General features: G+C 41.0%; 1 protein-coding gene across 2 annotated transcripts; it reads left to right on the forward strand.

The window, feature by feature from the left end:
- Positions 1 to 20,998: 20,998 nt before the first annotated feature.
- sall1a (spalt-like transcription factor 1a) lies at positions 20,999 to 33,616 on the forward strand. 2 transcript variants are annotated; one of them, XM_044169804.1, is made up of 3 exons: positions 20,999 to 21,943; positions 27,456 to 30,865; positions 31,957 to 33,616. In XM_044169804.1, exons 1-3 carry the CDS (start codon positions 21,871 to 21,873, stop codon positions 32,395 to 32,397), a joined length of 3,924 nt encoding a protein of 1,307 aa, XP_044025739.1. In that variant the 5' UTR covers positions 20,999 to 21,870; the 3' UTR covers positions 32,398 to 33,616. The 2 variants fall into 2 exon arrangements, with proteins under 2 accessions (XP_044025739.1, XP_044025823.1); XM_044169888.1 differs by lacking the exon at positions 20,999 to 21,943 and adding an exon at positions 24,365 to 24,607.
- Positions 33,617 to 72,089: the final 38,473 nt, after the last annotated feature.

Consider the following 72,089-nt stretch of genomic DNA (forward strand, 5'->3'; position numbering starts at 1 on the left):
GTGCTCACATAGATTAATGATAGTATGCTGAATAAAGCAGGTCCTGTGTCGGAGCAGTTCATTGGCAGTAAAACGCAAGGCCGTCATGAGACACTGACAACTGCTGATGGAAGCTGATGGTAAGTCAGATGTGTTTTTAAAGTACTTTTGACAAACAGATCCATTAAAGGGAGCTTTAAAGACTTTAGAACATCAATAGAGAAACCTGCATCAATTATTTTAAAAGTCTGACCTGGTGTCTGTGTGACAGACCAGTTCTGTGTGGCAGAACAGTACTGCAGAAGCATAAAGTTGCTGAAGTCACTTTAGGGCTAGAATTGTGCCATTATTATTAAGAAATGCAGTTTTTCAGCTATTTGGCTAGAAAGTAGAAACAATATTGAAGGGCATATTGAGAAGGAGGTACATTGAAAAGTATGTTAATAAATTAAACTTTTCCCACAAATAATGTTGCTACTTAGTCAAGTCAAGTTTATTTATATAGCACATTTTATACAACAGGCGTAGACTCAATGTGCTTCAAAATAAAAAGCAAGCAAGCATACATGACAAAAACATATACAATAACATAAGAAGGTATTACATATATAAAAACATATTAGATAAAAACATTTAAGATAAGAAGGTATTACAATAAAATGGGAATAAGAATGTATTATTATTAGGGATGGAATAATAATAATAATTCTAAAATAAAAAATGTCCCTGTTAACCACACACTTTAAACTAAAGCTTGTGAAAAAAAAAAAATGTTTTTAGTCTGCTTTTAAAAAAAGACACTGACCTTAGTTCATGTGGTAGAGAATTCCAGAGAGTAGGAGCGTAACGACTGAAGGCACCATAAGCTGATTTAGGAATGATTCTAGGTATAGCGAGGAGACCTTTACTTGATGATCTAAGGGATCTGTCCGGTGTGTATTCAGTGAGAATGTCAGCGACGTAGGAAGGAGCTAAGCCATTCATAGATTTAAAAACAATAAGAAGTATTTTAAAATCAATTCTACGTTTTACTGGGAGCCAGTGAAGAGAAGTTAAAATAGGAGTGATGTGTTTTAGTTAATACTCTGGCTGCAGCATTCTGAATAAGGTGGAGTTTATTTAACACCTGCTTAGTCAGTCCAGCAAAAAGGGCATTACAGTAATCAAGTCTACTGGAAATAAAAGCATGAACCAGCTTATCAGACTCTGACTGTGACAGGAAGCATCTAACTTTAGTTAAGATCAGCATCTAAAATCACACCCACGTTTTTAGCATGCTCACAAGCTTTTAATGACAGGGGAGTTAACAAAGAGTGAATCTGGTACCTCAAAACCTTGGGACCTACTAGAATCTCTGTTTTGTCCTAATTTAGTTGTAAAAAGTTTTTGACCATTCAGTATTTGATATCAGCAATGCATTGGATGAGGTCATTCATTGGACTAAGGTAGTTGGCAGAAACAGATATGTATAACTGTATGTCATCAGCATATGAGTGATATGAAATGTTGTATTGCTGAATAATGGACCCAAGTGGGAGCATATACAAATTAAACAGCAGTGGACCAAGAATTGACTACTGAGGGGCTCCATGCGGAATGCCGACTGGCTGATTCAAAGTTGTCAATAGACACAGAGAAATATCTTCCAGTAAGATAAGAAATAAGCCAGTTCAAAACTGTGCCTCTAAGGCCTAAACAGTGTTCAAGGCACAGAAAAAGAATTATATGGTCAACAGTATCAAAGCCCGCACTGAGGTCAAGAAGTACCAGAATAGAAACTTTGTGGTTGTCTGAGCTAATTTTAAGATCAGAACAGACTTCATTGCACATTTCAACATTGAAATTATTATGAATTATCTTCAAGTAATTAATTTTATTATCAATTAATGTGCAAATGATTTTCCCTGTAAACTGTTTAGTTTGCAAAATGTCATAAAATTGTAAAAAAAAAAAAAAACCTGCCCCCATCACAACCCCACCCCCTTCAATCCCAAAGATATTCAGTGTAAAATGATACGAAACAACCAGCATCTTGACATTAGATAAGCTATAGAACCAATGAATGTGTATTTTTACTTAAAAAATGACTGAAACAATTAATTGTTTAACAAAATAGATGTATTGTGTATGATTTCCTCTTGTCCTTGTCTCTTTAGTAGTGCAACTACTGCAACTGCACACACATTTCTTCACAAGTGCTTTCTTCACAGTTAATTCACTCATGACAGTAATGTGAATCCATATCTCACTTTGTGCTTTGATTCCTCTCCTGTCAGTTTTTGTGCCAGCGCACATTTGGAATACATGGAATTAAGCATTGCCATTCTGTTTTAATGAACCACTTGTTGGAGGAGCATTGATTGTGCAGACATTAAGCCCATGCTCAGATAAGATAACACAGAACATTCTCTAATCTAGCTCTGTCCTACTTCACACTTGACCAGATGGAGATTTTTTTTATCGGTGAAAGAAGAGAGAGAAAAAAATCTCTTTAAAAATTAATACATTATTTACACCCACTAACGGCTTACCGCCCAGTGTAAATCAAGTCCACAGCAGGCTCTACTGAGTCCCTCCTAATGACTTCTAAAACATATGCTTTTTTAATCTTTCTCTTCTTTTTTCATTGCCTCATTGCTGCTCTGGGCTTTTTTGCCCTTTATTAAACCATGCAGGCACACACACTCACACACACACAGTGAATTACAGCGTAATTTCCACAGTGATAAGAAGAGAGCAGGTCCTCCGCTGTCCTGATAAAATCTGAAGGAGACACAGTGAACCCCCGCAACCCAACTCAGCCCGCCCTCCCTCTTTTTCCCTTCTTTCCTCCTTCTTTTACTCCCCCAACCCCCTGGAAGGAACAGAGTAGAGGAGGGGGGTAGTATTAAGCTTGACCTTATGTCCAGCAGGGCAGCTGCCTTCTTTGTCAACACTCGTCAGATAAAGTCGGCCGACGAGGCCATTGTTGTGGCAGGTAACTGTTTTTACACGCAACTTAAAGAGTGTCTGGTGGGCGGCACTGGGAGATTACCACCTGAGATTTATTAAAATGGTCAGTGATAAAAAGAACAATGGGGCTTAAGCGGGCTGGGTAAGTGGTCCTAATTCACAACAGGAAGAGGGGCTACACGGCTCCACACCTACAAACAGAGGGGTCTGAGGATGAATGCCCCGGCCACTTCGCCATCAATTAGCAAACAAGCTCAGTGGCTGGATTGTCTCTGAGACAAAAAAAGTAGAAAAACAATACATTGATATGGGACAGTGAGGAGCAGGCAAGCTAAGAGATAAGTTTCCAGGCTATTGTCCAGGTGACAGCAGGGAGGAGAGAAGATGGCTTGCTTTCGGATTTCAATCTATTGAAAGTTCCAAATGATGCTGTAACATAACTATCTTGTCTTTTGTGTCATACAAGCTGCAAGTAGAAAGCAGAAGAAATAAAGTCTGAATGAGATTTTAATGAAATTGCATGTCACATGAAGTTTTTCTTTTTCTTTCTGATTAATTGCAGCTACTGTATGTCCTACTGAATGTATTCCATGGATGTAGCTATCTGCGCATGCTGAGCCCTTCCTTTGCTTAATAAATATTTTGAGATTAAAAGCAGCGATCCTACAGATGTTCGGGCAGAAATGCACGACAAGCGTATGTTTTTCGTGTTAAGAGGATGCGTTTAATTCAACTAGAGAATAATTATTGAAAATACTAGGCTGCAATCCTAATCTGGGGTCCAATCAAAGCATGAGCCTTAGTCAGATTAAATTTATCCCCCCACATTTCCATCTGCTTCAAAACATCTCCAAAGAAATACACATTTTCTTTGGAAGAGAAAACAACAGAATTAGATGTTGGCCTGCAGCGGTCTTAACGTCAGTGTTTACCAAATCAGTATGGATTAAAGAGAAGGCCCTCATCCTGGCACAGGAGCAGGTCTGCACAAAAAGACGGAGCAACACGGCATTCCTAAAGATCCTTGACCCAGACTTTTACACACACACACACACACACACACACACACACACGCACGCACGCACGCGCTCCAACATTACCAAGCCTATGACTGTATGTGCAATCAGCTTGTATATTGCTTGGGTGCATTCTTAAATCCGCAGCAGCAAATTTGGGCTTCGAATTGACAGAGGGATTAATCAACGGGATGTTAAAATGGGTGACATCATCATACGGATTCAGGTTCAGCTGGAAAGTTTTGTCAGAGACAGTAGACGCAGCTACTATCACCTGTTTCTTTTCACCTTCTTCACCCTGTTCTTGTTTTTTATGAGGCAGAAATGTATGAGGCTTTCCTCTTTGTGAAACACTCTCAGCTCAGAGCAGGACAGGTCTGCAGGGAGCTGTTGCATTAAGTCCTGTTTGTCAGACCCATGTCCAGCTAGTTATCATTTAACCCCTGACTGTCACCTGTGGTAAACACTGGGGTTATGCCAGTATTAGGAGGATGGGCTGGACTGGAAGAGGGCTTCAGGGAGGAAAGTTAAGGCCTGGTCACACCATCATTTATAACAGCAAAGTTTTTCCACAAAATGTACTCCATTGTGATTGCTACAAATATTGGATTTGTCTACGAGGGCGAAGTAAATCCACGCAAATTTTTGCATTGAGTTCAACATTGGTGAACTTGAATTCAAAGAGGGAACAAAGAGCCGGAGAGTCCAAAATGCAGGACGCTATTGTAGCTTATTAGCTGACACTTTTATTTAATCCCCCTCTTTTGGAGTATTATTGCTTCACAAAAGAGCCGTAGGCACAGTTATGACACAGGAGTTAATTGTACAATTGCATCTTTTGAATAAACAATGTGAACTTACTGTCCTAGCTGGTAAGACTTTATTGAATGAAATGGTGTAGGCCTGTGAGTAGTCCCTATGTCACCAAGCTTCTACAATGACATATTTAGGAAGACATGCGTATAAATTTCACTGTGTAACTTTCTGGTGTGACCAGGCAATAAGGGAGCAAAAGAAGCAAAAGAAAATTAGAACAAATTTAACTCAGAATTTTTCCTATATAGAAAAAGGATATTTGAAACCACAAATTAAGCCTTAGACCTTTCTAGACAGAGCAAAGACTTAAAGAAAAGATAACAAAGGATATGAACAGATGGAACGTATCTTAATTTCTGGGGTATGAGATTAGTGCCTTCCTTTTCTGTGATTGTGGATGTCTCACACAGATGAAAACAGATGTGAATTACATGATCATTCTTCTCTCACATTACACTGTAAATGGTGGTCAAATTATGTTAAATGTAAAATGCTGTTGTTATTAAGTATATTTACCCAAAAGACAGTGCTTTGTGTCCTCTCAGCAGAACTAGTCTGTCCGTTCACTTTTTGAGAGTGACAGGAGATGACAGCAGGCTACTATTACTTCCCTCTCTCAGACATGGCCTCGGCTGTAGACATGTCAGCCTGTGGCATTTAGGGGATTTGATGATACAGTTACACATGTTCACATGTGTCTGGGGGAATTAAGACATATGTGACACTGCTGTCTTTCTTGGGCCAATGTCATACTTGAAATTATGGCCCTGCCTGTCCACAGCTTTCTGCATTTCACACTTTAGATTACTTCATTACTCGCTTTGCGTTTCACACTTAAACATCCTAATATATCAACCAGTGGCTCCTCCACTGTCTCCCCCCTCAAATAACTCAGTTTCGGTGTAGCTTGTTTTAGTCCCTCTTTTTTTAATGACCATGACCAATTGGATATGTTCTGTTGGCAACTGTCTTGCTCCTCTCATACACTGGGCCATTGTGAATAAGAAGCAAAACAAACTAAGAGGGTCCTCTGGATTTTTAACTTGTGTGTAACGGTCTGTAAATATGTTTCATGTGACTCTCCATCTACCAACTGTGTACTGGTGTAAACTTAATATTGTGTGTGATTGCTAGTGTCTGTCTTTCTACATGTATACTACTGCTACCATGTGTGTAGGGGTGTGAAGATTAACCGATGCATATCGGAAAACTGATACAAGAGTCAGAGATTTGGCTACATTGATACAGAACCACAAATCCAACTCAAATTCTGCATGAAATTCAGAAAAAAAGCTGATTTTTATAAGTAACTATCCATGCACTCCTGTGTCTCTAGTGTGTGTGTGTGAGTGTGTGCTACCCACCCCTCTCCTGTTAGCTCACTACATTCTCCAGTCACACACCTGCTTCAAGAAATCCACAACATTCCCACACTGAAAGAAATGTTGGACTACTGTGTCCACCGCAGAGGGAGAAGTGTGCACTGACTAACTAAAGTGGAGCAGTCAACGCAGCGAAAGTAATGCTAGCATGAGCACAATACTGCGTCGATGGACTGGCCTCATTCAAATGAAAAAGTTATCCAGTGTATCACTGCCTGTGTATTGTTTGTGTGGCAGAAGACATCTGATCATGTACTGTGTATCTATCGTCTAAGAGCAAGTATACACACATGTGTATACATGTTTAAATCTGTGTCTTTGGGGTTGCATCTCTAGGAGGGTTTTTTTTGTATCAAATAAAACAGTATTTCTCACAAGTTTATCCTTTCTAAGGTGTAAAAGACAGCAATAAAATTGAAGCCAAATTTAAAACTCACTACTAAATTCAAGACATATATAAAATTCATGATAGCCTTTTAAGATACTGTGACTGACTCCGACTGTGCAGCCATGGGAATAAGCTCATGCGTAAGAGACTGGAGGGGATTAGTTTACCAAAAATCACAGAATAATTAGACCATACATAAAATGTGCAAATAAAATCAAATTTAATTGCACATTTTACAGACTATCTCCATTTAACCCTGCGTCATATCAGACTGGCCAACATCCAGTAGTACACTGTACACACACGAGCGTGTTGACATGAAGCTAGAGGCACAGATCATAAACCAAGGAGGAAGTATCATAATCTCTCATTACATCATTCATGGAGGTTATTGCAAAGACATAAACCACTGCTGCAGGAAATGACTTAATAACTGTCATAAAAGTCAGTTATTCACCCCCCAACCCTCCATTTCCAATCAATATATGTTGAAATGACAAGGTTGTTTTTTTTGTGTTTTTCTTCTTCTTGCAGCATTGGGTATTCTCTGTTGAAAATATATAGAATTATACATAGCTGTAGCTGTAGCTTATACTCTGTAGACTGCAATCATTCATAAACACAAACACACACACACCTGCAAAAACCCTCCACAGCTATCATCATTCAATAAAAGCTTCTTCTCCTAAATATCAGATCGACTGATATTTAAATGGCTGATGTTCAAGAATGGCTTGTTCATGGTACATTTTGCAGCACATTCCACCCAGCTCCAGATGGGTCCTCTTTGAAGATAAAAGACCTGTAAATCTGTGGACAATGGCACAATGGATCAAACGCAATATGTGCGGTCAAGAATATCAGGAGCTGTCATGGGTAAGCCTTTTATCCACATCTCAAGGAACTCGTCAAATAATTGTCCACCGACTACTAGTTTTTAAACTTGGAATGCCCGTGATACTTTTCCCCTCTTGCACTGACCCACTCAGCGCTCTCCTGAGGTCATGTTTTTGGTGATGTGCCTTACTTGGAGAGTTACCTAAAGCCATTTTATCAACTAAAACAGACTGGGTGGACCTCCCTCTCAGTTGTGTCCCAATTATCCCAGTGAATCTTACAGCAGGTATCCAAATGTCAAGCATCTTCCATGTTACTTCTCCCACAACTCCTCCGTGGAGTGGATTCGGTAATTAGTACCTGTGGGATGTGTCAGTGTGATCAGAGGGCGAGGGCTAAGCATGGTTCCATGCTCAAGCGGCCCTTCATAACGGCTCTGTAGTTGCATTGTTCAGACAGGGATTTTTGTTCGATAGAGCCCCTGAATCAAACGTTACAGAAGTGTCAGCGGTGTGCAGGTATGGAGGCCGGGGCAGGTGGTGTATCGAGGTGGGTCTTAGTGTTCTCACAGCCTTGAGAGTTGCATTCCCACAATTGCTAAGACAGAAAAAGTATGAGTTTTTACAAGTTTGAAAGTAATTAAGCAGCAGGGAAGGCACTGTGATGTGAGTGGAAGCGCAATGTATCGAACAATGGGAATTTAGCTGATGCTGTTTGTTTCCAAACTATAATAAAAGAGTGGGCAAAAGAACCAATATTGTTTATGATCTCTTGATGTGTCTCAGAAATCAAATCGGCCCTTTAGTTTAGTTTACACAGTGCTTTTTTTCTATACTCAAACTAGTCATTTAGTATTATGCAAATATCTGTAGGAATTTATCAATTCAATTTAGTTAAAAGTGTCTCACTTAATCACATCCAGTAATACCTGCTTGGACAGAGTGCTTTTTGACAGTTCATATTTACAGTATGTGGCCATCAAATTTTTATTAAATTCTAAATAGCATTCATGTATTAAGGAGAACTGGATATGCATTCATATTCCTTCATTATAGGATAAAATGATTTAATCATATGGCTCCTCTACACTTTCCAAATGTGACTGGATCAAATTCTGGTAATACCAAAAGTCGTTTTGGGGGGCTTGTAAAGCTCAGAATTCCCCATTTTACAGCTGCTCCTTTTCCAGTGATGGTGTATGGGAAAAATGCTTTTTGGGCCAGAGTGCGTCACTTGATGATCCCGGAAGTAGCAATACCAAGTGCAGCCACTATTCAAGTTTGTGTGTAATCAACTTCAAACCAATAAAAGTTGTCAGTGTACTCAAACTGAAGTGCTTGGCAGATGGTCAAACAGCATTTGAAATCTTTTGCCACTTTGGAATTGCGAGGGATGCGTTTGATACAACTTTCCGAAACTGACACTCCGACATTCACACCCACTTCACACTGCAATTGGCCAACTGTGCAGAGGTGAGACGGTATGCAGGGTTTGAACTTCTCTCTCAAGCCCTCTGTTTTCACTATTTCTGTCACTTTTGTGTACAAATGAGTGCAACACTATGAATGCCTATAAGGCCTTATGTTGCGGGGTTAGTCAGGGCATCCAGCCTTACTAGCTTGGCACTATATTGTGCCACAAGTTGAACCTTTGGTAAACTAAACCTACACTTTACTAAATAAGCTAAACTCAGTGATACATCAAACACCCTTATAGAATTTTTGTTCTCACAATTTCTGAAATTGTTAAGACCAATTATTTGAGTAGTTTACATTAGCTGAAACACAATGAGAAACAAGACACATCAGCAACCTGTTTCCTGGTTACTAAGACTTGGAGTGGATCCAGATCAGATTTTGATACACCACTAGAGGAGTCTGGATTTATTATGAAGCCGTGTTACTGTGTGGATAAAACAATTTGTGTACTCATTAGAGGCATTTATGTATCTCGATATTTTGACACTTAAATTTGCTTTCATTCTACTCTGTTTCAAGCTCCCGTAAATAGAGAATTGGTAATAAAGCAACACAGGGAAGCTGTGGGAAATCGACTGATGGGGCTGCTCAGCTCAGTGTCTCCGTTTGATATAAGAGCTATTCTATGCAAAAGCACTCCCCGCTCGTTTTTTTTCCCCTATCCTCCCCCTTTGTCACTTAAAGAATGCTTGGCGCCTGTGGATTAATTAAAGTCTAAACATTAAATATTGATTGATGCATTATCAGTGGCTCACAGTCGCCTCCTCTCAGATTGATTTCCACTGTGATTTATTGTCATATTTGCAGAGTCATTTCACTTGATAACAAAGAGAAATTGCTTGCAACCTTGGTACCCCACCATTAGCCCCCCACATTGACACGCTCCCTGGTACTTAGCCCTCCTCCCATCCTCCCCCTCTTTTCTCTCTTGTTTTCTGCTGTCTCTTTTTATTCTTTTCCCTCTTTTTACTGACTTTTCCTCCTTCATCTTCACTGTCATCCTCATGTCATTTAACAATAATTCTGCGCTGCCATTTCGGAGTTGTTTGTAATGTGATGCGGATGCATGGATGTGTTATTGCTCTGTCAGAAGACGAACAGAAAATGTGGAGACATAACATTTCAAAAATATGAAATCAACTCTTGAGAAGATGAGTTCTATTAAAAAAAATGTGTTATTTTTAATTTTGGAAAAATGATTTCCCCCCCCTCCCTATTGTTAAGATGTATTAGATATATCATCAAGGTGCCAATCAAGAAAAAAGTAACCAAATATTGTGTGAAATCAGTTAACCTTTTTATACAAATGGTAAGTATGTCTTTTTTAGGAAAACTACATCAAAAACAGGCAGGGGAATTTTCTGTTACAGGTCTGACAGTTGTTGTGCCATTTTCATGTGCCAAACATAATTTATGATTTTTCTCCTCAGCCGTCAACTGTGAACTCTATTAATTTGTAGGGGGGAAGTCTGATTTATAGGCTTATGAGCCCATGTATTCACATCATCATTTGTTAGCCAGATATTTGCTGCCAACTCCGTAGATGATGGCATCATCCTATTTCTCCATAGCACACACACAGATTCAGGACACGTACACAAAAACACACACAGAAAGGCATACAACCATCCATGATGAGAGAATCATTCTCTCAGATAGTGCAACTCTTTACCTTTACTGTTACCATCTAATTAAGCACTCTGTCTGGTATAATTTAGATGCTATTCTTATACCAGCATTAGGGGCACACATTACTGCTCTCCCTCAATTGGGGGGTTCTTTGCCATCCCACTTATTTACACAATGTCAAAACAGAAAAATGCTTTGTTTACCAACACTTAATATTTTTAGAACTTCTACTCAAATCAACTCATTATTTCAGGGGCTCTAGACAAATTGAGTTTCCCTGATTGCAATTGGATTTGTTGACATTGAATTATGAGATATATCCTAATTTGTGTCTGTTGGATCTGTGTGTGTGTGCGTGCTGGTATGTGTGTCTTAACAACGAAGATCTTGTGGGTCTTAATTCTTGAGCCAGTGTTGAGACAGGGGATGCATGTCATCCAGGTCTCACACGGTGTTGTATTGCCTGCTAAATTGCATTATCACTCATGAGGAGATGGTGTGGGAAACAACGTGTTCCCAAATCAGGTGCTGAATGGAGAACTGAACGCGTGATGTGAGTATGGTTCAAACCAGACAAACTCCACAGTCCATAATTGTCTTGATTTACTTTTAGTTTGAAAAATGTGATTCCAAAACTATTAATTTGTTTCAGAACACAATAACTAGCTGTAAAAAAAAGTAGATTTACCTCCTGTTTTTAAGGATCAGTAATCATTTTGTGCCTTTATTCACACATTTGACCTTTTTAAAAGATACATTTGGATTTTCATTTGATCGGCATAAGATTTGCAGCTTGGCTGCACATTGGCTCATTAGCTACACATCCTCTATTCAGAACATTCTGTTTAATCAAGATAGCCCCTCTGTGTTTGACATCCATAATCAGTATGCAATGAGGGAAATTATTCAATTAACCCTAATTAACACTGTAATATTCTACAAACTGCATGAAGATTAGACTTGTGCTTTGACTATTTCGAAGCATGTTCACACACACTCTACAAGCTCATCTATTGTCTGGGAGCGGTTAATTAAGGCTAAATTTGCTAATTGTTCATTTGTAGTTTTCCTATTGGCCTGTCATGATAAATCACCGTGCAGTAATTCATCTCGCCCGATGTACTTCATCTCTGTCGTACAGGAGCTTGTGGTGCGGCTGAAGATGAAATGTTCATTGTTAGCATCATCTGTCACACTGTGGGAGGAGAGTGATGACACAGCTGTGATTTGCTTGAGCTTTACAGTACCAGGCCTCTTACCCATGCAGCTTGTCCAACCAAACTGGGTTTGGATTAATGAATTTCTTCTTCTTCTCTTATTTTTTGCACCAGTTACAAATCTTATAACCGCATAAGGAAAACAGGCCTTCACACAACAGTGCAAATCTACAGCACGTTCAATAGTCTAGATCAGTGGTTCCCACCCGTTATTGTTTGACATATGTCCCACAGCCCTATCAAATGAGCTCATGTACCCCTTGTTTATCCATTATCGTTTAGCTAAGTATTTTAACTGTTTATCCATTATCGTTTAGCTAACTATTTAAACTATTCATTTGTTAATTTTAGCGAACTATTTTAACTGTTTACCATTACCATTAACTATCTATTTCAACCACTTATCCATTGCTATTTCAACTTTTCTGCTCACTTGCGAACTAGTTTTCACACACTCAACTGCAACACGTGATGTTACTGACAGGTTGTAAAAGGCAGGCGGCTTACTGGTCATTGTAAATATAATAAAGATCAGCATCATGGCAATTTGTAATCCTATTTGGCTTTAAATTTCCTCCTTAAAACAAATATGTTGATACATTTTTTAGTTGAATTTAGTTGAGTACTCCTGCTTCGGAATCACTGGCTTAGATCTAGATATGTTGTCTGAGGTAATCAGTCATTACTTCAAGTTGATTAACAGAAACTGGTTGCTAAAGTAATACTTATAAAATCTAACGTCACTGTACGTTGCTATCTGCTTTTCCCCTGTATGATGATATCCTGCCACCACACTGGATAAAACCCAGCAGATTTAGACCGTCCTGTATGTTGCGTTTTCACCAAGGCCTCTTGTTAGATGAACAAATGCCAGCACCATCTCTGTTATATGGTGAAGTAGTTCAATACTCTCTCTCTCTCTCTCTCTCTCTCTCTCTCTCTCTCTCTCTCTCTGTCTCTCTCTCTGTCTTCTCTGCAGTCTCTCCCTTCTTCGGCCTCTACCAATCGTCTTATTGATGCCAAATGAAACACTGAACTCATCAATACGGTCTTAATGCGAGTTTGTTGTTCAATCACTTGCCATTTAAATCATCCTGCTCAAGTCCCGCTAGCCATCCGTTTTCTGTCATATGCTGCACATCTCACCAATTTGCTTTGTCATTTTGGGAGGAGTGTGTAATTATCATAAATATCTCCCAGTGCTCACTTTGTCAGCCCCACAGTGCGGTGTGATCATGCCTATGAGAATTCAGGAGTCTGCCCCCTTTTTTATCTCCTTTGTTACCTTTTATCTCATGATGAAAATAGGTGCTTTTCTCTTACCACCAATACTTACGATGGCCTATTCTTACATCTTAAATGAGGTTTCATGAATGTCACAAATGAAGTCAAAGTGCAACCCCATTGATTAGGCTGGTAATTAAGATGTAAATGTGGTTGTGGGCTGGTGAGCGATCACACCTGCGATAATAGCAGAGTGCTGTTAACATCACCAGGGGCCTGACTGCCATGCAGTGTGCTACCTTATCAATGTTTGGAGTGATCTTCTGTTTAAGTATAGGCTCCACTCCTAATTCATGCTGTTTGCTAGTGCTGTGCTGCCACTGGCAGATACTGTGCTACAAGGTAATGACAATTTTCTCCAGTGGGTGCAAGTCACTCAGTGAGAGGTGGCTCTTGTGTTAACCACCTGGTTAAACAAAGGACCACTGGAAGACGTTACAGTCCCAATGAGAATTACCTTAACTGCCAAGTGCAATGAATGAACAGGAATTTGTCATGGTGACATATTCACAAATCACATTGACAGGACATGCTGACACATGTGTAAGGGGACAAAGCAAAGAGTGGGTTGAGCATATATGAAGATAATGTGAAGTCCCAAATTCTTTCAAAGTGACACTTAAGTAAAAGAAATATGACATGGCAAGTAACTTAATATTACCACAAGCCATTCATTGAAGCTCCGCAGACAACTCTGCATTTGCAGCTTTGTTGAGAAACGCAAACATTCAATGATACGCTCATATACTGTATCCCTTTTTGTGTGGAGAGCAGATGTGAGTGTGGTGTGGATTTAGGTAGACCAGGCATGTGCAGCCGCTGGCAGTCCTTTAGGGTTTGGGCTCTCACACTTCGATGTTAACAGTTTAGCTTCAGTGCCAGGTAGAGAATGAATGACACGGGGCAGGGTGGCACATCCTTGGAGATGTTTGTCAGGAGATGTCCCTCCCTTCTGCATGTTTACACTCACAGGGGCCACACTTGGCTGTTAGCGGGGGAGAAAACTGGGAAAACAACCGTCTTGTGAGAGCCAAGACTCTTACTGTGAATATTAAAGAGAGACAGAGAGGGAGAGAGAGAGAGAGAGAGAGAGAGAGAAAACCAGCTATCTGGACAAAACAAAGCTGGGTTTGGAGAGCCCGAAGCACATAATAAGCACGGCTCTTTCACTGCACACCCAGGGCACTCTGGAAAAGTGGGGAGGCCGCTGAATGGGAGAGGAAGTAATAAAAAAAGCAAACTTCTTTGAAAAGAGTCCTGTGTGTGTGTGTGTGTGTGTGTGTGTGTGTGTGTGTGTGTGTGTGTGTGTGTGTGTGTGTGTGTCGTGTGTATGTGAGTCCATATGCATGCATGTGAGTGTTTGTGTGCAGCTGTTTGCCTGAGTGATGAGTACGTGTAGCCATACCTGCAGTAGAGTTTTTTGGTCATTAGATACAACCTAGCTATTTGATGCTTGGATCACTGAGAGACAGAAATATTAAATATAGTAACATCATCAAAGACGGTGGGTGGATCACAGGGGCCTTGTGAAAAGGTAAGGAGATCTGTGCCGTGTCCCCTTGCCAGAGATTTTGATGGGAGTTTAAAAAGCAGCAACTCGCCAGACAAGACCTGCCAAGAGGTAGGAGGCAAAGTAAAAGGGCAGTGGAGTTTGATGAGAGCATCTGATTGCCATTCTTTCTGATGTGCAGCCTAAATGAACTAAGAGAGAGAGACAGTTTGCTTTGACCGTATGTGCACACACACACATACACACACACACACACACACAGGAGTGGGCATTGAAGTGTCTGGCTTGTAAGCATTTTGCGCAAATGCATATCTTTGTCTACTTTACCTTTTGCTGTTGATTTTTTGTTGATCTGTCAGTGTTATATACTGCTTTGGCAAATATGGCAATAAAAGAGTTTGAATTTGGTTAAAAGGTGAGAAGGGAGCAAGAGAGGAGGAGAAGTAGACAACAGGGGGGAGAGAGTGAGTTGTGAAGAGAAAAGGAGGCAAGAGAGACACATGGAAAGAAAGAAGCAAATTGGGGAAGTGGTGGCAGTGCTGTAACTGTGAGTGAGTTTACCCCCCAAGGTAGTCTTTTCGCTAGTCATCAGGGACCTGACTTCTCTGACGTCCCGTATCCGACTAGACTTCTACAAGTGGGGTAAATAAAGAATGACAAGTCCCCCCCCCCCAAGAGAGCTTTCACCCCTCTTCTCCTCTCCAGGGCAGACACGGTGTGTGCAACAATACAGCTTTAACTAAATAACGTCTCATTTCCCCCCTGTTCTTGGCTGAAAGCTCTGCCAAATTTTTGCAGCACTACAGAAATTTTCATACCCCATGTTTTATCATGTGGTCATTGGGTAGCTAAATAACACACTTTACAAAAACAGACAGGCATACGGAGACTCCCTCTGACACGCACACACACACACACACAGAGCTCCCTCTCGTGTGGTCGCAGGGAGCTAAAGAACACACAGGCAAACACATGAGAGGACCTCACATTGAGCCTGCAACACTGTTCTTTCCAACAGATTGCTGATTTTTAACCACCGAAACCTCAGTGCAGTCTAATCTGTGTTTGTGCTTGTTTTAAAGAGCAATTAAGTATAGAAAGGCATCATATTTAGCGCTGTTTTCTTTGTTGGGAATATGGAGGAGCATAAAGGAAGCAGAGGGCAAACTGAAGTAGCCATTTGATGAATTGCATGCCATCTATTCCAGCTAATCAGCCAATACATCCTCAAATAAGGAAATTGTTTTAGAAAAAAGAGGAAAGGAAAGGAAGAAAGAAAGAGAGGAAGAGGTAGAATCAGTGTGAATTCTGTAGGAAGTTAAAACTTTATTTGACTTATAAAATAAAGAAAACTGCTGTTAAACAGAAATGTGTACTATAATTGAATCAATTGAAACACAAAGCAACACCCTGAAGGATTGAAAACTTTCTGAAGTACAATCACCACCAGCATCACCAGTAGCCCTTTCAGTTGCCAGACAGCGAGTCGGGGAGTGTCATGGACGCTCCACCCGGCCTCCACTCCCATTCCTTCCCTCCAGGCAGGTCAGGGACAAGCTGGAGATCAATAGCTTGCGTTTGCCCATAGCAGCCCCATTTCTCAGCCGGGACACTGATGCTAACTATCAATAGTAATAAGGGGCTGTCTGAGACACTGTTAACTGCTGGCCAACCAACACAGCTGTCTGGCGGCAGTTGATAAACATCTTGTGCCCAGAGTCACTGCGAAGAAACCACTTTATGTTTCAACTTTGTGGGTGTATTTACTGTAAGAACGTGTGTGTGTTTTTTGTCTTTTACGTGCCGTGTCAACTCGCTCGGTGGTTACCTGCACGCTGCTTTGTTGTGTGGTTACACAACTCGTCCTGCTTGCTTCGTGGCTGAGACACAGACATCACGTGTGTATAATCTGTATGTTCTGTGTTTACAAGCGTGTGAAGTAATGTAGGAATAATTCAATGTGTAATTTTTAGTTTTGCTTCCAGGTTCTTAAAAATACATAAACACCCGACCTTCAGGGGGTGATGTCTGTAATTTCTTCAAGATGTTTGGAGTGTTTGGTTCCTCTGTAACCTCCAGTCTTAGTGATGTGTGTCAGTGTAATCCGGCTCCATTCTGTGAAACTTCTAACGAGCTAAGCATCTCTCTTCATCCAAATATCATTTGTCAATGTCATATGAAAGCAGAATGTGTTTTTCAAGAATACGAAGGAGCTAAAATAGGAGTCCTGGTGGTCGTCCAGTACCATGGTGTTTCTCGTTAATGCAACTCAAGCGAGCATGTTTAATCAGATACAATCAAGTGAATTTGTATCATAACAATTGAAGGATTTAATGATTGCATCTCTCTGAATGTGAGTATCTATTAAGAAAAAAAGCTGGGTGAAGGATAATGAGAAACAGACATAAAGTCTTGTTAATATAACTTATATTATTAATATAACTTATATTATTAATATAACGTGTATACGCAAGTGTTGAGTTTCTTTATTTTATATTTTGCAATTTAAAATTAGTGACTTATATTTATAAAAAATATTTTTTGTAAATAATTTTCAGATTTAGGTGACGTTATGTTACTTGTAAGTACATTATGAATTGTTTTTGTGTTTCACACATGCAAAAGGCTGATTGATACCATTATTTTAAATGAATGGTTGCTGTCAGAATTTGGTTGCTCTTAAGTCCTCTTTGGTATACAGCAAGTTATATAATCATCCTATTTGTTTGCAAACTATACAACAGGATGCGGATGTGGATTTCTGTGTGTGTACACCGCCTGTGGTATCTGGTTTCAGGACAGGACACTGCTGGCCGCCTTGCTTCTCCCACTAATAACTGGGAGGACGAGACTCTTAGTCAGGGATCCTTTGGCACACATCTCTAAACACTTGTACACTTGTACCTGGGCAGCTACAGCTGACACACACACACAGTCTCAAAGAGTAGGCAGAGTGTGTGTGTCACGGATGACTGTACCAGCGGCACATGCAAACTCGCACTCACACACACAAGTGCAGACACAGTGTGTGTGATGGGCCAGTGACCTGTAGCACCTCTGTGACACTTGAATGTTTGCTTGTTTTCTCTCAAACAAGACAGGATTGAAAGGGGGTGTCTGTAACTGCAGCTGAGATAATGTAAAAACAAACACGGCCCATTGATATCGGGTGATGCTGCAGGAAGTTGTCAGGATTCACAATGGGGGGGGAGACAATCTGTGGGACAAGTGGTGGCAGGGCTGCAGGAGGACAATAGAAAGGGTTTGATCTCTTAATTAATGGAGGCTGTTCTCTGCTGCAGGTACTGAATTTTAATGCAGGCGATTTTTCAAAGTGGTTTCTTTAGTGGCAAAACAGAGCTCTAAATGCTGCATTCTGATCATCTGGAAGACAAAGTAATTTCAGTTCATACTAGAAATATTGATCGTTTCTGTTGCAATCGAAACATTGCTTTACAAACTTAAGTTAATTTGATCATTTAAATGGCATTCCCATAAAAACATATGTTGTAAATATGTAGACAAAAAATGGAACAAATGATGTAGTTATTCTTTCAAAGTTATTTTGAAATCTTAAATATGTTAAGATCATTTAAGTTGTTGCAGTTGGACGCCTTGAACAAAGCTGCACAGCACCATTACAAGTCATACAGTAACAGCGTGTGTGACTTGATACAAGGAAAATGTGGGCCTATTTCTTTATTTCTTTGCGCATGAGGCCAGCTTACAACAAGCCCTTTAATCAAGCTCCTAATCCTTTTGTAAGACGTCAGCATGCCATGAATAAGGCCAAGCAGTTCTTGATATTTGTGTTGGGAATGATGGGGGTCAAAGGCTTCAGTGTTTACTGTTAATCAAAAATAAGGCTCAACATAGCAAGAATACACTTTTAGTTTGCCATGAAAATGATATTATATGTATTTAATAAATGACATGTCATTAAATATCAGCTGTCTGTGTCAGCTGACATAATTTTACTGTTTTTTGTATTAAAATGTAAGGCCTCTCTTAATTCTATAGCCATAACTTTGAATTAGTACTTTTTAATCAAAGGTCCTTAAATATTATCTTTACCTGATGGCATGTATATCAGAGCTATCAAATAATTATGGTGTAATAATGACACAAGTACCAACAGTCTTGTGAATTAGTTCATTAGTCCTCCACTTGTGCTAACATACTGGAGTCTTGAGACTATGCACCCTTATAAACCTAAACCCTTACGTTTTGCCCGCTTTCTCGTCTTGCCACTCGGGATCCCATTATCACACACACACACACACACACACACAAGCACACACACACGTGCAGCTGACCTAGATGAAGGCCTGATCCAGCTAGTTGTAATTCTTTAGGCATCGTGTCGAGCAGGGAGCAGGACCGTGAATAGAAACCCACCACGTGTTGAATGCGGTGTCACACAGAAAAAGGGGCTTTCTAGTTAGAAATACACTGGCTGAGGATCACTAACAACTCGGGTTTGGGAGATTCCCCGCCTTAACTATCACATTATGCGTTCAAACGCGCAGTGTTTCTGAGCTACATGATCAATCATGGGATGTCAGTGATAATAGTGAATGATGGCACCGGACCTTCTGTGATATGCTGCGCACAGCATTGATTGCGCGTAACCGTCAAATGCGCACTTTTTCTGCGCGGAAGGCTTCTGTCATTTTCTCCTGCAGAAAACAAAGTCACTGTTTTTCATATTGACTGATAGTAACTGGTAGGATATTGGGACTATATGTGTGGCTATTTAATAATTAATTGCATTCATTAAAAAACAAAATAATTTAATTGATATGAAAATAAACATTAATAGGCCTATTAGATGTACATTTTTAAATTATTAGTTTGATGTATACTTTTATTTTAATCTTGTAGATCCGGGTGAGAATATTCCATTTACCCTCCACTTTCTTCTTTCAAAGCACAAAGCTGTCCAAATGTACAATTAATTCTGTGCTGGATATTATAAATACTGTTTTATAATCAACAAGTAATCCAGACAATTGCTCCTGAATGGCTAAAAAAAGAAATATTTTAAGTCAAAGTAGAAAACTTTTCCAGGCGCTGACATTGAGTTATGTCTGTTGGGTCCCCAAACTGTGTCCGTCTGTGTCATTCAGCCCATGATTGTTAACACTGTATCCTCACCGTCCCGAGTGAATCCCATTTAAAATGTCTCCCGCTCGGCTGGGCTGCAAATCACCCTGTTTACAATCTCACACCAACACTCACATCAATTAACTGGCCATTGATTTTCCCGCCCGGGACATTACAATATTGCAGACCCCTTTTTCCTCTCCCAGCAATTTCAAGTTTGGTGCACATAATTGCATGGGCTTTTTAACGGCACACACACATAAACGTTTCCCCTATTAATGATCATTTGCTGTTTGATTTTGTTAGTCACTGCCTACATTTAGATTTGGTTATATTATCGGATTATAAGACATCTATCAATACCACTAATATATGTGTACAATTTGAAATGATATATATTCTTTAAATATTTGTCATAACGCATTGATAAAGCAGATCACCGGAGCCATCAGAAGTATTTGATTTTCCCCCTGCTCTTTCCTTTTTTCATGAATAAGTAAATACTAAGGCTAGTCGAAACTAAAAGATAGCTGACACGAGAGAGGACCAGATCCATCTAGCCTGCAGCCGCTCTTTAAATATTCAGTGAAAAATAATGGCATCCGAGGCATCACCTATAGTAACATTATTATCTTCATTTCTCAAAATCAGCTCGACTGAGAGCTTCGTTTATCTTTTTCACGTAATAAATCTACTCGACTCAGCGCTCACATAAAGCTCCTCTGGGACCTCTTGCCCTCTTAAAACATCCCCACTGAAGGCGCACTCCTGTTAGTGCATTATTTAGGGCGATAATAACAACAAATAATAATAATAGTAATAATAATAATAATAATATGCAGTGTGTGAGTGGTATAACTTATTTACAGGGTTGATAAAGACGTTGTTTTCTTTTCTTTACAGTTACCAGCAGCATTATATTGCTCACTTATCACTGCCTTTAAAAAAAAAAAAACTCGCATTTGTAAAAATCAAAAGACAAAAGTCAAAACATCCCGCTTTTGACAGGCATATCATGCAGCCATTCATACTGCTTTTACTGTCCAAATAACCCACTGGATGGCGACGTATGAAGACAAACAAGTGTTTTTTTTTCTGATGGTTAAATGGATGGTATGAAATGAAGATGAGTCCACATGACGTAAGTGTGAGACAAGCATTCGCTAAAAATAAAATAAATGTTTAGGGAAGAAATTAAAAGCTTTATTTATCCCTATTCAGATGAACAGACTTGTCTCCGCTGTCTTTACCACTGATCATCCTGGTGCGCACAAAGCGTTTGGATCTGCTGTGCGCAATCAGAGAGAGGGAGAGAGAGAGGAGAGGGAGAGGAGAGGGAGAGAAGGAGGGAGGGAGGAGGTGGAGGTGAATGGTAGCATGACTGAATAGCCCGGTGACCAATCAGATCCTCGATGGGCCGGGCTCCACATTTGTCCCAGTGCTGCACGGGCCCTCAAAGTTTGTTTATTCGCGGAATGCAGTGTGTGATGAAAACGTGTTAGTAAGTAACCCCCCTTTCGACTAATAATAATCAAATGAAACTGATTGGGACGTCGGAACACACTGTGGACTTTTGGGAACGCGTACCGGTGCCATTTACGCACGGAACATGCTGGCGCGACACTGCGTTTTAGCGCACTGGGAGCATCGTTTGAAACTCTTTAGAGAGTAGGTGTCGGTGTACAACACAACAAGAGCTGAATTACAGCGATCTTAATGCAAGAGTGGAGGACGGACTACCGAGCTGAAGAGAGAAGAAAGTTGGTTGGAGATCGCGGAGGTTTGAGTTGCGAACGTCCAGCCAGTCCACATCTACAGGAGGGAAAAAGCAAAGAAAAACTGTGATCGCTGCTTGATCAATGTGAAAGATTGAAAGATACTGTCGCAGGCATTGACTCGAGACGCTGACATTCCCCTGTAGTAGTCAAGATAAGCTTTGGCTTGGCTAACAGAAGGGGTTAAACCGTATCTAAAGGGAGTTTGGAAAACCCAGCCTTTCTTCCCCATACGGATCAACTCATTGGGTGGGAGCTGAGAGAGAGACAAGAGTCCCCAGCAAATCAGGAGCTAATTGATTAAAGAGACTTCATTTGAATAGGAGGGGGGCTGGCGAGGTGCCAATCGCCTTTCAAAGAAGCCCCCCGTATGATTAATCGTAGAGCATTATTGATAATCATAACGGGGCACATGCGCGGTGGATGGGCTCGATTTACGTAATTTTTGAGAAGGTTTTGTAGTCATTTTTTTATTCTTTGCCTGCTGATGTGCCAGCCAGCATGTCGCGGAGGAAACAAGCGAAGCCGCAACACTTCCAATCCGACCCTCATCTGCCCTTATCGGAGCACAATGGTGAGTACCCTATCGCTCCTTTTATCCAAGCACCGTGAATATGTCACTTTTTGGTGTGTTTTATCGTGTCTGTGGACACATCTGACGGTTAAAGTTAATACTTTGAATTGGACTTTATACTATTGGTTTTTGTTTCTTTCTTTGCAAATTCCAGCGTCTGGGTGATGAAAGTCTACACCACTATTCAGAAAACTTAATGCTGAGGATTTACTTTAAATCACGTTATTCCAATTGCGAGAGGAATATAGAACTGCTTTTATATTTTTTCAACACTAAATACTCCATTATCGGTGTTATACAAACTCAAATAAGTTAAAGATAATAACGAAAGTACAGGGCGCATTTCTCTTCAGGGTTACGCTGCGTGTGTGTTTTAAAAGTTTCACAACTTTTTAGTCTCCGCTTCAGCTTTAAATCATGGTTTTAATCCAACGTTGACACTCTCCTGTAATGAGAAGCCGGCTTAGTTTTCGGTCCTCTCCGAGGCTTCCCTTCCCCGGTCTCGGTGCGTCGAGATGGGCCACCCTGTCGCTCCTGCCGGGACTCCAACTTTTCTTGGGTCCCGGACTCAGAAATTGCCTTATCCGTGTGTTTCAGTCCTGCGCTGTAAACTTGTATAATGTTTTCCCTCTGTTTCATTAAGTCATTGCTTGTTTGCACGCCAGTGTGATTTATTGCTAAAAGTTGAATAAAAGGAGCGCAAACTGCTCCAAAGAGCACAGATGAACACACATCCTTCCCAAATCCTGAAAATATCCCTTCGGTTTACTCATCGTTTACACTTTTTTGTTCAAACAGCAGAGAAGTTAAGTCTTACTCACTCTGAGACACACACACACACACACACACAAACACACACACATACACACTCAATTTCTCTTTTTTTGCAAAATAATTTATAGTTTTCTCAACCAAAATGAACACTGATAAATAAGCTTGTTCATTTTTACTTTAACGCCTACAGAGAAGCTAACGCATAACGATGATGTTTGGGCTGCTGTGAAAAATATAACTATGATAATTCTTTGTTTGCAAAGTGAAATACTCTCTTTTAACGGTGCTGATGTGCCTATATGTGAAATCAGTTTATACAAAGTGGCTTTCAGAACTGGAAATTCAGGACTCTATGCTGGAGCTCAGGGTTTCAGATGCCAGCAATATCCAGCCCAGCTGCAATTCATTGTAAATTGTTACATTTTTGTTAAAAAGAGAATATAAAACAAACAAAAAACTTCTACAAAACCACGGCATGGTAAGATCGTAGGATAAGGTCAATAACAGTTGAATTTAGTAACAGGACGTTGCGTTGTAACGTCTATTTTTGTTGACCGACTTTTTGACTTTTCTATGAAAGGACTCATTACCAAGGAAATAACAGTTATTTTCTTTCTTAGAATTCTGTAATCCGAAATTGTCTTCATTTAAATGGAGGCTTATCTTTAGTCTGCCATGCAGTGTGATCCAATTTTGCTGCACAACATTTATATTTTTCATTATTTTAATTTGTACAAAAAATAAGACATGCCTTTAATAAAACGTACAAATAAAATGAGAAATAATTTTTGGCGTTGCCTAGACCTGTTGGATAAGGCCTATAAATTTAATATGTGCAATGTAAATATTCTCAAAGCCAAATTGGGTATAGCACTGCCTGAAAAGCATGTGCAGGTAATTTGAAAGAAACACTTGCTTCTTTCAGGGGAAAGCCATGCATAGAAAAAGGTATTTGCAAGCTTAGTTAATTCCTGAGTGTTGTTTTTTTTTTTTTTTCCCAGCATTTTCTTTTAAATCGAATAAACTTAATGAAGAGTTACTTTTGTCAGGGACTCTGGCAGACTGCAGAAAACAACATTTCTCAATTATGTCCAATACTATGCATGTTAAAAATGTAGCAAGTGTCTTGTGTGTGTGTAATTATAAGCATATGGACATGTTGTCTTAAGGTTTTGGGGTATTTAGCTGAAACAGTGCTCATGGTAAATGTGCTGTGTGTCTTCTGGAGAGTTGTAGTAGCCGGAAGTGAAAACAGACAGTCATTGTATTTGTGGCTGAATATCGGTGATGCTGAGGGCCGTAGTTACTGGGAGGTCATAGTGGGAGCCACGGAGGGTGGGATGTTGAGCTGTTTTAACCTTTGCCAGTGTCCCTCTGTGTGGAGGTGATGAGAGTTCAGGGCCCTGTGTGTTCCTCTCTACCTCGCCATTGACCCTGCTGATCAGAGCTGCAGGCGGCCCAGCAAGGCCTCGGCTTTTTATTTAAGAGTGTGTGTGAGTGTGAGGCCTTATCAATGTTGTGGCCGTCCCCTTTTGCCCTATCAGAGTGGCCCCCCTAGAGGGGAGATTGGCAGGACAGCCCCCTTTGCACTGTTGTTCCGTGCAAACAGAGAGTGCTGTTGCTTGTCATTTTGCCAGTGTTTATGTGGTGTGAGTCTAGGTGTAGCCTGAAGGACTTGCTTTGCCGTTTTCCCTCCCCTTGAGCTTTAAGCATGTCACCGGGGCAGAGCTTCTTAGATTTGAGTCTTGTCCTGGACCACGGCAGGTTTAGTGGAACCCCATCTAGTGTTCAGTGGGATGAGACCTGAGAGTTGGAGACGATGAGAGCAGAAACCCTCCTGAAGTTACAAGTGTCAAGAGGCTCACAGAGGCCCCCCTGCGAAAAAATAATGTAGGATCTCTCAAAGCTCTCCGTCAACTTTTTCGACTAATCCTCACTTTCTTGACTCTCATATTCAGACTTTGGTCAATCTGTTTGAGGCTCTGTCTTCTGCTCTTTGTATCTCCTGACGCCCTTTAGCCCTGCACACTGCTTACATTGTGCTTTTGATGGAGATTCTATGGAAGTTTTACAGACTCCATCGTTATACCTGGTTGACTTAATCTTAATTTTAATTCTAAGTTAATCCTTGCTATTTTGGGAATTAAGCCTAATGCTAGCATCTGTGCTGTTTGCTATACTAGTCTTATGTGGACAGTGGATTTGTAGTCATGCATGATTTAGTTTTGATTTGATTTTAGTTTTTCTGTTGTCAAGTAAAGTAAACCATAGTACTGCACAGTTTATAGAGAACATCTGTAGTCGTGTTAACATTTAAGGTATTGATGAAATATCATTCTTATGTTTTGCAGTTTTAAGGGCATTATTATTATTTTCTTCTTACACATTCCAAACCTGACATAGAGTTGGTGAAGTGAGACTGTCAACTGCTGCATTGCACAATTTTCAAGAAAATGGTTTGCTCCAGTTTCTTAATTAGTAAAATAGAAATGCACAAATTATTTTGGGACTAAATGTCATGTCTTTCTTTTTTCTGTAATTATATATTTTAGTGATAATTTTAGTATTGTAATTTTTGCATGTTAAAAATAGTATTATTGAGAATCTTTTGATTTGTAGGATTTTTTAAAAATGCGCGCTACATAACATATTTTCATATTTGTTTGGAAATAATTTTAATTGAAGAAAAACTATGTAAAAAGAAAAAGTATGTGTATGAGTGAAATAGTTAATTAATTCAATTTCAGTGTACACCATTGTTTCTGAAATAGTATATGCATCATGTGTAGCATATTATTTTCCTTATGCTCTGAATAGACTTGAACATGCACACACATATACGCACACACACAGACGTATTTTATTTATTTATTAATTCTGCATCTTCCAGCAGTTTGTTTGACAAAAGTTTTTTATTATTTTTTGTAAGGCTCTTGTTTTCATCATACTTAATGTCATATGATTGGATTTTCTTCTAACTCATTTCTGTACAGTCAGCCTTGAGAAAAGAGAAACGGTGTTTATTTAATTCTCACATTTCTCACACTATGAATCAAACACATTTTTCAAAATTAGCGCTTAGGGTGTAGGTAGACGGGTGGGTGGAAGGGGGGATTTAACATGAAAAGTTATCATTAAAGTTGAGTCTTCCCTGTTTGCATGGTTTGGTGGTGTGAGGGCCAGGGTTTACTGTCATGGCAACTTTGCGTTATCTGATGTCTCTGAGCAGAGAAACATTGAGGGAGATAATCCCTGAATTAAACAGGATCTGCTTTGAGTCGACTGAGATGAGCAGGGCCAGGCTGTGCCGACGATCCCCGCCGCTCCCATGCTGCGCGAACAATGGGAAGGCATCCTGTCTCTCTGTGGGGCAGGGCTGCACTTCTCTTGGTTTCATTTGCAAATGAATTCTTGCCCCTGATGAAAAGTGTTGAGGGGCCAGAGCCACAATGAAAGGGATTCATAGAGAAATGCAATTTGTAAATCAACTTGTATGTTAAACAGTGAGATTTTAGTGTGACAAAGAGGGAAAAGAATAAGGAAAGTCTGCAGCACAGCAGTGGCTCTGGGGGCAGGGTGTCGTCTTGCCTTTTCACTCCCTGACTTGTCCTGTTTATCAAAATGGAAAATGAAAAAACCTGTATGTGTGCGCATTTGAAAATGTGGTCATTACTTTTGAATTTCCATCTCAGTGACAACAGAAGTTGTTGTGTTTGCATTGCATGTTCTGTGAGCTGGTGTGTCCAGTTTCTCAGTTTTGGCAAATTTGTGATGCATGCATTCGGATGTACTGCCCTATTCTTAAGTTTTGACTCCAAGTCATTTATTTAAACAAATAGTTTTTTTTCCATTGCTTTTTTCTCAGAAGAATTTACAGATGAGGGCCTTTTCTATGGTTGCTAATGTTGTAGAGTCAAAGTTTATTCACAATTATGAAATATAACAAAAGTCTGGTGACTTTTAAAAATGGAATGTATTTTGTTTTTCTTTTCATTAGATGGCAGACATTTTAGTCATGGCAAATAATTTCATATACGTTTTAAATAAGTAATTATTTACTTTCTAATTGTTTCATTTTTGTCCTCTTTTGTTTTGTTTGTTGAGCTTAGTGTGTGCACGTAACAGTCTGGATGCCACGGGCTCTGTTGTTCATGTCTCTCTGTGACTGCAGCCTGAGTGGATACAAATTAGTTTAGTGACATAGATAACCTGTCCAAGATGCCCATAGTTGGCTGAAAATGAGCAAAGTTGACAGCAAATTGAAAGTCTAATAAGTCCTTCAAATGCTTGATTTGCGCCGAGTGGACAAGTAGACTTTGAAGGGCATGGAATATAGGAAATCAATGCCTTTCTATGAAATTTCATTAAGACCCAATGTCCTCTCTTCACTCTTTTCTATATTTTGATGGATTATCTGGAGAAAATGATTACCTTTGGTTGGGCTGATGAAACCCAGATGTACATCTTCAAAGATCACTTTTAAGCAATATTTGAGTAGTTCCCATTGATTTTGTATCCCCTCTTATCATGTTTCAGAGGCCATTGCATTGAATAAGGCCTTTTCTCATTTCTGTTGGCTTATTGTTGCCTTTCGATCGTTGTTTTTGTTAACACATGAAGGGGATAAGTGTAAAACTGATTAACTTAAGATTAACAACAATGGAATTTGAGGAGATAAAGCTGCTTCTTCAGCTGCAAAACATTTCTAATCACTAATCCTCTGTTTCCTCTTTTTCAGGGGACACAGAACTTTGCTCAGAGGACCTCCCCTGCAAGGAGTCAGACGCCCATGTCTGTAGCAGATGTTGTGCTGAGTTCTTTGAACTATCAGATCTTGAGGAACACCAGAAGAATTGCACTAAGAATCAGTTAGTTCTGATAGTGAATGAAAATCCTGCCTCCCCCACCGGAACTTTCTCGCCTGGGTCTCCTCCCCATAATCCTGATGACCAGATGAATGACACAGCTAATAACACTGATCAAACAGAGTGCAGTGACCTTTTGGAGCCTAACACTCTTGAAAAAGACGAATCCATGGACGTGGATGTTTCCGGAATGAGCAGTGGTCATGAAGAGGAAGGCAGTCATACAGAGAGCGGGAGCCCCATCAACACAGTCAGCAGCCAAGGTGGCAGGGGCACTTCTGGCCCTGCAGTAGGTACTTCAGCCATCTCTGCCCCTCTACCTCAGCTCAGTAACCTCACTGAACTGGGGGACTTCTCCATGATCAACAGCAATGTCATTATTGAAAATCTGCAGAGCACCAAAGTGGCTGTGGCCCAATTCTCCCAAGAGGCCCGTTCTTCTGGGGGCCCCAGGGTGGCAGTGCCAGCCCTAATGGAGCAGCTTCTAGCCCTGCAACAGCAACAGATCCACCAGCTGCAGCTTATCGAGCAGATTCGCCATCAGATACTGCTTCTGGCCTCCCAGTCCCCAGAAATGCAGGTGCCCCCAACTCCTGCTCCAGGCACAATGGGGCCTGCTGCCAGCCCACTGACCACACTCAGCTCACATCTCTCCCAACAGCTGGCTGCAGCCGCAGGCCTAGCGCAGAACCTGGCTAGTCAGTCAGCCAGTATTAGCAGCCTAAAGCAGCTGGCTGCAGCGGCACAGCTACCTCAGTCCAACCCAAGCAGCAGTGAGACATCTCAGAGCATTAGCACACTGGGGCCAGCAACAGTCAATGCCCAGTCCTCTGACAAGAGGCCGAGTCATATGAGTAGCCTCCACTCTCAGCTCAGCAACTCCTCACTAGCTAAGTCATCCACGCCAGCATTTGGAATGCGTAGCTTGTTAAGCTCTGCAGTGAATCCCCTTCTACCTCAGCCCCCACCTGGAAACCCCATGTTCTCCAGCTCTCTGCCTAGTGTTGGCACCACCGTAGAGGACCTCAACTCCTTAGCAGCTTTGGCCCAGCGGACGAAAGGCAAGCCCCCAAATGTCACTTCATTTGAACACAAGAGCATCTCTGACGAAGCTTTCTTCAAGCATAAGTGCAGGTTTTGTGGCAAGGTGTTTGGAAGTGACAGTGCCTTGCAAATCCACCTGCGCTCTCACACTGGCGAGAGACCATACAAGTGTAATATCTGTGGTAACCGCTTCTCCACCCGTGGTAACCTGAAGGTGCATTTCCAGCGCCATAAAGAAAAATACCCACACATTCAGATGAACCCCTACCCTGTTCCTGAGCATTTAGACAACATACCAACAAGCACCGGCATTCCATACGGCATGTCTATGCCCCCTGAGAAACCTGTCACAAACTGGCTGGACAGCAAACCAGTTTTGCCCACTCTGACTTCCTCAGTCGGCATGCTGCTGCCACCGACCATGCCGAGCCTGCCACATTTCATCAAAAAGGAAGATCATTCAATAGCCATAACTAGCCCTTCTGTTACTGCAAAGAGTGACTCGGGTGCTGCTGAGCCTTTAGTTAAAAGTAATGATGGAGTGTCTGAAGAGGGTGAAGGTGCAACTCTGCCTACCTCAAATGGGAAAACTGAAGAAGGCAGCCACTCCTCAGGCTTCATGACAAATGTGAGCTCTGCCTCAGAGAGCACTACCGACTACACAACATCTAACAGCCCACCCATGATGACCAACCCACTCATGCCTCTCATGTCTGATCAGTTCAAGGCTAAGTTCCCCTTTGGAGGCATCCTTGATCCTCTACAAGGGTCAGAGACCTCCAAGCTACAGCAGCTTGTGGAGAACATTGACAGGAAGGTGACAGACCCAAACGAATGTGTCATCTGCCACCGGGTGCTGAGCTGCCAAAGTGCTCTGAAAATGCACTATCGCACTCACACTGGGGAAAGGCCCTTTAAGTGTAAAGTCTGTGGCAGGGCCTTTACCACCAAGGGAAATCTTAAGACCCACTACAGCGTCCATAGGGCCATGCCTCCTCTTAGAGTCCAACACTCCTGCCCTATTTGTCAGAAGAAGTTCACAAATGCCGTGGTTCTACAGCAACATATTCGAATGCACATGGGTGGGCAGATCCCCAACACCCCTCTGCCAGAGAGCTATCCAGAGTCCATGGTCTCTGACACTGGCTCATTTGAGGAGAGAAACTTTGATGATCTGGACAACTTCTCTGATGACAACATTGAAGGAATGGAGGAGGGCCCAGATAGCAGTGTGCCAGACACACCCAGGTCAGCTGATGCCTCCCATGACAGTCTGTGTAACTCCCCAGCTCCCCCTGAAATGGCTTGCCAGGGGGGGCAAGAGAAAAATGGCCGAGAGAATTCCTACAATAATGAAACAGAGGAACTACAAGCCAGCCACATGAAGGCTATGGCAAATGGCTTATCTGAGGGGGATTGCCTCACCAATGACTCCTCGTCTCTGGGAGGGGATGTTGAAAGCCAAAGCACCGGGAGTCCAGCTGTGTCAGAATCTACCTCCTCCATGCAGGCGCCATCCCCCACTAGCATGCAGCCACAACCACACAAATCCCCCAGCCTCGAAGAAAGGCACCAAAGGGCCTTATCCTTGGAGCAAACCAGTGCAAGCCTCTTGCACTCTCACCCCTCCAACATTGGAGCCCTCGACCTGACATCTGTCAATCCCTCAAAAGACCCCCTGGGCATGATATTCCCCTTCCGTGAGCGTAACATCATCAAGAACACATCCTGTGACATCTGTGGGAAGACCTTCGCTTGTCAGAGTGCCTTGGACATTCACTATCGAAGCCATACCAAAGAACGACCATTTATTTGCACGGCTTGTAACAGGGGTTTCTCCACCAAGGGCAACCTCAAGCAGCACATGCTTACCCATCAAATGAGAGACCTGCCCTCACAGCTATTTGAGCCGTCAAACACCAGCCTGTCCTCCAGCCCAACCCCTTCCCTCCTCTCTGTAGGCTCTCTTAACAAACCAGAGGTCAACGGCTTCCTCCATGGCCTCCCCCAAGAGAACAAGGACATGCCCACTGGCTTGGTCACGTCATCTGCCTCCACTTCCCCAGTGCTTTCCGCGGCTCCACCACGCAGGACACCCAAGCAACACTTCTGCAACACCTGTGGGAAGTGTTTCTCCTCCTCCAGTGCTCTACAGATCCACGAGAGAACCCACACAGGGGAGAAACCCTTTGCCTGCAGTATCTGTGGCCGAGCTTTCACCACCAAAGGAAACCTCAAGGTAAATGTTGAAACATCCAGAAAACTAAAAAAATTGTGTGTGAGAATGGTTGTGGAAAATGAGTCTCAGAGCTGCTATTTAGTTTTATATGGCGTGTCAGTGAACTAGGCATCAAGAGGTGGTAATGTTGTATAATTAATTAAAGCTCTCTGAGAAAAAAATTACCTTAGTGGAAAGGCTGAATCACACAACTAATATGATTATTGGGTTGAAATTCCAGAATGTAATCAGCTAAGAATGATTCAGTACACAGAATTAATTATCAGAGGCAATCATTGTGCGCTAGGTCAGTCTGTAGTTTTCCATAACGGATTCTGGGAACACTGTCACAGGCCTAAATCATTAAGAAAAAGATCCTGCTCAATGATCTACAGAAACTTGGGAGAATTATGTGAACTTAATATAAAATTACATCAATTATTTTTAAGTGTGTCAATCCTTAATCCTAGAGAGGAATTTTGGAGACATGGTAATTTTTAATTTTTAAAGGTTGTAGTAAATCAAGCTCTGGCACTTGGTTGAAACTGTTTTTATACAGAGATATCTGTGTTTTTAGTTAAAGTTGCTTCACTATAGTAAACATAGAAAAGTCTGAACTTTTTTGTAGAAGGTTAAAAATACCTTAAAACATAATTATTTGAATGTGTCTTTGAAGTGTTATGAAGCAGAAAGAAAATGTGTTGTCTTTGTCATGGAAAGGGTATTGGCAGAGGTGAAATGTCACATGCAATACTGGCCAGAGCAATGAAACTGGACAGTACAATTTTACCTCAAGCCCTGTGGTCCCCTTGTGAGATGAGCAAATTAAGGTTTAGATTAAATAGCATGTATCAGTCTTGCCAAAACAAGATGTTTACACCATGCTGGTACCTCTCGAAGCATAGGCAACTAACTGGTCTGCTGCACCCAGGGTGTGAAGCTATTTTAATTTGGAGTCAAGCATTATTATTATTTTTTCCATTGCATCATCTCATGTGCAGCTCTTGTGGCCAAGTTTGTAAACATCACTAATTTTCATCCCTTTCATTGCTCTGTCTCTCTCCTCCCTCCCTTTTATTCCCTTTCTCTCTCCTCCCTCTCTCTCTGTGTAGGTTCACATGGGCACACACATGTGGAACAGTGCCCCTGCCAGACGTGGCCGCAGGCTCTCCGTGGATGGGCCAATGGCCTTCCTGGGTACCAACCCAGTCAAGTTTCCTGAAATCTTCCAGAAGGACATGGCATCAAGGGCAAGCAACGGGGACCCGGCCAGTTTCTGGAACCAGTACGCTGCAGCCTTCTCCAACGGCCTGGCAATGAAGACAAATGAAATCTCTGTCATCCAGAATGGAGGCATCCCCCCCATGTCAGGTGGTGTGGGAAATGGGGGTAGCTCTCCCATTGGTGGCCTGACCGGCAGCCTAGACAAGCTACACAGCATGGAGCCCAACGCTGCTCTTGCTGGTTTGGAGAAAATGGCCAACACAGAGAACGGGGCCCACTTCCGGTTCACACGCTTCATGGAGGACAATAAAGAAATTGTCACCAGTTAGAGTGTATGTCCTCAGTTGCGCACAGACACATGAAGATGCTAAAGGCATATTGTATACATATGTAGACACACAGAGAAGAAGAGAGAGAAAGAGAACAAGACAGGGACAAAATCAACTGAACTGCTTTGCTCGCCATTTAATCTTTACGAACACGAGTGTGAAGACAAGTTGCTTTTTTTGTACAATGTACATGTTATAGTTTTAAGGAGCTTATTTATTAGTGATTATAACCTTGCTTGAAACCAAGTGGAAGCATTAACAGTTAGGTTTTTGTTTGTTTTAAAGCCAGAATGGGTATGTATGAGTGCTTAAAAAATGTGCTTTTGAAACTTAGAATATCTGGGTAGATAACCTTACCTTGGCATTAAGTTATTTTCTGTCTGTAGTAGCTATAACCGAACTGTTGATGTTCATGTGATGCATTAGCCCTGTAATAAGCAAACAGACTTGCTGTAAATAATATACACTGATCTTCTGTAGATGGTCTAACATCTGTGTGTTCATGCCCCCCTCCCCTCATCAAAACAAAACAATGAAATTCAGGCAAGGGACTAAATGATGTGGTAGTTCCTTTCTTTCCAATTGCTATTTACCATTATTTTATTTAAGGAAGACAAAACATTGAAGTTTGCTACATTTCAAGGGTTTCTTTAGTGTTATCTTGTTTTGTTGTTACCGTTTCTGTGTATTGTACTTTCTACTTTTTGTTTACTTCCATATTTTTTTCCCTCAATCTCTTTTTTTGTTGCTCGTATTTTGTTGTTGTTGAAAGCAAGACAGAAGGGAACATTCGGTCTGGCCTATTTCCTGGTTTTTGGAACTGAGACAGCCAATCAAATGAGCAGGATTCTCCTTTAGTTTCTCAGCTGGATTTCCACGTTGCTGCTATGTCCCAGCATCCTCACTGACATCAAGTGCAAAGTTTTGTGTTGAAGCTTCTGTAAATACGTTCAGATGTGGAAATACAAACTCCCTCGCAAGAAAATGTACATATAGCTTACACAAGAGAAGTCCATCATGGCCAGGGGACAAAATGATAGTGTTTTTATAAATATAAATATATATTGGGTTTTACAACCTTCGGACTGTTACATGCACTTTCTTGGAAAGTTGGAAGATCTTTATGGGTCCAGTTTCTCTACACTTTAATACCTACTAACAACTAAGATACTGTAATTCTTTACTCTAATAATCAAATACATCAGTTTTCCAAAAGAAACATTGTGTGTTTGTGTGCTTTTATTCCCTCTTTTATTTATCATATTATTGAAAATATACTGACATTTTTTTTTCACACATCAGGCATTTACAATCATTTGAAAGAAGAGCAAAAATAACAATAAAATTACTTTTTACTTTGGAAAAATTTGTGTTCAGGCCCGTTGTGCAGCCTGTGCAACTCTTTTCACTTTCTATGCGGTGACAAACAGCAGAAGCTGAGACGGGGGGCTTGGATGCAGTCACTGATGGTGTGAGCTTCCCTGCGCTTTCGTTTAAAATAATCGCAGTTTTAACCTCATAATTTGCGTTGCCAATCCTTGAAATTGCCAATTAATCGCTAATCCTCGGAATCAAGTAGATTCAAGGCTTTTTACGCGGAAAGGAAAAGGTTCCCTCCTGCCATTTATTTATACATGTTCACTAGGTTGTAATTTTAAAAAAGGCTTAGCGGGGAAAACGTGTTATTTTACCTGGACACGAAAGTTAAGGAGGCACAATTCAGCATTAGCACTATTAAGGTGTTAGCGACGGGAAATATACGTTTCACTAAGAACGATCTAATTATTTGCCACAAAGCCCCAAAATAAGTTGTCAAAACGATCATATGGTTATCCGGATAAAGCCTTTGACGGCTTTGAAGGCATTTGCCCTGCATTTTTTTTGTATTCAAACCGAAATTTTTCCCCTTTTGTATTTCAACAGCTGCATTTAATTTAACACATCGTTGCACTTCCTGCAATACAGGATCTGTTCATTTCTGTCCAGCATCCTCAGCGCTCTCCCCTCCTCCTCACAAAGCCGAAATCCCCAATATTTACGTTTTATATTTCAAGACGTCGAAGCTAAATGATCCTTGCCCACAGTGCCTGTTTTCTTTTTAACAGTCACATCTGTTCCCCTGAGCTCTGTTTGTGCAGTACATCGGCTTCCTTAGAGATTCCTTCAAAGGACAGAAAGAAAAATAAAACTGCTCCACGTTCTTACTGCTCTGCTAATTATGACAAATGCTTCGTTCATATTTACAACTTTAACTTCCATTTATGTATAAATGTCCGCGTTTCCTCTCCCTTTTCTTTTATTATTATTATTATGACATTATTGTTGTTGTTGGTATTATTATTATCATTATTATTATTATTATTATTATTTAAGGTGTAATTTCTAATGATTTATTTAATAATAATAATTGGAATAAGAGGAGAAAAATTAAAAATTCCAACACACTGAGGATTCACAAAATTATCAATAATTACAGTAGTGTTGCAGGAATAGTATATATATATATATATGGTTGTTTAGATAAAAGCATGATAAGTGGGTGGACTATTAACTATTAACAGGTGGGAAACAGAAATATACAGGAGTAAACACATGCTTTATCTCTGTGTGAGTAGTCCCACCACCAAGCATGGACTGGGCTCTTCCCTCTCGCTTCCTCGCTTAAGTATCGATTGAGCTGTGCAGTATTACAGAAACACTTGAATCTCAGGTGGCAGGAATGTGTACAATTGATCTCTTCCACTGTGGCTCCCAGCAGTGGCTTTTTGCTCCACAACACAGAGCACCACAGGAAGAGCCGGGCGAACACACTGAAACACAATCGCTACAGACTAAGAGGGGCTGTCCCAGTCTGCCCTGTTCACTGTCACAATTTATTGTAGTGCTGAGAGTCTCATCCACCGCTCTGCAGCTATACTGAGATTATGTACACTTTATATTTTAAACACACTCAGGAGAGATTCATATGTGCTGCATCTTCACAGCTTCATACAAACACACTCCTACATATTTTGATTTATTCTTAACATTTTGGTTGTTTTTCCCTTGTCTGAGCTAAATGGCTTGATGGCCTTTTGTTGCAGCATCTGGAGAGGATGGGAACCATCAGCAAAGAAACATTACTCTCTGTAGCTGTAAGCCACTCCTGTCCACTTACTGTACACTTGAAGGTTCATTAAAGGGTTGGCCTTAAGTAAGGGCTGTATGCACAACTGCCACTCTACAAAAATAAGATCATTTGTTTCCGGTGTAATTTACTTGTGCTGGGAATTAATTTGTACAACTTTTTTTTGTAAACCTAGTTGAGGTGATCAGCTTCATTCTGCTTTGTTTTGGCAAAACAAAAGTTAACTTTTTTTATTTTCTAAATGGTTTTTAAGAGCATGGATATTTTATATGACTGAATGAAACTTAATGGCTTAATGGAAATTTAAATTTTAAATTAGGAAAAAATACAATTTTTATAGCATATGCCATCCATGTCAGGAAAAAGAGGGGATGGAATAATAGAATAATTGGTTGAGAAACAATTTATGATCTCTACAACTGCGAGCAAGTTTAGATGGGCCATGTGCTCTGTGTGTGTGTGTGTGTATGTGTGTGTGTTTGTGCTTGTGCTTGTGTGTGTTCATTTCAGTCTGTTAGGAGAAAAAGGAAAGAGAAAGAAAGTAAAAATAAAGGAAACAAACAATTAAACTGCTTCTTCACTCATCAACAGTAGCATCAGGGGGATTTAATTCAGGAGTAAAATCTGTTGAATATCTCGTTTCTGCCCTCCACAGTCCTTCAGTGTGCAGGTCAGGTTGAGATGAAGCTGCACGGGGCGATCTTGGGAAGCTGGAGCCCCCCCTCCTACATCTTCTGCCATGTGCTGTCAGCCCCCCTGAGTCGATACAAACCGTAGCCTGGGGCCCGCCCTGGACTCCCCACTGAGGTTCTGGCCCACCGCTGGGAGATCAAAGACCCGCGGAGAACAATGGTAAGCCTCAGCTAAACGGCCGCGGTTCACTTTCCCCTGGATGCACTGCCACACCTGCCCACGCTGTCAATCACACTCAGGTGATGGACCTGCTAAAGGCCAACTTACTGCTGCAAGTACATACTTCTCTGGTGCTTTTACACATATTTATCTGTCTAAACCATACTGTAAGTTGGGTCAGCAATGTTCAAGTCCTTTCCATCTTTGATTTATAAGATAAGCACTATCCATTTTCCACCCAGGTAAATGTGGAGTCCACAACAAAGAGGCTTCAAGAATTGTTTCCTCCATCTTGATCTCAAGCAGACAAATTTGGTAGTTTGGTCATGTCAAATTATGTTATTTCGGTGAGATTAATTCTTTCAGATTTTGAAAACAAAAAAAAAATCAGTGGTCTCCTGCAACTTATTTTGGGGTCAAATGAAAAAGCATGAATATGCCACATGCTTCTCACTGATAATTTGTTTTTATTTGTGAAATGGCAGTCTCGCACTGCCTTTCTTTTCCCTAATATGGTAACTGTATTCTATTGTATAAAAAAGTGATTATTGGTTTTATATTTTATATTTGTATACACCTCACCCTAATTGGCGTTGTCATTTTCCTCCAGCCATTTCATGCTGGTTTTATCTTCCTGTGGTTCTCATCGTGCTTCCTGTGGAAAATGGAATCTGTCTGCAACGTGTACACAGCTGGTTGGAAGACAAGACCTCCAGATTGTAAGTACAAACACGGAGCAGGATTTTTCAGGCCTGTACACTCTCACAGTTATCACAGACGAGCAGTCAAAGTCTTCGAGGAAATATCCATCCTGCCCAAAACCAGACACTTTTTTTCTCTTCATTCTGCTCTTGTTTGTTCTCCATTGAAGTTGTGCTTTGGTCTTATGAGGGTTTGGAGATTGTCTTTGCATGGTTTATTTTATGGCACAGCGATCTGGAGACTATCCAAATGTCAAGGTCATTTATCTTGCAGTTCATCCTCTCCTTGGCTTTTGTGTGGTGAGAAAGAGAGGCACAGGCCCATATTGCATTTCATGACCTATTGTGTCAAATGAGTACCCAGACAAACAGGTGGGAGCCCTAATGTGAGCTCCTGGTGGACCAGACTCACCAAACTTGAGGCTCCCTGGCCCATTCTTTAATAAGGCACTCATGCTTGCAGAACGGCCACAGTGCTCGTCAGATGGGAACTTTCAGGGATGTTAATGAACATACAGTGAGGGTTTGTCTCACGCACAGTGCTCCCGCTATCTGCGTCTCGCAGTTTATCATCACCACTGAAATTGCAAGGCCGTTTTACTAAGCTTTTACTATAAGGGGGACATTTAGCCCATTGTGATGCTAATTCTTTAAAATTTGATGTCTAGGGTTTGTTCTTTCAGGTCCGGATAGGTTTATGAGACTGGGTCTTTTGACAGAGTACAAGCACCTTTTTTGTTATCACGGAAAAACCTGCAGTCAAGGGTTGTCCTCATTGCCTCTAAAGGCAAATTAAATTTAATGTGTATTTCCATTTTACGATGAATCACGTTTCCTTGTTTTGTACAGTCGAATGGAGACAGATCGTCTTTCTTTGGTTTTAAAGAACAGCTTCGAGATTAAGTAGACTGATTGCGGCCCTTTCACCATCAGAATTACGGTTGGTAACCCTAGCCAGGCCTGTCTGCTCTGGGGCTGAAACACACACAGAGTTGGGGACACTCTCTGTTAATGTCATCTCACAGATTCAATTTCCTCATCGCAATCTTACCTCGAGTCCCACAACCTCTGACACATAGTCTTATTCTTTCTCACAGTGTCAAAGCATGCTACTGAGATGGAAAGATATTCTGCGGCCACGGAGATATTGATATTGAGCGTCAAGATGAGATGTCAGAGCGACTAGGAAGAAGCCCTTCAGCCGCTTGTCAGGTGTGTTTGATTCCATAGGTGCTCTGAAGAGATGTCTTGAGTTTATTGAATTTGTCATTTTCGGCCTGGGAGTGAAAAGGGCACCTGTGTGCTGCCGTAAGCCCCCGCGCCTGGACCGCCACCCACATCACATGATGACAGCTGATGTGCAGGGACAACCCTGAAGCTGGTGAAAATGTTTTTTTTTTTTTGAAAGCAGTCCATCAGCCATTGCGTACATTATTCATCAGGGAAACAGCTGAAAGGATATTTACTTTGTCAATTTCCTCATAAACGCCTCCTTGGGCACAAAAAAGTCACCCGTGGTTACAGCAAGAAAAACGTAGCTATTTCGGAGGCAGGTTCAGTGCTCTGTCAGACTCAAATTGAACACTCTTGTAGTTGTGGATACTGGCCACCCACATCAGTGCTAGATCAAAGCAATGGCCTGCTGCACTGGCTGAATATTCAGTGACGTTATTGGAGTGTGATAGTTTCTTCTACTCAGTCACTGACTGTGGGAAAATTAGCAAGGTCTGATAGAGATTTTGCTCTGTTCTACTGTCTTTTATGTGATTTTGGGTTGCTGTACAGTGTATCTCACAGGTCAAGATCACAGATCTGCCACCCACTCACTTCTATAGTCAAGGTTGGTTTTTTTTTTGGGCAAGAGGAAAATGGTTTCCTCTGTGAAATGTGTAATCAAATGTAAGATAAGAAATGCATTAGGTCATGGCAATTCCCACAATGTGCTGTTTGATATGGAGATGTGTGTCCGTGTGTGTGTCTGTGTGTATAATTCAATTGCTCCACCAGAGTTAGATGTTTGACTCCCACTGGCTCCGCCAGTGCTAAAACTGCAACACTCACTGGATTAAAGCATCCACTAAATGGCATATGTTATGATTACATGATTTCATGCACATGTAAGTGTGTGTGTGTGTGTGTGTGTGTGTGTGTTTTATAGTGTGCTGACTTTTTGTACATGCCTTCCTCATGCTCAGTTAAGTCTGTGCCACCTGTGATTAATAAGAAATATCCCAGATCCAGCAGGTTAATGTTTAATCAATCAACTGGGAGAGAAGCCTCTAAATGGCCTAGTTTATTTTTAACCACTGCATAACATTAAATGCACAGAGGTTTTCCGCAGCCAGAACCTCATTATTTTTGCTTTCAGCTAATGTTTATCAATCCGTGATGAGAATTTTTAAAGTTTTTTCCTATTTGAGAAAAGTAAGGAAGGTTTCAGCTATCAAGAACACAATGTTTTGAAGTGAAAGGACAGAATGAAGGGCTAAAATGTCACAGAACAAGGTCAACATGTACAGTAAGTGACGGTGTAAAATTCCAGCTCGTATCAAAAAACATTTTACAGCGATAGGGGTGATATTTTGTTTCTTTCCCTCCATCCTTATGTGAGTAATATTTGTAATACTTCTACTGCCACTGTGTGTTTCCTTTCCACTGCGAGCTGCTATTTGGCTGAAGCACTTGCGCTATGAAATCAACATCCCACTCAGCAATAATGCTCTCTGAAGCTTGGCCAGTTTACTAAATAATCGATCCAAATAAAAGCAGCAGATAAAATTGACTGACCCTCATATACTTAATTATTGCAGCTGTTTGACCAAATAGCATTTTTCAGGATGCTGTGTGTCACAGGCCATCAATATTCCTTTAATCGCTGTTAGTTATTGCCCTACTTTGTTACTGCTGTGGATGGCCAGTCTCCAGTGGTCAGTTTGGCCCAGGGCAGTGAGGGAATGAGATGCTAAATGGTTGCGCAAACAATTTGATTATGCTGTTTAATTCCCGTCATATAGATCTGCCAGGCCTGCTGATGCACTCATTTCTGTGAGGCTGTACAGCAGAGTGCTGACCTGCCTATCTCACACCACCAGCCCTGAAAGAGCTGGTTTTTCCTCCATGGCCTCAGATCAATAGTGGCTGCTCCCTGGGTATGGACCTGTGTCTTGCAAGTTTCACCTCCTACCACTAACCTTTCAGCTCTCGTATGATGGAGCTCTGTTCAACATCCAGTCTAAGTTTAAATGTTGAAAGCTCTGGCATGTTGCGTTTGTGGCCTAGTCCATAGGTCCTCAGTCCTTACCCTGCTGAACCAACGTGCTGTAATACAAGGCCAGTTTAGGGTTAACTCTCCCCATCGAAACAGACCGCCTCAGCCAAGTGAAAAATGAGAAATGAGCAGGGCAAGCTCTAAGGCCCAGTTGCCCAGTTCCCAAAATTAACATTTCAATTCAAAACCAATAATAACGCATTGTGTCTGGCATGAATGAGTGCTGCTGCAAAGGGAAGGCGATACCTCCTGTTCCTGTGTCAATGAAAAAGCTCCTTCATCTTCTGCTAAAGGGCCCACACAGTCTGAGGTCAGCCAGTCAGCCTTGGTTACACTGCACAGGCATGCCTGGGTGGACGGCTCGAGCTTCCCGGTGCCTTTACAAAAGCCAGGAACTACAAACACACACACACACACACACACACACACACACACACACACAGAAACACTCATGTCATGCTCTGCATGAGGTTGATGGCTCTCACGTTTTGCCAAGGACTATTTAGCACGTTGAAAGAAAAGTACACTTTGTGTTCTTTGAAATGAGTTGCAGTAACTAATAGCAATATCGTATGACCATTTCAGCCTCAACCGAGTATTATGATTTGAAACATAATAATTGTAGGAGGGTAAATAATCTCTACATGTGCATTCCTTTTGCTTTTTCTTCTACTGGGCTGCATTCGTACACTTGCGACTGCTTATCTTCTAGATATTTAGTATAAAACTTGTTATATCTTGAGTGTGCATACTGTATGCCTCTGTTCATGTCAAACCCTCTGATATGCCCATTGACAGGAGATCTCAGGCAGTCAGAAGGGGCCACAAACGAACGCACTGTGTCGGGAGTTTTTGGGCATCTTGGCTTTTGACAATGGGATTGGAAGCCAGCCTCTGTGGTTCTGCCAAGAAGATGTCAGAGCCGACCTCTGCTACATGCTCCCCTCCATCAGAGAGCAGATTACCAGTCTGGGAGGTGAGAGAGAAGGACACGGGGCAATTTCAAGAGAGCACTGTGGCTCTTTCTGAGACTGAAGGGGTGCAAGAGCCTTTCTGCTAGCTGTCTGCTCCGAACGATGCAAGCTGTGTTAGTGTAAGTGATCCCTTACATGTACTGCACTGTCTACAGGCAGGAGGCTTGTCCTACTGGGTTAATCTTCCACAGCTGATGTTTCACTTTTCTATGCAGGCGTTTAGGGTGTTTTTGAACTAAACACATTGGTTAGGGGACCACTCACTATAAAAACCCAAATACTATGCAGTCACTGTTGATATAAGACATTCAAACCCCCAAGCACTGTATTAACATTGAACGTACCTCACCTGCTCAACTGAGGCAAGTGATTCTGGGAACAAGTAACAACATTTAGTTGAGGTCTCAAAGAAATTTCATGATCAGCATTATTTTGCACTGTCAAACACAAACATTTATCATAAATTTGCTTTAAAATGGTATGAGTTCTGTAACTGTGCATCTTTCCCAGCATTCATGCCATAATTCTCATGAACGGCAGGAAAAAATCTCAGGGTTCAGACAGTTTTGCAATTGATAACAAGACCCACATCATAACCATTAACCCAACATTTTCTCTTACGTTACACTCACACTCAGTTACAGTCACTTTTGGGTGATTCATTAGTTCATGATTAATTTAAAAAAAATTAAAATTTAATTAAAGAATTTGACCCTCCACACTGTGATCACACTAGACAGAGGCCTGCCATCTAATGAACTCATAAAGTGGTTTTTATCATATCTATACTGAGATAGTAATATTAGTATATATATATATATATATATATATATATATATATATATATATATATATATATATATATATATATATATATATATATATTATTTGTATATCACATTTAACATGCCCATTGTGAAATGCCTTACCTGGCCCAGGCAATGTCTTTTGGCTGGCAGTGATGACATCAGTGCTCCCAGCGAAGAGGCCAGCTCCACTAATAAGGCGCTGCTGGGATTCCCACCCGCTTAGGTTGTCAATGAGTCTGTCTTGATCTGAGGATTAGGCCAGTCGTTCCAATTACAGCCTGGTGCCCTGAGGTTTGTTAGGCATTGACACAGACGCCTGTCGATGGCCCCGGTGCATATTCCAGGACCCCGCTGAGTGACAGGCGCCAGCGCACCAAGAGGCGATGACACACCATGAATGTCTGCGTGTGTGGCATGTGTTGTGTGTGTTTATGTGTCTGTACATGTCTGTTTCGCATCATTAGTTTCTTATCCATGTCATAGCTCTCAGCTGAAAATTAACTTGTCCTACTGTATATATACTATGAAGCACAAGGTAGTGTGTGTGAGTGAGTGAGTAGTGTCTCATTTCCATGACGAAGATATCGACTCTTAATGACAGTCTACCCTACAGACATGCAGGAGCAAGAACACGGGCATAAGACTGGTGATGTATCAGATAGCTGTCAACCGTGGATATGAGGAAGTCATGAATTGTGGCTGCCGGTCTGTTACAAAGAGTATTGATAATTTAATGCGATACAGAAAAGAAAGAGGCACACTCTTGGATCACTCTATGGATCTTTGGCAAACCAGTCGTTGGACCATTAGTTACCTCATGGTAGCAAAACAGCAAGAAATAAACGGGGCCCCCACCCTGACCATCAGACATTTAGAAATTGTTATCATCAATCAATGATGTATTCCAAGAATTATATAATTATTGTATCTGTTTCTCTCCATGATGGACTCCACCTGCGTGATTGCAAAACATCAGAGTAAATGGCCGACTGCAGTGATCATATCGACACCAAAACCTGCAATTTCCTGTTGATGTTTTAGATTTACTGCACAGGCTGTAGGTTCACCCGATAACTGCATTGGAAATATGGTGTCACATGGTCTAAGTTTGACTACTTATCCATAGGAATATGAAAAATATATCATCAAACAACAACAGTTTTTGACAGTTTTGTTTGTTTAAACTGGACTTTTTTTTTTCTTAGTACTTCCTGTTGCCAAAGTGCATACCGAGACACTACTAGCATGTAGCAGGTTAAGGTGTTCCCCTAAGCACAATCATGGCTTCTGGTGTGTATCTACAGCTCAGCCGTGAGTCAGGGGAGCTGGTTCACTCAGTAACTTGACATGGCTTGGCTGGACTCAGCCACCTCTCATCTGGTCATCTCTGCTAACTCAAACCCCCTTCCCTCCACACTCACACACACACACAAGCTTGTTGCCTGGGAGGCCAGCAGTGACTTTACACCCACAGAGGTGGGTCATGTGACACAGATTGCTGTGTCCCACGTTTGATACTTAATATTCACCACCTGGTGTTATTTACATGCCATTAAAAGAGAGATGGGTGCTGCCCTCACGGACCCTCTATTTATCTGATTTGGATAAAATAATCAAAAATCCTCTTTGTGCGTCCTAAATTACAAATCCAAATTTTATCATGTCAACCACTCAGAAATAACCTCGTCGCTATATTTTAAAATTTCATAGCAGTTCATCCCTCCATTTTTGCCGGGTGTAATGTTATCCGCGAGCGATGTTAGCAGGCTGTAATTAAATATGAATGGAGCGCTGTTGGTTGCCCGGCCAGTTTGTTTGGTTGAGTGCTGGCCTGGGGAGGAAAGCTCATCAAATCAGTTGTGTTGGTGTCATTCTACACCCCTATAACACTCCATGACAGGGAATCTCGGTGGTCCTGTGCATAAAGGGGTTGGGAATCACCTGTGTTTAGAGTTAATGGATTTGAAATAACTCACAAGCTCGCACTTTAATGAACTCTGGATTGATGAAAAAAGGGCCCCCTGCTCCCCCTTGTCCCCGCATTGCATGAAAAACATTTTCAAATTGCATGCTGGCACAGATAATTCACTTATTCTGTGTAATTGGATGCTGACCAGGGTTAATATGTAGGGTGTCATTAAATGGAAATGTAGAGTTGTAAAGGGGTTCTGTATGATACAGGGAGTATTTTCTATAGAGCTGCCCCTATGGCGCTGGTTGTGAGCTCCTTCTTCTAGCTGGCAGAGACCTTCTTTATTTGAGGCAACTCAAGCATGAATTCTGCAAGGGAAAGATTGGGGACAGTTATATTCACTTCTGTTTGTTGCCCAGTTGAATGAAATGACCTTTAAGATAAAGCGAATCTCTTGAGCAAGTCAGGTGAAGAAAAGGCCGCACAAATAGGGCAGATGTGGTGAAAGGAACGTTTAAAATTCGACAGTAAGGGAGGGCTGCTAGTCCATGGCTAGTTAAAAGACTGTTGTTTGCTGGTAACCCTGCTCTGCCACAACGACAATGCCACATGGGAGGAGGCACTCACTGTAGACACTCCTTATTTTGATTCAAACAAGACTAAACACCAGGGAATTACTTTTTTTCAATTTTATTTTTTAACATAACTGTTCAGGAAAAATCCTGTTATCCTCCAGAAAATAATTTTGGTTGGGGGAATGCAGCAGCGGAATAATAAGGTAATCTGGAGACTGGTTAATAAAGTTGATCCTTCAACCTCCATTCATGGGAAAGGCCTGTAATTAGTCTTCTGAAAGCAAAGGTATTTTCTTCAGATGGGTCAATTTGAATTCCTCCTGACTCCAGTGGAGAACGCAGAGCTTCTGTGGCTTCAGGAAAGGCCTATAACCTGCATTCTCCCAGTGATAGCAACATTGTAAAACTTAACTTAACCAAATGGTTAAACGTGTCCTAAAGAAGAACCATTAAAAGACAAAGAATGTGGACGTAGAGTCCGTAATAAAAACAACAAAATGAACCCTTTCAGTCGCAGACCACTTTTGGTCTTGCTCAGTAGTCTGGTGCTGGGCTGGGCTGTGCCACGACTCACCAGCTTTGCCACCTACAAAGAGGGCAGACTCCCGGCTGCCTGGGTACTTTTGGTGAGGAAGTTAATCATATACCTTAGAGTAGCGCGACATAAGAAAAGCTGTGTTTGTAAACCTGCCCCCACGGCTCTGCCCATAATTGGCTCTACAAGTGACTGCCTCGGCTTCCTGTCAGCATTATATCTGTGTTCACACCAGCCCAGCTGGTAAGACATTTGTTCCTTGGAAACATGGCTGCTGTTTTGATCTTTGGACTGTGAAAGCAAAGTAGCTCTCACAATGGTAGTTATGTGGGGAGGATTTTCCAGGCTGTGGAGGAAGCCAGGCAAAAATGTCCTGCTGCCTCGGCCTCGGAGTGAAGAACAGCACTTTGGTAATGTTGTTGGTGCTCGCTTTGCTCTTTTGTTATATCAGTTGTAGGATGTTTAATCAGCAACTGCTGTTCATTGAATGCTCAGTGTGAAACACAACACACCTGTACATCAGATGCAATTTGGTTGGCCTATTTTTTTTCTGTCTTTCCCTTCATTCTCAAAATACTTGTTACCAAACGTGGTGGAAGAAGTACTCACATCACACATTTACTTAAGTAAAAGTTGAAATATCACAATGTAAAAATACAAAGTAAAACTCCTGCGTTCAGAATTTTACTTGTAAGTAGAGAAGTATTAAGCAAAAGGTACTTAAAGTGTCAAATGTAAAGTATGCAGGATAGCCTCTTTCAGAGTGCTAGCACTATATTATTATCTATAGAATATAGATTATTGGATTATTAGCCTGGTCTTGATACGTGAACAGGTAAATACCATTTGAATGTTGTAGCTGGTTGAGGTGGAGCTAATTTTGACTACTTTGCTGGGCAGTTTAATCTATAACAATGCATCATTATTTCACAAGATGATCATATGTTTTAGATTTGGAGAAATGGAGTTAAAAACAACAATATTTTCCTCTGAATTGTAGCAGTGTAGAAATATAAAGTAGCACCATTACTACTATTATTACTATCTCAAGCATATTTCATTTATCCCTAATAGTAAACATATGATCAAATGGTACATTTACCAAGCCATGTGTTTATATCCTGTGCTTTAAATAATTTTGAGTAAGTTTGGCATTGCATCTTACTTTGAAACATGATTCAAGCACACCTTTGTAAGCACATTTTAAGAACAATTTAAAAAATGAGCAGAACAAAGAAACTGAGTGGGGCCAGGCATGTTTGTGGCACCTCATGTCAGTATGCAGACTGGTATTAGGAAGCAGGAGCTGAACTTTATTTTGAACTGGCAGGACTCTGAGATTAAATTGGAAATGTTAAAATACTGCTGGTGACACCCCGACGTGTGGAGGGATGTAACTTCCTGTGCAGCTGTCAAGAAACACTTCCCAGCACCTCCCAAGCTGCTGCTGCTGTGCTAATATCTGCACCTCCTCAGCTCTGCTAATAGAGCATGCAGGGAAAATTGGAGAATGGGAAACACTTGGAATTTGCTCATAATTAATTATAGTAACCCTAAAATCAAAGGTTAATGATACATTTGTAATATTAACCACTTGTAGGGCACAAATTTGCTTTTTTTTCAGAACACACATACACATCTTTTTGATTTCAAAGCAGACTTTAATCTTGTTTGTTGCCTTTTGCTAAAAAAAGACATACTTTAAGATATGTTCATGTGACGGATGATGAACATATTTTCTCTGATTGTTGATTAATACAGGATGCATGAGCTTTTGAATGTTGCATCATGTGTTTGTTGTTCTTTTGAAGGGTGAATGAGTTTCTGACAGATATCTAAGCCAGGTACCAGGAGGAATAGCTCAAGTTGCAGCCACATGTGTTTGTAACAGTTGCTCTTGTGTAATGAAGAATAGACTCCTCTTCACTTCTCACCGGATACATGTATGGCTGAATATGACTTTGTCTGGCTGTTTTTCCCATTTATAGACAGGCTAGATTTGTTTGGGATTTTTCTGGAAAACCACACTCTGATGAACATCCTGCCCAAGACATTTAATTGTGGCCGCTCCATTTTGTGCACAAGCAGTGCTCTGCCTTTTTAAGACTTGTTTATTCAAAAGCGTCCACATGTTGATTGTAACTTTATTTTTTCCTTCCTTTGGCCCAGTCACGTTTTTCAGAAGTTTATGAACTTTGTTGGATAGTGAAGGGAAAGGATAAGTATTGAAGTGGATGTAATTCATATATTATTTATACAATAATTTTTTCATAAACTGTAATTGATCATTAATTGACTATCCGTGTATTGATCATTTCATCATCAGCAAGTATTTTTTAGCATTTGCTCCTAAATTTTATCTAATTTAACAGGTACCACCCATATGTATCAGTATTTGCAGTAATTTTAATAAACCTCTCCTTGATCCTCTCACTATTTTTCTACATTTCTTACTGTTGCTTACCTTGGGGTAGAGGTAGTAATAATGAGAAATGAGCACAAACAATACTTTGCTTATGCATGAAGAGAAACCTTGGTCATAAATAGTAGTGGGGGCGAGGCAAATTATCGACTGTGTGACTCCATACTGATGTCTCCTGTGACTGTAGGCCTTTGTCTTTTTCTCCGCCAGTGTGTGGTCGTAATTGAATTGTAAACAACACCCACCATGTTATTATTTACTGTGCTATGCTGCTCAAACCATTCGACCAGCCACCGCCTCTGCCACCGGAGCAGAGCTCTGAGTCACTTTGACGTGTTACCTAAAAGGCAGTGAAAACAATATATGGCCAGCTCATCCATAAGTCATGGCATTTGGTGCAGCACCGGTGCATCCAACAGAAAAGGGCCTTTATGAATGGCACAAAGTCTGTGAATGATAACGGTCATTAATATATCCATTGAGGGTCACCACATTCATGCCACATATCAAATCCCCTTTGAATGAGATCAGTTCCCTCCTGTCAGAGCCCATTAGATCCGTCCCACAGCCCCAGTGGCCAGCTGACAGGGGAGAAACCCTAGCCCCAGCCTAGCACCATTAGCATTAGAAAATGAGCAATCAGCTGGAATGAAGCGCAAGAGGAGGGGGGACTCATCCAAACTTTAGTAATGATACCCGGCAGATACAACGCAAAATGTTACACCGTGTCAGAAAGGCATTGTGCTCTACAAACAACCAAAATGCTCCACTACATTGATATTTTCACTACCATTTTTCTTGTAGAACATTTTTAATTCAAATATTTAAAATGAATACATTTCTAAGTTTAGTACATGCCTTGTGGTTGTCTCTTTTAAAGGCTGCAGAATTACAGAACTACTTCCCCTCCACTGAAAATGTTCCGGCTGCTCATAGAAAATTGTGTTGAACCTCTTTGACATTGCGAAATAATTGAGTTAAAACACTCGATAAAACATTAATTAGCTTAGCAGTCTGGAGCAGATAACATAGATAAAACCCTATGTAATTCATATTGATTAGAATATGCACATTGAGCGTAACCTCTTAAGACAAGTTTTCCTTATTAAATGGACACAAAGCCGAGGTCATTATTCGTACAAAGAAAGATCGCTTTAGATTTTATCTTTTCACATAAAAAGGTTTGATTGGATTTCTTTCTGAGGAAGCTGCACAATCTATTTTATTCTGGTTTGATTGTATTACCTCTTAATTAGTTTGTATATTGAGTAGAACAGGCCTTATTGATTTGAGGTGCATTCATTTGCATTGCAAAAATCCCCCTTTAATCCAATATAATCTCATCCTTGCTCAAACACAGCAGACTGCATCTTAGAGTCACTCTTTTCCTGCTTGTTTTCCAGTTCCTGCTCTTGGCTTGTCACAGGGTTAATATAACCTCTTGGTAGAAATTAGAGATTGCTTTCTGTGTATGCAAAAGAATTTCCCTAAATTTGGCTGTTTATTTGAAGGTAGTTACACTCAATTTCTGTGTATTTCATGTGGAGAATTGCATGTTGTGTGTGGTAATTTATACGTCGAGCGTAATAACAAGCTGTAGTATTTTCATGTGGCTGTGTTGTGGGGTTTAATTTCGAGCTGTTTCAGTGAATGATTGGCGCATGTAGGTGTTGTGTGTAAATCTGCTGCTGAACACCCGTGGAGCCGGCGGAGCCGTGTCACACAGGAATCAGCATTGGAGGCGTCAAACCCCTCCCACCCGTCCAGCGCACAGCAGCAGGCTTAACAATTCTCTGTAATTAACCTCACCTGAACTTTAATGGCCCACCTCCGGGACCGAGGGACCCGGCTGTGTAAAATTACTGTCACACATGGAGCCAAGGGGGAGCCCCGCCGCAGCGGGTGTGTTCTACTCAGACAACTGAGAGGGAAATGCACCCCTGTGTAACACCTAATACCACCAACACGATGTCAGAGCGCTCACAGACATTTTGGGGGTGGAGAGAGGTGGGAGCTGGTGATTTGAAGATGTTCGAGCAAAAAAAAAAAAAGCCATTTGAGCATCTGAAAATATTTGGGATGTGTTTTATTTTATTTTATTTTTTATTCATCTCTGTGCTGCTAAGTCATCCTTACATTGTTTCTGCATCTGCTGAGTTCTTTTCCTTTACTGTTCAGCTATGATGACAATTCATGCTAATGCTAACTGTCCAGCTCTTCTATTTATGTAATAAATGCAATTGCTGCTGCTGGCAGAAACATAATACGAATCCCTTCATGTGTGTCTAAAGATGTTTCCAACACTTTTAGAACAGCAAATAAAAGTTTTCAGAAAGTGTTTTTTCGTTGAATCTGACAGTGATGTCAATCAGCTCTTCAGAGAAGCAAAAGGGAACGTTTACTTATTTCTTTATATTGTATCTATATTTTATATAAATAGCCAACCAGTCCTCCTACCTAAACAACAAAGGTTATTCATCAGTGCCTTCCAATACGACCAATATGACTGTTCCAATAATGATTCATATGACGGTTCTCTGATGAGCCACCTCTATGGTTAAGGTCTTGGTTATGTTTAGGCAGCTAAACTACTTGGTTACTGTTAGGGAAAGATCGACTGCATGGTTAATAATTGACTGTTGGTAGGAGAGACAGGATGCAAACCGCCAACAAGACTTTCTGTTGTGGTTTTGGAGAGGACAGTCATCATTCACTTAACTGCAAGAGGTTACATGTTAGAAGAATTATGCCAGTATTCTGTAGGTCATCAATCAATGCTGTTATTTTTCTGGTATTTACTTGGGTGGGACAACAGGCACTGAAGGCATCTGCTTAAACACACAGAGTTAGTGTGCAGAAAGCACTCATGGATTTAATTTCCAAATATAGCAACATTTTACTCATTCAATTTATTAATTAATTAAAATATAATGAATTCCCATCAACATACTTTCAAACTAAAAACCACAATGATTTCATTTGAAATATTAAAATCAAAGTAATTTAAAGTATTACGCTGGTTTACTGACTTGCAGGCTTGCGTGCCTCCTGTTGGTCAACTGCCACTGGCAAATACGTCGCAGATTATTCAACGTACAGTACATTATTAATAGACATCCAATCCAATTTGATGATCACAGTAAAGTTTTTCTAAAACTGTCACAGCTGCACCAGCTGTAGCATGGCTACTTATAGGTGTGAGGGGAAAGGAAGTGGGATTCAGGCACACATTATCTAAGTGGTCTTGAATGAGTGGAAGGCGTCCAGCTTTGAGCTTCAAGACAGACAAGCTGTTGCCATATAACATGTGATGTGATAATATTAATAATGTCATACTTAATCAATTGTATTAAGTGCAGTGTGAACAACAGAACACACAATGTCTTGCTCAATGACACGTCACCAGACCAGATCAAAATACTGCGGTTGAAGGCCTGCTGCTCTCTTTATCATCTTCTCTGAGCCACTTCAGTAGTCCTCATACAACAGCTGCATGCAGCTACCGAGACATTTGGCAGTGTGAACATGTGCATGTTGAACACTGATCTGAATCCTGTGTGTGGCAAGTCTGAGCCCCGGGCTTTGGTGGAGCAGACGGGTGGGGCACAGGGTAGATTTCTGATGGATACAGTGAGTCTGAAGTCATCTAGTCGCCCTATGGTACACTGAACTTAGGTTTCCTGTAGGGATGTTCTCACCATGTGTGTGTTATGTGTGTGTTCATATGCCCAGTGGCTGAAACACACACAGAGGGGTGAGTCACAGCTGCTATCCCAGGATCAAACACTTCAAGTGGGCTCTGGGTTTACCATCAGGCCTGATGTTTTATCAGCACTGTGGTCCTCTGCCATGGCTCAGTGATACAGTGATATGGACAGAGAGAAGGCCCCAAAACCTCCACGTCGCCTTTAAACTTTTACTTCATCGTGATGTCTCACATGTTAGAGTTGTGCCAGATGGCAGCCCAACATTTTATATGTGTGTGTTTCCTGCACTTTGTTTCATTTATTCTTGTATAAAATAAGACTGTATTGAATTTTGGTTTGAAGCGTGTTTACAACATAATACTGTAATTCAGCAAGCATAGATGATATGATAAAAAAAACTTGGTGGGATTACAACAAAAGATGATGATAGAAAATTGCTATATCAGAACACAAAATGTGTAAGTCTGTAATTCTCAATAATTCACAATTTACGATTTTATTTTATTCCATCGTAATGATAGAGAGTGACTCAATCTTCACAATGGGCAACATGGATTTTGTTTCGTAACATCTATTAAAGTACAATAAAGTTTGAAAGAAAAGAGGTGTATGAACTTGTTTTTACGTGTCATTCGGTGTGGGATTTCAAAGTACTTAAAGCCTGCAGATTAACATAAATTGATTAGCTGGTGGGCAGCTGTAGAGACAGCTCCGTCATACACATCAGCAGTATATGCAAAGTGACAGGCTGACAGGTCTGCACACACACACACACTGAGCCTCTCTCACCCACTGGCTGCTGCAATATCCCCCGAGCCGCTATCTGTCTGCCACTTGTATGAAGGATAAAGAGACAGGATGTGGAGTGGGGGGGCTCGGGCCTATGACTGAATGCACCATCAATGGGCTTATTTTCATTACAGCCAAACAAATGTGTCACCCCAATCATCACACGGCTGATTTTATCCTTCTGTTACTGTAGCTCCACAAGCATTTCCTTTTGTGAGCGCTCGCTCCTGATAATCCCGCTCTGACAAAGGGGCCATGTGCCGCCACAGAGTTCCATGACCAAAAATGTAAAACTAGTCGTTTCCACTTACATACTTTCTCAGTGATATCATACATAATGAAAGAGTGTTTGCAAGCACTTTTGCTAGTTGGTTGATTTCTGTAATCCCATATGTTGCAATAACAGGTATTTAGGGGTAAACAATTACTGAAATTCAACTTGTTTATGCAGATTGTTTGAGCTAGAATAAAGAAATTATTTAAATAACATTTATCTAAACCTGAAATATTCTTTAATATCCTAGTGTGTGATCTTCCACCTTAAATAAAGTTATTTGTGGCAAGAGTTAAAGGATACATTTTTACTGCAGATGAAACAGTTGTGTGTTATCACATAGCTTATAGATTAATTGAGCAGTGTGAGTGTAATTTACAGAGGCACAGCTCTCGGTGGGACGGGGCCTCAGTGCTTTCAGCCAGGCCTCCTAAACCTGAGAAACTCTTTTATTCCACCCTTCACTTGCAGACTGACTCCAGCTTTACTGGGCTGGCCCGTCGTAAATGGGACTGGGTATCCTTTTTCTCAGACGCTGCCTCGGTCCTGCCAGACTCGGTGTGGGCTACAGTGTGACCTTACCAGGTGAAAACAGTATTACTGGTGTTAAATACACACAGCGGCAGGCCTGCTGCATGGTGGTTTCTGTTGTTAATTTCTAAAGTCTAGAGGGCAGGTTTCCAGAATGAGATGTTTATTACAAGAAGAAAACTTCACCATACATTTCTATTAGAGGAAAGCCCTTTTTTTATGTCAATAGTTTTCAAATAACAGCTCTTTTTTTCATCATATTTTAGACATATCAAGTGATAAGTATGACAATGACATATGTAAGGTGGAATGAGCAGCATGAGAGTGTGGGATATCACCAGTTAAGGTTGATTTGCATGTTTGACAGAAACTTAGTTTAATTTGTTATAATTCCACACCTTCATACAGTTCCTAGTTCTCTAGCTGCTAGATAATTCCTGAACTATCTAGCAACCAGCTCTCTGTGTCTGTTATTAAAGTTAACATATTAAATTAGGTTTAACAATAATGTAAGTGGACAATACTATTGTATGAAGAGTTCTGTATTTGGTGCATGCAACTTTGGCATCAGCTTTTCATCCAGGTTTAGTTAAAGGGCACAAAGGTTTTTGTGCGTGGAGGGAGAACTCAATTATTCACATGTCTATAAACATTGAACCTCTGTACCTTTTCAAAACCAAAAAAAAAAGTCATACATTTGTTACCAGCAAGCTAAAAGCAAAGTAGTTATTTTCTTACAGGGTTTTCACCTAAGAGCTGCAATGACTTACTTTTTACAAAATGGTTACGTGCTTGTTGCTTCCACACTGCGTACTTGACTGATTTTCAGTGGAGTTGGGTCAAGCGTCATTGATCCAAGGTGGGGTTAGCGAAGGTGACTGAGAAAATGCTCGGAGAAACAAATTTACCCTCGACACCCCTTGTAGCTGAGAAATTCAGTGTCACGACCCCACTGGCTTCTGTCACAGCAGGTGCTTCTCCTCAGAGGTGTAACTGAGCCACAGCGTAAGGATACACAGAGATATGATACTGTTGTGCGTCAATAACTGGACACGGGTGTATTTGTGTTACTGACAGTTTCATATGCACTTAATTCAGTGGCGCATAATTCAAATGATATATTGTAGGTCAGATTCAATTTTAGAATATATAGCTCTCTTTGTAAGAATACAAAACTCAGGTGAAATAATTGTGATCATCCATCACTTCCATGCGTGACGCATGGCGCAGGTCTGCCGTGCTATCCTTTTGAAGAGGGTATCAAGTGAACACTTACTTGCAACTGTGAGGAATGTGGCACTGCGGTGTCCAGCAGACTGCAGCGTCTGGAGGAAGGTGCCAGAGTATAATCTGTTCCCCCCCTTAGCAGGAAAAGGAACCTGTTGGGCCTTTTCACCAGCTTGTAAACACAACTCAGTCTGCCTCTCTTTGCCTTTTGTTTGAGCTCCACACTGTAGACTGAAATCGCTTTTTTTAGTTGCAATAATGGAAAATGATATCAACAAATGACACTGTTTTGTGTTGTTTAAAACAGAGACAAGAGGCTGAGATGCAATGAGCAGAAACAGAGCCATTAATGTGTGAGTAACGCTGCAGTGATGCTGCAATAGAAGCTGCAGGATAAACAGCCACAAGAAGATGCTTCTGTTTTTTTTACAGGGAGAAAACACAAGTGTTATACAGTGAAACAACTGCTATATTTTGTTCATTCACCATTTAATTGAATATGTGTGTGTGAGTGTGCATTTGTGTGTTAATAATGTTGCCAGATGCTCCTTTTTATTGCTAATGGTGTACTGTGGAATAACCTAAGAGATGAAGTTGACAAAAACAAGTGGGACTTTCAGAAGTCAGGTTAGGGCTTATTTATGGAGTAAGGTGACAGGTTAATAATGACATTTTACTTGAGCTATTAATCTGTATTCATTGTATTAGGTGTATTAATGTGGTCATTTATGTTTTTGGTTTAGTTTGCACTCACGTAGCTTTGGTTTTAATATTCTGTTGTTCGATGTCGTGTTACATGTTTTATGGCTGTCTTTTGACATCTTGGGACCATGTTGGAATTAAGTGTTCTCACTTCAACATGTTATCACTTGTATTGGTTTGGCTTTGTAGGTCCATAAATAAATTTAATAAAATAAAAAATAATTAAGTAAAAATGTGTACTGTATATCCCTTCTTGTTTATAGATAAGAAAGACAAATTGTGGAATTTCACACACACACACACACACACACACACACACTTCAAAGTTTCAAACACTTTAATACAATTTAGATGTTTTTACATTGTTTTACCTATGACTTGATATTGACATGGGCTCACGCACTCTGAATGACTATACCTGTATTTTTATGCCCGACACCTCGCAGCCTTTTCCTCTGTACCCAAACACAAGCCTGGATTTTAATGGAATTATTTGAACAGATAATTTCTATTTGTTGTCTCTGACTTAAAGTATCCAGGTCTCTGGTTACAGCTAAGCCTCCTGTCACTACTTGTCGCTTGAGGGACGCCGTGATTTATCGACAAGGTAAACAGCTTATGAATGAGGCCTAAGCTTTAGTTATACAGTTTACAACATTTGAGTAACCACAGGAGGTTTATGTACACAAGGTTTCTCAAGGCTACTGTTAGGAGAGAGAATGAGGTTGCCAGCCTCATCTCATGTCGAGGGAAATTCCTCAATGTCTTAATTGTAAGCCCATAAGATTAATTTTGTGTGCACAATTGCTTGTGTAAACGTTTCAGGGTGACGCTGAGATATTTTTAAACAAGTTTCAAGCAGCGTGAATAGTGACTAGGCTTGTGTACACCAATACCTGCAGCTTTTTCGGCATTGCGGTCACGTCTCTGAACCTGAACGTCCTGAGGCTTACTTGGTTCATTTGGAGAAAAAAGGAAGTTGAGGGAAGGACAAAATAAAGTACAGAAGGAAAATTGTCACATTATTATTATTTAACAGCTATTTGTACCATTTCCTGTTATGAACTGCTGAGTGGGTGATTGATATACCTTCAATAAGTTGTACAACAAATACAATGTACAGCCAATACATAACCCTCTTTTTCTCCTGTACATCAGTCACTTTCAGCAGAAATTATAAGCTTTTTAAAACATTTTTGAATCGTCAAAACTGTCTTACTTGGTTTCTGAGCTGCTCATATTTAATGCATCACCTTGGTGAAAGCTAAAATTTGGTGCAAAGGTGAAATGGAGTATTTGTGGTTTTCGTTTTCCTTCATGGCTCAGTGTGCATAAAGGGGAGCATCCTGCATGTGTATAAGTGCCTGAGGTAAGGCAGAGGCTGCTATTGGCCAATGATTGACTAGTTAGTGCTCTTTCAAAGTCCACATGGGAAGTAGACTCACAGACATGCAGTAGAGAAAAAGCAGACAAATTAAATGGACAAAATGTACTGCTAAAAGACAAAAGTACAATTACGTTACGAGTACGTTAGATAAAAATGTATAAATTCAGTACAATATTAAGTGTCAAAATGCAGTTAATATTTCAGGATGTGGAGTAGAGGCAGCTATTATGCTGAATCAATAAATTATAAAAAAAAATACTTACAGTATGTGTTTTTCTGATTTTGTTTTAGGGTTGTTATTTCTCCCGGTGTCTGTGAGTAAATAGGCTGCTATTTTGCACCAGTCCCTGCTGACACCGTATCTATCTGCTCACAGGCGTCACCAAATTCTTGCACATATTTAAACACAGCTATTGTAAAAATGGCCCTCTTCCTGTTGTTGTTTTGTGGAGACTTGATTTTATTCAAGCCTCAGGAAGTGGAATAATTTCAATGCAGATGTTTTTCACTGTAAACAGCCGTAGCGATCTGGGGGGAGTCGGTGGATGAAAGCGGGCATCAGGGGGAGTAAGGAGTGTTTTCCAGAGGTGGAAAGCGTACTGAAATATTTTGCTTGAGCGGCGGTTGTAGTGCTTCATTTAAATTCTAATTAAAACAAAGTAAGGGTGTTTGTCCAGAGAATGGCTCAAGTAAAAGAGAACTATCTTAGTTAAGAACTTTGACAAATACTCAAGAACACTGTAGATTAACATTAAACCCAACAAACTTGCACAATACAGAAACTTCCCTGCAAAATAATATGGCGGCTTGCTAACAGGCCAAGGCTTGTGAATGGCTCTGAGGGTCTACAGGGTTTCTTACCATTGGAGTCATTACTCTAGTACAGATCTAAAACTTATTTAAGCACAAGTAATTTGTTAAAAACATCATTAAGTGAAGAAGTAAAAGCTCAGTCATTTAGGTTTAAACACAGATTATCTCAGAAAAAGGTTAGTTTATCAAAGTAAAAAACTGTGATTGAAATAACTGATATTATGTTCTAAGAACTGTTGTTGTGGACATTAAACCTGATAATTCTGTAAATCGGGCATTTCAAAGCTTGAAAGCTGGTAAACTGAGCTTATGCTATCGATACTGATGCATGAAAATATAACTATTCATTAAATTTAGTGCACTAGATCTGTTTTGAATAAGCTTTATTGGCACTGTCGACCAGGACAAGTTCAACTTGACATGCTGGTCAACATATTTCTAAAGTAGTGTATAGCAGAGTGTAGAGAGCATCTCAAATGCAATAACTGTGCTAGGTTTTATTTTTCTGCACCTCTGCAATACCCTACATTAATAATAAGGGAAAAAAACTTCATAGATACCAGCATTAAGTCAAGCACAGTAGCTGATAAACAGGTTGGTGGCTGCTGATAAAATGAAAAATGATGCAGTCTTGTTGAAGATTAAACTTGAATCCAAAGCCATTTTTATGTGCTGAGGTGTTATGGGTAAATCAACAAGCACTAACCAAAGCATTCTAGCGTAGTGCAAACAGAGCAGCAGACTCATTTGATTAATGAGCTGGCATGATGTAACCACAGGGGGAAATAGGTTAGTGCACCTGGTCGTTTACACAGTTTTTCATTCATTTGGAAAAATGCTGTGTTGAGGGAGTAAACGGTCAAAGAAACCATTTCAAACCCACTACTCGGAATTGTACATTTTTTAAATAGCTGAATGATTGAGTTTCTGTTAATCTTAGCACCTCCTTCCCAATAAATGTCAATCCTTTTGACGGAAATATAGCTTATAGGTCATGGCCTACTAGTGTTCTGTGTAACACACACACACACACACACACACACACACACACTCTGTTTGTTTTTAGTTGTCTGCAAATACACGTGAATAGTTGTGGGAGACATGATAGTCCCTCTGTCCCCTGACATGTTGCCCCCTGCGGTGAAGATGCATGGTGTTCAACCAGCGGCTAATATCGCGTTGTCATATATTTCTTTTCTTTTGTCTTTGTCAGTGGTCATCAAAAGGTCAGGGAGGTGACGTGAAGTTGTAAAATGGCCTGAGCGAGGGTGACCTATGGCTGGCTGAGTATTCCTAATGCAATAGTGAGGCCCGCGGGCCTGGCCTGCCAATACCAGGCTGATTATAACGAATCAGGTCCCTCTTAACACAATAATGTGATCAATTTCTCATTCCACTGAATAAATAACATGGCAGATAGGGAGCTCTGTGTGACCCGCTGTTAACCCCTTGCCTCATTATTCATATCAGTGCCTGAAAAGAGAGAGGGAAGGAGGCAAGGAAGAAACAGGTCAGTTTGAGCTAATTATTGGTTAGACAGTGTTGCTTTACTAAATGCTACTGATTGGATGAATGTCCTGGGACTTTTTTATGACATCTCCTGTGAGAAAGGCTAGTGAAACTCTGGGCCTGCTTTTCTTTCCTTTGGGGATTTAAAAGGGGTGACAGATGCTTTACTGTTCCCCAGCTAGTGGTAGCAGTAGCCCAAACATACATCCACAGCAGCCCGGCCAGGCCCGGCTCTGCAGAGTAATACAATAGGCTCACTCTGACTGCTTTCTCCCTGCTGGGTGCTTGTTCTGTCCAGCCACTGGTTAACATGAGGACACTTGGTAAAATACCAGGTTCACAAAGAAGTAGTGACAACAGTGCTGCTAATGGGATCATAATTATCCCTGTCAGCCCTGCATCATACATAAGAGAGCTCCTCTCTGACACATTTGAGCTCCATAAATCTGGACACTTCTACATTTACTTCAGGTAGGCAGTTACCCTTCAATCTTTGTTCCGGCCTCAGTAACAGAGCCTGGTCTGGCTGGCCAGGCAGGATTTCTCTGCATTGTAACCAGAGGCCCTGCGCATCTGTGGCGGGGCCCATGTGGGAGCATACGACACTCAGAGGCAAAGCTTTGAGCTTTACATGATACCCAGTCGAGCTCAACCAGGCGGATGTGACACGGTCATCGCTCTTCATTTATTTACCTGTGGGGTTGGGTTTTTTTTTTTTTGTCACAGTCCCACTCTGAGTCTCTGTGCGCTTCACCTGACACCCAATATCTAGGCCTATTGCTTTCATCTCCTCGAGTATTGGTCTTCACTTATCTTACTCTCATCATCTAACTTTAATCAAGTAAATGGATGCATTTAAATGTTGCTAATTTCACTTTGGTAATTGCCTGTGTTTAATTAGGTTTGATCAAAAGGAGCATTTTAAGTAATTTGAAGTTACGGTGCAAAGTTCCCCAAAGTCAGTGCACATCTATAAAAACCTTGACATGAAAAATAACCTTAAACCTGGTGTGTTGCATTTTGCTGCAAAGAGCTGGAGTGGCTTGAGAAGCCATCGCCCAACTGAGGCGTCAGTGTATATCACAGTGCCTTTATCCATAATTCTAAACACCAAGCTACACCTTGAAGAATATCATGTTAACTCGTAAAATGTGCATTTTTTATGATTTTTAACTACTGAAAGTAAATAGAGTGTTTATGCTATTCTCCTTTCATATTTGACTCCTCAGTGCAAAATCACACCAGATATCTGTCTCCTGCCACTTTATATCCAACTCTGTACAGTAGATCACTCTTGTCTATCTGTTCAAACACAGACCTGATGGCCTCAGCATCTGGCCACATGGTTGAATCTCTCTACGCACCCCCCCACCCCCCCACCCCCACCCCACACTTTCTTTCCTTTCCCTCTCCATGTCTGTCTGCATAATTCTGAAGCATGTAAAAGGCCTGAATGACGTCGCCGAGGCTCAGTACAATTTTATTTAAGCCATTAGTTCCTGGGAGCCTTTCGGGCGGGAGGGGGTTCAGTTCCACATGAGAGGACTTCCTCCTCACCAGGCAGTGTTTAAAGAAGAGCAACAGGTGGCTGCTGGCAGAGGGAACCTGAGGCTAAGTGGATGTCAAAGTGGAATTGCGGCTGAATCACGGCTATTTATTTGACCCTCCTCACATCTGCACTCTTCCCCTCTGAGAAGGAAGAGATGGGAGGGGAGACGAGCAGAGGGGCGTTTTGTTCGGCTAAGTTAATGTGGGGCTGGGGGATGTGTGTGAGGGTGGGGGATAGGGGATAGGGGAAATTGTACATGGTCTTAATTACAGCCCTGTGTTCACATGGCCACTCCTGTTATGTGTTTATGTATGGAAGTAACATCATGTGCGCACAACATGAAGAGGGTCAGCGGGATGGAGGTGTTTTTCCACGTGGTGAGTGAACACATCCTATTAATTCACTGACATTAACATAAAGCTGCTTGACCCCCAGTGAGATGAATCTGTGTCAAGTTTTTTTATCAGGAAAAGGGCAGATGTGGGAAGAAGAGTTTCTTTCCACAAACAGATCTCTACTATTTAAAAAATGTCTTTTAAAGAAAAATTAGAAAAAAATCAAAATCAATACATTAAATTATTGATGTAAATTATAAATAAGTAAAACATCTAAAAAATCTAAATTATAATTTTGTCAATTTAATTTTATTTTAATGTTGCCATATCATGTGTTTTTTCTTTTGTTGTTACCTATTTGGATGAAGAAAAGTTTTATAAGGATCATCATGTGTCTTTATGACATCATTCTTTCATTTTTGCTTTCACGTTTCCCCTTAGTCTCCTTAAACCTGCAATAACTGATTTTTTGGCCATTTGGGGGCATCGGAGACAAATTGTGAACACAACACTGACATACCATCACCTTTTAAGTTGATATGGCAAACTTTTGCAAACAGTGGCATATTTATGCATCCAGTAGTTACTGAGCAACATTGTCATTCATTTGGAGTTATGTTTTAGCCACCTGGCGACCACAAGTCCAATATTCACTCGATTTTAGCTACGATTTTGGTCTCTACCAATTCTTGAGGAAAATATCTTGCTCTCTAGCTGCGAAATGCTCTACTATGTTCACCAGCTAGTCTCTAACTGTGTCTGTTTGCTGTTTGGTGCTGAGCAGGTAGTGTAGAGTGGGGTTTTAGAGCTTTTTTGCTGAAAACGAGAGAGGTGAGAGTGAACCAACCAGCTAAACACTGAGTTGAAACTGTACGTGCATTACTATGAGCGACTATTGGTTATAGCCACTTTAACCGGCATTCACGGAGCACTTTCTGAGCTGAACAGCCTGGCAAAAGACTTTCTAAACACCAGCAGCGTCAAGGGTTATTGGCAGCAAGAAGAGAACAGTGGCCAGGTCTGGGAAGAATCCCTGCGTGTCTTTCCTTTTGGCCTCAGTTTTTCCATGCTGTTATCAATCCAGCTGATAATGTGCGGCTCCGGGCTCTTTTTCTCAGGACCCACAGCACACTGCTACACATTCTGATGGCGTGACAAAGACCTCCACCACAGAGCCCCCTCTGTCTGAAGCAGAGCACACTGCCAGGCTGAGGCCCGCAGCTGGTTCGCATATTGGTGAAGGATTCTGCCAGTCTGACTACTATTACTGATATCTGAGGATGTGTATGTGTGTGCCACCCTGGTTGCAGGTTTCAAGAGTTTCTGAAAATGTTGATAAATACTTTTAGATAAGTAGAGAGAAGTGGAGGGACTCGGATCAGGTGCAGTAATGTGGTAGGAATTAAATGTCAACTGTGACCTTCAGCTCAGAATCAGAATCAGCTGTATTGGCCAAGTATGGTTACGCATGGAGGAATTTCACTCCGGTTTCTAGTGCCTCTCAATTTACTTAAACACACTTCTAAGAACCATCATGGAAACATACACCAAAATAATCAATATATTATACTGTTATATTTTCAGAAGAGCGCTCATATCTGTTTTTTTTTTTTTTTTACTTTTCCCTCCCAATATTATTTGTATGGTAAAACATTACTTATGATTAATGAGTGGAATTGTATTCTCCAAATACAGGGTAAGCTATTCGTATTTACATCTAATTTCTGTTTTTAATTTTTAAATGGGTGAAATTAGTTTAATTCAGATTACAATAAAACATTTAAATACTTTGCAGATGCATTTTGACTGTCAGTGAGAAAATTCTGTACCAGTATTTTTGGTCAAATGGAGCAATGTTTTGCTTTGTTGGTGAAAACAATGGTGATTGCTACATTTGTCTGTTTACCACATGGGTTGGCATGGCAACAAATACATAACTGCACAACACATCTTGGACCAATCAGACCGCTCGGTTGAATCAGGTTACTTTGTTGAAAACAGTCCTTGTAAAATATGTGAGGTATTGCAGGACAGCACATTGATATAAGCACATTATGAGTGTGTTATGAAAGGCTATTATCTGAATATTGTTCACTATAATTTATATTAGCAAAAATAATTTTAAAAAAGTCTTGCGGGGGCAGCTACAGATAATAGCAAATTTTGTAACTTAATTCATATTTAAAATGTATTTAAAATATGATTTAATTTAAAATGTACTACCTTTGTATATGATTATAATTTAGAGTATTTGTTCTAATATGAAATTGTTTTTTCAACTTATACTGTACTTGTGATATCAGAAAATATGTTACATTTCAGGACCTGGCTTTTTCAGATTTTTTAAATGACGATGAACATACCAAGATATGACTAATGGGTTATTGATTATAGGTTTTAAGTATTTACAGTGAGTATTTAATTGCTGATTTAACAGTGTTAATGAATCATTCTCCACTGCTATGGCCCACTGCCTTCCTCCGTGTCTGTAACTAAGTGGGAGGTAGCTCCCAGACTGAGGCACAGTAAAGTTTATTAAACACATCAGCTGGTTTGCAGCAGACCATTGCTGAAATGCTATATTCCAGAAAAGAGAGATCAACAAATGGGCCTGGGAAATAACAAGCGAGGGGACTTTGGTCTTTTAAACCAGAGAGCATTATGCAAACTTTGAAGGAGGAATTTATTAAATCTCTTACAACAACTGAGGGGCTCTATATTTAACTTTGCCAGAGCACTTCGGACAAGTATTGGCTGTGGTTTCCAATTGGCTCTGAGAGCAGTCTGGTGGCTGCGAGGCAAACTTCTGGAGTCCCCGGTTCCTAAAATGAAACAGCTGCACATTGTGACACACTGAGAGCGGTGGGGCATAGAGAGGAGGAGTTTTCATGAATGAAGTCAGTGGGAGGGGAAGGAGAGAGGAAGCTAGCTCAGGGCTGAACACTACTACGTAGGTGTGTCATTAAAAGGGTTTGGGGGGTGTACAAAGTATGGGTGTGGACTCAGACATGGGTCATATAAGTTCATTTTGATTCATAGTATAAGAGGGGAAATGGTGTTGTTGTTTACACTGGCTCAGGGTGCACAGCAACCCACTGTGTAATTTGTAGTGTAGTTTGCACAGATCTGCCCCCAGGGAGCCATGAGAGGCTGTCCTACATCGGTTGTTCCCCCCTCTGCCAGAGCCCTGCATGTCCCAGCACTGCACAGCCGACATAGACAGAACAGAGCACCACTTGGACCACGCAAAGGGATATTAAAATCCAATGCTGAAATTAAACTTCAGAGTCTTACTTTAGAAGGACTTCCAAAGCTATCTAGCAGCCCTCTAGCACTCTGTGCCAGAACAATATCTGTATAATTAATAACCACAGGAAGAAAGAGAGAGAAATCCACTTTGCCAGCCAAACCAGAGCCATGTGTAAGACGGTATGGAGCGCACACACATTGTTTGGATTGGTGAGACAAAAAAATGCACTAAATACTTTCTGCTGAATCTGTGGAAAATTGCAGAGAGAAGCAACCCACTTTTCGTGTCTACCTGTCCAATCAGCACAGGGAAGCTGGGCGGGGATGGCATCCAGCTGGTGTTAGAGTATGAGTCACAATCCCAACACAATCTGGTGTGGCAGACTGGTGGTTGTCCAATATAACTGTTCTCTGTTATTACATATATCCAGACGTTTCTTTTGGGCAAAAACTCAAGTTCAAGAATTTGGCAGAAATTAAAAGTTCACTTAATGTGAAAACTATAACTATACATCGATCCTGCGTCACACATATACAGTACTTTTCACTCATCCTCCATTAGACTTGCTCTTTTGGTTGTATACACCAGAACCAAATTATTACACTTCAACACAAATCTTTCGGCCAAGCAGGAAGCTGGCAAGCAACTTTTTGCACCTTCTGATTCCTGTAAATATACAGCTTCTCACTGAAATGGAGCCAAAATTCAACTTTAGTCCTACAATGCAGGTCTTCAGTGATGGTTACATCTGCATAACATATGCCAACGGTATTTTACTGTGCCGTGAGTGCATAGCTTACATTTTTAGGATGGGTGGTCTCAGTGGTATTTTAAACCATTATTTTTATTAACCCTGGCATTCTTTGCACCCTGCTTGATCCCTTTTTCCTCCTTAATTTCAATTTTTTAAGCATCTTGTTATTTAACTCACTTGCATGCCTCTTCTTTTCTTGCTGCTTTTAATCATTTTAATATGTAAAAAATAATAACATTGCTTAAATTACACCCATCACATGCACTGAGCTACACATGAACTTTCTCACCCCAGCCGTGTTTTACTCTGTGCAGAGATGCTTGTGCTATTCTCGTTGGTGTGTGGCTATCTATCTCACACCCCTCCTCGAGCTCTCCTGATCAATATGGAGAGCCAGTGGTCATCATCACTCACTGGGAACTGACATGCACAAGTGCATGTGTATGTATGTACTCACTCGCATACACACATGCGCGATGGCCTTTTAAACCTCTGTATCTCCTAGAGTAAGCAATGGGACATAACCCATAGAGCACATAATCCATCTGGCTTTGATTAATGGATTTAACATCCATTTTCAGACCCATACAATGCCCCTGTATGAATTTTATCAGTGTACAGTGACAAATAGCAGTTCTGTTCTCTGCTAAGAGCCCTTATTGTTCCTCTGACGAAGAGTCATGCAGATGTCACCGCCTCGGCCAGGCTGCCCAGTGACTTGTTTAGAAAATATAAATGTAACGGGCTGTAGTCTGACATCATTGTCTCAACAATATAGATGCCCATTTTGTCAGCACATAATCGGTATAAATGTATGACTTGATACTATTTTGCCAGAGAATAATATCCAGGCTGTGTTCAGGGTGGTGGTGTAATCGTGCATGTGTTTTGTCATGAAATAAAATGTCAGCATTTTCTTTAAATAAAAGATATCAAGAATATGTCTTTGCTCGATTGATTCTATCTTACATGCAGACTTATTATAGCCCCCAAAAAATTCAAAGTAAATGTATGTGTGCATTTAGTTGTTATCCTATCAACATTCATTTGGAAAGTTGCAGAGTTAAGCATGGCATCTTAACTGTTACCATACACAGTGGCTGTTGACTGTAATATCAGTAGGCTATGAAGCACTGATCAGGATGGCATGACTGGCTCCCAGATCTGGGTGTCCTGGCACTGAATAATGCAGCTTTTTCCTCTGAGGCCTTGTATACTTTGGGCACTGTCATTGAAGTTGCCCTCTCATCTCATCTCTCACTGGCACATGGAAATGTTCTTAAAGTAAGAGTTTACTTCACTCTGAGAGGCTCAGTGATGAGGTTTTTACAATGGTAAATGGTCTGGCCTAAGTGGCATGCGTCTCCCTCTGAGTATGTCTCCTGACTGTCCTCCTAATGACTCAGAAAATATGCATGGCGCTCCATTTATGGGCAGTAAAAACAGTCATCCAGCCGCATGCTAACAGACTGTGAAGAGCGCCATAAAAACTGTCTCCGTCATATTCACTTACAGCACAGTGCAGACTGGCAGCTGAACTGGCTATCATAACATCCAGGAGGACTGTCACTGAGCTCCGCTGTACCTCTCTGTCCGTCACAAGCAGCCAAACATGAAGTAAAACAGCAGGCGTGCCCTCCCCTGCTACAGAGGGTGACATGAACTAGCAGCCCCGCACATAGGAAGTGACATAAACAAGCAGGCCCCAGAGAGGAGGGCCATCAGTGGCGATGATGAGCGACTCTCTGGATGCTCCTTGACATGTGTGGCTGCAGCAGTGAGGGGGTGAAGGGAGCAGAAGAGGGAGGCAGCGGGTGTGGGTGGGGCGGGGTGGTGAAGGCGGGTGTTGCGGGGGCATGCGGTAGAAGTGTGCGCCCGACTGCATTATCCGGCTGATTTAGTTATGACAGCTGGTGCCCAAGAGGAACGCAGCAGTAAGGGATAGGATCGCCCAGGCTGCAGACAAATGATGATGAAGAGATCACTTTAAAGAACAATCTCCATAATATTTCATGCTCGCTCGGCAGCTCCCAGGCAGCCCGGGCTGCAAGGCTAACTGCTCTATCAATTGATTTGATTCACTGCCAGAGCTACTCCTCGCACATAGTATTTCAAATAAATGACACAGCAGATAGGAATGATATCTACATCAATATTAACCCTGAAAAGAACTAATGGATGCCGGCTGCAATTTGCGCTGTATCCTGAGTAATGCATGGGAGGCAGAAGGCAGGTGATGGAAGAGTTATAACTCAGGCTTTTCCTGTCTCCCCCCAAGGCACAAGAGGATACAATTTGACCTACACCCACCCCGCCCAACACAAATATACAAGCTACATCTTTCCACCTCCCTAGGCAACCATTTGTTTTTGTATTTATAAAGCACATTATGGCAGACTAGGCTAAACTAAACCATCTCTCAGGCTTGTGGAACACAAAAGCAGTTTATCAGATAAATCACCCTTGACCAGTTAGCTATTAGAGCAGTCAGGAAGTGGAGCCTGGGCACGTATGGTGCTTATAATGATAGCATAGTAGCCTTTTATTAATGCGTGGACATGATGCATGCTCCTGTGTTGCAGTGGTTTAACATGGTTCAGCACTCTTTAACCTGATCCCACTTACTAACCTGCTGTATTATGAATTCAGATCAGGTACCAGGATAGATATACAGATTATTCCTGATAAAAAGACCACAGTGGTTTTCTACACAGGGGCCATGACTTTTAGACAGAGGCAGAATGCATGTTATAGTAAGGTTCATCTTTATACATTTGCTCATTGGATATTCAATTCAATTTCTTTTATATAGCGTCTTTTCATAATGCATAATAATCTCATTGCACTTTTCCTAGAGGGTCTAGACCGTACTCATTATAATATTATTTACAGAGACCCAACAATTCCCACCAAGAGCAAGCACTTTGGCAACAGTGGCAAGAAAAAACTTCCTTTTAAGAGGCAGAAACCTCAAGCAGAACCAGACTCACTGTGTTGGGTTGAGAGAGAGAGAGAGAGAAAGCATACAGTAGCGCAATGCAAAAGTAATAATAATGATAGGAATAATAATGCTAATAATAGTAATAAGACTAATAATAATAATTGCAGTGTGGTTTTCGAGCAGGAACATGCGGGCAGTAGCAGGTCCGCAATCATAGATCCTGACTCTGCAGCTCCGGAGGCAGAAATACCTGCTGAAAGCAACAGAAGGCGAGAGATGAGAAAGCACAAAACTACAGGAGAGAGAAGATGTCGAGTTAGTAACATGCATTAATGGGATAAGAATGCAATCTCCCGGCAGTCTAGGCCTGTAGCAGCATAACTAAGGGATGGTTCAGGACTCACCCAAGCCAGCCCTAACTATAAGCTTTATCAAAGAGGAAAGTCTTCAGCCTACTCTTAAATGTGGCGATGATGTCTGCCTTATTCGTTGTTATGAGATACATTTAGGTGGCAACAGTTGTGTAAAGGTGATGCCAGAACATTCATTAGCCTGGATGATGTTCACTGAGTAGCTACTGATCACTCCTGTCCCTGATATCTGACCCCTGCCCTAGTAAGACAAGACCTCAACCACACACACACACATACACACATATATATATATACACACACAGATAGTGGGAGGTTTGTGGCTTGCCAATAAGGTGGTGATTAATCACAGTGTGTGTAGGGTTTCCATCAGTATGCTTAATGAATGTCATAATAATACAAGCATGTGTGTGTGTGTGTGTGTGTGTATGTTTTTTGGGGTGGGTGAGCAGGGAGGGTGAGGTTTATGTGTGTGCACTGTGGGCTGCGCCTTAGCTGAGACCCCCACCGCTGAGCAGTCTGCTAATGAGTCCACTAGAGACCCACCCAATACCTTTGATTGTGATGCCATGGAAGAGAGGGGAGCAGTTCAATCTTTAGCTGGATTAAGTATCTCTTAAGGAGATCTACTTTCAGCCACAATGTTATCAACCCTTGAGTGTGTATTAATTAGGCCTATTGCAGAGGCGAAGCGCACGAATTTGCAGTATTCCCTCTACTCTCCTGCAGACACACATGCGCACTTCTGTGCGCATGCAGAGCAAAAAATGCGTCTGATAGCCTCTTGCAGAAGTTCACTCCCATACAAACGCAAACCTCCGGTGCTGTGCAGTTTATTTTAGGGGGGAAACGCATTCATGTTTAAAGTGAAGCCTACACCTACATGTTCCAGCATGTTGTTGCACGCTTTCATTTGACACCCCATTACATTCCCATCTACATGTTACATCCACACATCTGTATGCATGTTTTGGTATTGTATACATCATCCTGTTCTCATTAGCAGGGCTTTTGATATGAAGTGATGCATTATCTACGCACTAGGCAACAGTTGATTGACTGTGGGCCGGTAATACTGTTTAGCCCCACTTAGAGCAGCCTGGCTTTGATGTAAGTACATATTTCCTGGTGAAGGGGTTGTTATAATTTCAAACATTCACTGACTCATCATATGGAGGGCTGACATTGTTGCGGTTCACTTGCTTTTTTTTATCTCTTACATGTGTTTCCTGGACGTGAAATCCACTATTTTCCTCATCCCTGCAACTCATCAAGAAAGCGTCTGCTAACTGGCCTACAGGTATATTGTTTACCTTGTGATCCTGTATGGCTAAAACCTTTCAGCATAAGCTAGAAGAAAGTATTGCACAAAGCATTGATATTCAATCCAGTTGTACCCCCCCGCCCCCATCTCCATCATAACCCAGATGTTTAAGAAGCATGTCCAACTGATATGTTTTGACTTGGTTTAAGTGGTGTTTAATGACAGTGGACTGGCTGTTATGTTCCGGAGCTGTGTTAAGAGTTTCTAATCAAATGTTCTGCTCCATCAATAATGCAGCGCCTTGGATCCCATGGAGGACTTAATTGTGGGTGTAGGGCTGATAGGGAGAGCCTTGGCTAGGGGTGTCTCGTTGCACTCTTTAATTAGAGACCCCTGTCATGTCAAGAGCAGGAGCCCTGGGTGTTTACTATGCAGCAATGTGCCCGGAACTACTTTGGCAAGAACCCTACTGTAACCCTGCCATCAGCTACTGCTCATAGGAAGGAAGAAAGAGCAAGGTGAGTGGGGGGGGGTGTACACTTTTAAACTCCCCCATTTTTGAGTTTTACTCATTCATTTTATACCCAGGAGTTAATTTTTTAACCTTTGGAACAGCAACTTATTATTATTTCACAACAAGTTTGCACCTGGAACTTTGCAAAACATACATTGCTTCTTCTGTAAATGGCATATGATGCTGTGTGCAAGGGTGGTAGTTGAAACCACAAATTTTCTACAGTCTAAAATTTAAGTATTTTACAAAGGCAGCACTAGAGGGGTGCCCCAGTAGCTCACCTAGTAGAGCGTGCGCCACATGTAGACAAGATGGTTTGATGAAGAAACAATGCATTTTTATCTCTCTGCAAGCCTGAATAACAGTTTACTTCAGTAAATATATCCCTTGTGATATGAGCAACGTGAACTCACCCGAGTGATTTCATTGCATAAAAGGTTGAAGGTATAGAAGGCAATTGGGGAAACTATTGGACCGGTCGAATGAAGGAAATCAGACAGGCTTTTTCTATGTAATGTCAAACATCTTGTAATTTCTTGGTGGGGCTATAGACTCATCTAGTCCCACCATTACACCGCCTGTGGTATTCTACCATTTTTCCCACTTAAGCAGAGTCACACAAAAATAAGGGGAACTTCCCTGATTTTACACGTCAAAGTTTACAGGTCTTGGGGAGTACTACTGCAGATGTGAAAAGGGCATATAAAGCCTTTTGTGGCTTCAGAGGGGGCTGCGTGAAATCTTATAAATTGCCTCAGGTGATGTCATATGAGGCAACGTCAGTTGGGGCTGAAGACTACAAGTTTGGAAATTAAAAAAATCTGAGGGAGTGGAGTTAGAAAAAAGTGAGCTTACCAGACCTCTGTAGCCTGCTCCTCATCTCCACTTGGGCATAGAGGCTCGAGGTTACATTAGCTTCTACTAGCATAACACACCCAAATCTCAGTTGCATTGTGGATAATGTAGGCACCAGGTTTTGACAAGAAATAAGAATGCGTGAAATAAAAAAGACCATATCTCTGCTTCTGCTGCATCTATTTTGATCCTTTTTATAAAAACTGTCTATCATGAGTCGGACAATGTTATTGGAGTGCAATGCTAAATCGGTGGGGTACTCATTTAATGCTAGGACAATGAGCACCAAGTATTAAACTGGAAATACAACTTATCGCTTACTCATCAGAAAATGTAGTTATAGTAAGTCTAATTTCACTGTTCAACATTCTCTAATTTCAAACAAGCACTGACATGAAAATGTCATCTATTTGTTTTTCTGACTCTCATCATGAAGGAAAAATAGTAAAATCCCCCTCAATCCCTTTACCCCTTCCATTACAAGTTGCAAAACTGCAATGTAACACTACTATTAAAAGAGCAGTAAGTCCATTGAAAGCTTTTTAAGTAAAAGTTATACAATCTAATTAAATACCAAAAGTAAATACAGTACATTCATTCAAATGAACAGGTTTCTTTTTTTCAGATAGTTTCATTATTGATGTATTTACTATTAAAAAGCATTTAATTGTTGTTGGTGGCTCAGATGGCTGTGTTGGTCCAACAAACTACATATTATTAGGTAGCAAATCTGAGAAAGTTGATTCTGCATGCACAGAAACTTGAAACTATGGATAAATGTAGCAAAGTAAAACAAACAAACAAAAAAACTGCCTCTGAAATGCTGGGGAGTACAAATTAAAGAGTTACTTGTACTGTTCATTGGTGTGACTATCATGTTTGTTCATTATGTATTTTTGTCTTCTGTCTTTAGCTTTTTTTGAAAAGTATTAAACACAACGGTGATAAACTGAGAATATGAGAATAAGTGCAGAGGGGGGAAAGATACAAATTTGAGGTGAAGATAAAAATATTAAAACAAGAATGTTCCACAGAACCGTTCTCAGATATCTCTCCCTCTGAGGGTGTCAGGCCCAGATGTGCGTTTCTTTTTTTCTTCTTTTTTTCTGTCTGTCATGGTTATTAGACCAATTATCGATAAGAGGCAAACATTCCACTTCTGGAGTCTCAGTTTCATGTTTTTTATAAAATCAATATGGCCCCCTGGCCCTTATCTTCCATCCAAAAGAAAAATGACAGAACAAATTTGGTGTATGATGGATGATGGTGCCTTTATGTGGCTCATGTAATGGAGCTGATGATAAGGAGTTGAGTGGACTTCCAATTAGGAAGCTTCTACTATAGTGATATGGATTAGTGTGTTGTTTGAAATGGTGACCTAGCTTCATTGAATTGGCAATCTGACTCCACTGACAAAAATTGGAAGTAAAATGAGGGCAACGGGATGACTACATCCTACACTGGAACTTTACTTGATAGTAGCTGACCTGATGTTCTGGTGAAACGCAGAGACGTATGCATTTCTCAGTGAGAAAAGCAAAACTACAAATTACATAATTTGTGTTTTGTAAGGCAGCCCAAATCCTCTCACATTTGACCTGGTAGCTGTAGATGCTGTGATCCATCTTAATGTTTGCTAGCAGTAAAGTGGTCATGATGGAGAGCTGCAGAAGAAGATATCATTCAGTGTCTAATCATTCTATCAAGCCACGACATGCTTTGTATTTGTGGGGTGTCGGAGGTGG

This window comes from Siniperca chuatsi, linkage group LG1 (genome assembly GCF_020085105.1).
Source record: "Siniperca chuatsi isolate FFG_IHB_CAS linkage group LG1, ASM2008510v1, whole genome shotgun sequence".
Lineage (NCBI taxonomy): Eukaryota > Metazoa > Chordata > Actinopteri > Centrarchiformes > Sinipercidae > Siniperca > Siniperca chuatsi.

Coding starts and splice junctions, on each gene's coding strand:
- sall1a (XM_044169804.1), top strand. CDS start 21,871: ATGTCGCGGAGGAAACAAGCGAAGCCGCAACACTTCCAATCCGACCCT. Junction 21,944..27,455: donor GCCCTTATCGGAGCACAATG/GTGAGTACCCTA, acceptor CCTCTTTTTCAG/GGGACACAGAACTTTGCTCA. Junction 30,866..31,956: donor CCACCAAAGGAAACCTCAAG/GTAAATGTTGAA, acceptor CTCTCTGTGTAG/GTTCACATGGGCACACACAT.